The sequence below is a fragment of the Gobio gobio genome (assembly GCF_949357685.1).
Source record: "Gobio gobio genome assembly, chromosome: 2".
NCBI classification, from domain to species: Eukaryota; Metazoa; Chordata; class Actinopteri; order Cypriniformes; family Gobionidae; genus Gobio; species Gobio gobio.
Genome location: NC_137098.1, coordinates 26,708,245 through 26,770,865, shown reverse-complemented (window position 1 = coordinate 26,770,865; position 62,621 = coordinate 26,708,245). Strand labels below are relative to the sequence as shown.

General features: G+C 38.1%; 2 protein-coding genes across 7 annotated transcripts in view; one reads left to right on the top strand and one right to left on the bottom strand.

Moving 5' to 3' along the window:
• LOC307138962 (uncharacterized protein) overlaps positions 1-1,095 on the bottom strand; it is a 2,946-nt gene extending 1,851 nt beyond the window's left edge. For 2 of the 3 annotated variants that reach the window (XM_079837700.1, XM_079837701.1), the window contains exon 1: positions 641-1,093. In XM_079837700.1, coding sequence (XP_079693826.1) covers positions 641-1,058 — 418 coding nt within the window. In that variant the 5' untranslated portion in view covers positions 1,059-1,093. Of the gene's footprint in view, positions 1-640 lie in introns of all 3 variants that reach the window. The other variant, XM_079837699.1, reaches the window with a different exon arrangement.
• A 778-nt stretch (positions 1,096-1,873) lies between these two features.
• zdhhc21 (zDHHC palmitoyltransferase 21) lies at positions 1,874-29,501 on the top strand. 4 transcript variants are annotated; one of them, XM_079840121.1, is made up of 11 exons: positions 1,875-1,991; positions 2,462-2,523; positions 2,731-2,808; positions 6,320-6,514; positions 8,574-8,672; positions 15,688-15,799; positions 18,637-18,775; positions 18,937-18,972; positions 21,647-21,763; positions 25,992-26,035; positions 27,124-29,501. In XM_079840121.1, the coding sequence occupies exons 4-11, from the start codon at positions 6,361-6,363 to the stop codon at positions 27,251-27,253; spliced, it is 831 nt and encodes a 276-aa protein (XP_079696247.1). In that variant the 5' UTR covers positions 1,875-1,991; positions 2,462-2,523; positions 2,731-2,808; positions 6,320-6,360; the 3' UTR covers positions 27,254-29,501. The 4 variants fall into 4 exon arrangements, with proteins under 4 accessions (XP_079696249.1, XP_079696247.1, XP_079696248.1 ...); XM_079840123.1 differs by lacking the exon at positions 18,937-18,972 and having other exon boundaries at positions 1,874-1,991; XM_079840122.1 differs by lacking the exon at positions 2,462-2,523 and having other exon boundaries at positions 1,878-1,991.
• Positions 29,502-62,621: the final 33,120 nt, after the last annotated feature.

Genomic DNA, 62,621 nt, shown 5'->3' with positions numbered 1-62,621 from the left:
AGACATAAGTGACGTAGACACAAAATGGATTATATACAAATATACATACACACACACACACACACACACAGTCAACCCAAAATGTATTCAGACACCTTCAACATTCTCACATTATCACAGTTTATTCGCTATAATTTAGAAAATGGTAATAAAATAGGACAATGTTATATTGTCAGATAACTTTGATAGAAAGGTATGTAATGGATTACAATCATCTTTCAGCTATCAAATTTAAGTAAGTTACACAATTAGATAATACCAATTTAGGGTCAACCAATTACCAAGCAATGCTTAATTTGTTTTCAGTCTGTGGTGTAAAAGGTTGCATTAGCAATTAAAGAAAAACACTTTAGCAAAACATGGTCAGGTCAAATTATTATCAGTTTTACTGTAGTCCACAGTATGAAGAATTTCTGGGTGTCAGAGTTTACTTTATTTTGCTATCCTCACTTACATAAATGAACTATAGTGTCCTGCACCCACTAGTAAAACATTTCTGTTGTCTGAATTGGTGACTTAATTTACTCGACTTTTTTTTCTCCCTGTAATGGACTAAATAAATGACTTTTGTAGTCTACAACTGCCAGAATCTAATCACATGATTTCGGTTTTTCATTTTGAGATATCAGATTAAACGCACCATTAATAGGTGATGTGTTCATTCCATGTGAAAGTACACGACCATCATGAGAGATTTTATGAAAAGATCCATTCAGCAGCCCTTCACTCTCATCCACATATGCATCTACTTCATCGTGTTCCTGCTTTTCATACACTTTCCTCGGTGTATCCTCTCGCAGACTGCACGAGCTGCTCTGATTTGATTCACCATGATCGAGATGCTGTGGTGGTAATTTGAGATGGTTGTTGTCCCGCTGTCTTTCTCGAATCTGCTCGCAGACATCCAGTTGCGCTTGACCTGCTGTCAGCCTGCTGATCTCATTGAGCGCGATCTCAAGCGCCACCTCAAATGCCTTGCGCAGAGCCGTCTCGAGCGCGGCCTCCACACATTTGGACACCAGCGATATCGTCTCCCTTCCGCTGCCATGAGCGTTCATTTTATAAAAACACACTGCCTCACTGTCTACCCCTTCAGAACGCTTAGAATGCGGATGCCGTAGAGTCATTTAAAGTGTTCCAGCTACTGAAGGCGACAGGAAATGCTTCAAAATAAAAGTCAATAAACGCAAAGAGCATTGAACCGTCCTCATTTTACCAAACGTATTCTTATGTTACTTTTATACAATACAATATATTCTGGCCAGTTTCACCTTCATTATGTTTTATTTAATTAACATGTACTGTTACAATGTCATTTAAATGTTTTCTCTTCAACATATGGTCGGTGAGAGGATGCTCATCCCTTATCCTTCAAAACATACAAATCATCAATCTCAGATTTATTTTCTGTCTATTCATTGTCGGTTTGATTTACAATTTTTGCAACTTTGTTACTACAATTTTGTTACTACACAGTTTAAAACTCTGAATAGACTGCTAGTTTTGGACGATATTCTAAATTTATATTATCAGTGAATTAAAAAACACATATTTTTAATGCTTTTAAAACATGCTATTTTAATGTTAGGTCAATTTGTGTTAGATAACAGTTCATAGAATAAGAATTAAATAATTGTTTTTATTTTTTTTCTGGTCAATTTAATTTTAATTAGTGTTTATTTTTATTTAGTGTCTATCCAAATTAATTTGTAGTAGCCTACTATTAGCTATATGTTGGAAACTTGTGTTACCACTGTAATCTTTATAAGTGCTTTCAGTTTCAGAGGTATAAAATATCAGTTTCTCACATAGACCGCACTCGTGCCATTGTGACAGTTCAGTGGCGCTGCCCACACACAAAAAAAAGCGTTCCGGGCAGTGCGGCTTCCGTACAATCACAGTCCAGGAAGAGAGCAGCTATCTTTCAATCTTAGAAAGCCAAACGCCAAACCTTCGACACCCAACTGAGACACCAACGTGTGAGAAAATCAGTAAGTGTTATGTTGATTCGCTAATCCGATGTCATATTCCATTTCGCAAGTTTTGCCTTTGAGAGTTAACGTTAGATATTTTATTCAGCTGTGTATCATCCTCGTGGGCATCACTCATGAGCCACTGCCATGACATGTTTACTAGTTACAGTGAGTATATAATGAGTAGACATGAATAGAACAGAAATTCCCTAAAAATAGAAACACGTTTACATTAGTTATTTTTATTAGTCGGGACTGTTTATGAAATGAACTGATTTGTTCTTAAACTATGGCTGTTCTCGTAACATCAAGAGAACTGTCAAGTCCAGGTCTTCTATAAAATGCATAGAAATGCTGTTTTATGAGGAATCACAACAAAGTAATCATCTTTCTTTCTTTCTTTCTTTCTTTCTTTCTTTCTTTCTTTCTTTCTTTCTTTCTTTCTTTCTTTCTTTCTTTCTTTCTTTCTTTCGCCCTATGTCTGTTAGAATTGGTCAAATATTTCGCAAGATCAGTTGGGCGTATGTATGAACAAAGCCAGTGCAGTCCAGTAGGTGTCTCTCATGTGACCTCATTCATCACCTTTATTGAAAATCTCAAAATACTGTGTTATCCTTGGACTAACATTTTCGGAACACCTTTGTTGTTGTGTGCTCTGGCACATATACTGACTAAAATAGATTTTTTTTTTGTCGGTTTGTGTCTTGGACTGGTTTCCATAAACAAACAGCTATCCAGCGTTTGTTTTGTGTTTCAGGTTGTCATGGCTAGGACCATTGTGATGCTGCTGGTTTCTGTGGACTGAGACTCTTAAAGTGGTACTTCACTGATTCATGTAAGCTTCATCCATCCACTTCCTTCATATGCAAGCTTTATGTCAACAAATCTGTACACCACGAGGCAGCGTCTTTCAAGTCAAGCCAAGTCACCTTTATTATATAGTGCTTTATATTATTTATTTATTATATAGTGACATTGTTTTTTAAAACAGTTTTACTGGGATAAACAGGAAAATAATGATTCAATGATGCAAACAGAGTTCAGTTCTATTGTAAAGGAGCAAATAGTGTCTTTGTCTTTTGCCTCACCGATATTTTATGTTTGTGTTGACACAAATGCATAGAGTCCCTGTCTTAGTCTCTTAGCGGCCTTTAGCAAGGACAGAGTAGCAGCTATACCGTTCAATAACTGTAAAGATCATAAAATATGAAAGTAATTCAATTAATCTATAAAGCATCTCTGTAAATGATGTCATCATCCAGCTCAGTTCAGTTCTCATCAGTATGGTGACTGTACAGTCAAATCAATAAAATTGCTGAATATTACGTGTCCCCAACTAAGCAAGCCAGAGGCGACAGTGGCAAGGAACTCCGTCGGTGAAAGAATGGGGAAGAAAAACCTTGGGATAAACCAGGCTCAGTTGAGGAGCTAGTTCTCCTTTGGCCAATATGGCCAACAAACCAACATGGTGTGGTTATGATTCCAGGCTGCATCACAAATCAGATTGTGGATGTATATCATTCAGAATGTTTAATCCAGTTACTTCTACTTAAAAATTGCCTACTGAGTTTTAACAGACCCGTGCTGTGGGTTTGGTGGGGGGTAATTAAGAATGAATGGGGAACAGTCACGTGAGAGGAGGCAATTCCTCCTTTGTGCTATCATTGACTTTTCATCACACTATAAATTCCACCTCTTGTTTTCGTGTGTGTTTCGTGAATCATACTGAATGAACAAAATCACCTGAAATTACTTGAAAATACGACCTGCAGTGTTTACTTTGATGACTTATTATTTATTAAAGGGGTGGTAAACCACGATTTCACTATTCTAACTTTAGCTAGCGTGTAATGTTGCTGCTTGAGCATAAACAACATCTGCAAAGTTACAACGTTCAAAGTTTAAAGCAAAGGGAGATATTTGCTTTTAAAGAAATCCATTTCTAAGAACTACAGCAAACGGCCAGTAGGCGACTACAGACATTCCTCCAGGGTTGGTGACATCACCAGGCTCAATATTTACATAAACACCTCCTCTGTGAATATTAAATAAGGGGGGGGGTGAGGCCATTTTGTATCGCTGTTGTTGTGGTATAGTGGTAGGCTACAGGCAGGAGTGGTGTTGCTGCAATGCCGTCGAAACACTGTTATTTTCATCCGGATTGCTGGTCTGGGGATGGGAGTTTAACATACAGCATGTTATATGCATGTGTTTGAGACAGAGGGGAACAGGTCTCAGATATATGCTGCCCATCATAAAGCACGAGACAGACAGGGTCGGAGGAGAAGACTGGAAAATGTGACATAATGGACAATATTCGTCCGTTGCAATTCATGAGCGGTTCAGTGTGAAATCACGCGCCTCCTGCTGCACATTTCACGGAGGAAAACATCCACAATCTTCGCGAGTTCAATGCCGGATTTGCACAACGTCAGATGCGCGAGACAAACACTGCCTGTGCGTGGATGCACGACGCGCGCGCTGCTCATTTTACGGAGGAAAACATCCACAATCTTCGCGAGTTCAATGCCGGATTTGCGCCTCGGCTTGTCCTGAAAGCTGGATTTACAAACAGAAGCTGTTAACGGGCCACAACCTGTAAGTCTGATTTATTTTTCATCGATGTGTTTTCCTGTAATAGGTTAATTGTACGTTGTAGCAAGGAAGTAAACAGATGACAACACTGTTCTGCAAACCAGTCTGTTAAATGCTCATTCATACTTAACGTTATCCGACGAACACCTAACGTTACAAACACCTAACGTTAAAATCTCAACAGCGAACTTGGCATTAGTGTAAATGATTCTTTGATTAGAGCTTTTATGTATTGTTTATCTACAGGCATGCTAGACATGGTTCTGTGTTTGATTTGGCTACTGGTAAAGCCAGTGTTAGTGTTCGTTTTGGGTTAATAGTTCTTGCCACAGATATTTGGCTATAATCGTTCTAAAAATACAAAAGTGCCATTCAGCAGCGATCACTATAGACCCGCAGTCTTTACTCTTGAGGACTGAACAGGTTCTGCTCGATCATCTTCACTAAAATGTTCTGGGTCTGATTCGGGCTCAGATTGGTATGGTTTTATTGACGCCATCGTTTCTAATACTGACCAAAGCACAGTCTACCGGTGAAGGGAAGGGGCGTGACGTTTCCGACGAACGTGCACTAGGCGGTTAGCGAATCACAACACACTGGGCCAGCTAACCAATCAGAGCCCATTGCATATTTTTGAGGGACTGGCTTCATACAACCCGGAAAGCATCAGACCGTTTTACAAGGAGGGACAGAGCAGTGTAGAATAAAGAATAAAGGTCAAATATGTGAAAAATAATGCAATTTTTTTTAAAACGAAGCATGAACACATGTTACAGTGCACCCCACAAACACAATCAAGCCTTCAAAAGAATGTGTTTTACCACCCCTTTAATAATGTTATTAATTTAACCTGCAAAATGTGTCAAAATGGAAACCTGTGAAATGTGTTGCCTCTTCATTTCAGCACAGCACTGTAAAGGTATCATACTAAAAAATACAATCCATAAGTAATACTGGGACACTTCAGCATAATCATCTATCGTTATGTATATATCCATCCATTTTTAATACTTTATTTGGTAACACTTTACAATAAGGTCTCATTTGTTAGCATTAGTTAATTTATTTACTAACATGAACTAACATTGAGCAATACATTTTTTACAGTATTTATTCATCTTTGTTAATGTTAGTTAATAAAAATACAGTCATTCATTGTTCATTCATGTTATCTGTGCCAACAGAGTTTGGTGGAATAGGTTGGTTTGATTTTGATATATTCTTATACAATGTGGTCCAAAAGTCTTAAGAACATTTTGTTAACGTGAGTCATTTATTTCATTATTTTAAATAAAAAAAATAATAATGAAAGATATTATTAGGATAATAGTGTGAAGGTTTTATTTGAAAAACTACCATGCTTTTCAGAATTTTGCGTATTTGGTATGTCTCTCGAGCTGCATAAATTCCACAGGTTTGTGAGAAACCTGATGATCATGTTCTCCTGCATGGTTTGAAATGATCCAAAGAGCAATGGAAGCAAGAACATCTGACCTGACATGATTTTGCGTTATAACCTTTCTTTGTAATGATTGTTTCAAAATATTAAAACCACTATAGTAGATTTTAGAATTTTTTGAACCCTGCTTTATGCTTGCTCCATTTGAACTCAATTGATGTGCTTGTGAAGACTTGTACAAGCTGGTTGCATTTTCATATCCTATTTTGGCCGTGGACAAATCAATATGTTCCACATTAAAGGGTACTTTTGGTCACCATTAATCCAAACACTGCTTTCTGTTTACGATCAGGAGCTGCTTCAGTTATCCTGGCACATACCCTATCCGGAAGGATGAAGCTGCGACTGCATTTTGTGGTGGACCCCATGGGCTGGTTTTGCATAAGCATGGTCCTGTTTGTCTGGCTCTATAACAGCTTCCTCATTCCCAAACTGGTGCTGTTGCCACACTATGCGGAGGGACATATACCTGCTACACTTGTGCTCTGTAAGTGCTCTCACCACGTTCTATTGATAACAGCCCCTATTAAGTGTTCTAATCAGTATCGTCAGGTTCAGTGCAGAATAGTTTCACTGAAATCTGGTTTGTGCAGGTCGTAAGGAAAAGCTACAAATGAGTCAGTTAAAACCTGAATACCTCTTAGATTAGAGCAAAGCATTGAGATAATGAGGTCACATTCACCATGAGAGTAAGTATAATAGAAGAACAGGTTTATGTACAACAGTTTTAACCAGAACTGACACTCTGTGAACATATCTAGATTTGCATTTCTTGAAAGAAATATTAAAGAGCAAAAGAATAGTGTTAAACATTTAAGCAAGCATAGGCTTTATCTCCAACCCTGATGAAACTCGCATACCTGTTGCTTTCTAGTAATCCTGAAGATCTTGATTAGCTTGTTCAGGTGTGTTTGTTCAGGGTTGGATCCAAACTATACAGGAAAGTGGATCTTTAGGGCCAGAGTTGCCCACCTCTGCACTAGACTTTAATCATGCAAAATTTCTATAGACACTTCAACGGTCGAATTATGACGTCACACTCTTTTTAAAGAACATTATTCAATATATAAAACATCCAAAATGTAAAACTATGTAATCTACTGTAGTGTAAAAATTGTGTGTTTTTTTTTTGTTTTTTTTAATTCAGCTAAGAGGTCACGTCATGAAACATTGATATTCTGTTGGTCACACCTCTTCAAGTGATACAAATTCACAGGGTCAGAGTTCACCATAATTGAACTTTGGAACGCACTAAGATTTGCATGAGCCTACATTTCCTGTCCTCTGTATTTGCTGTGTGTAAATGGAAGTCAATGAAACGTAAAAAAGTTTGGGGTCGGCGAGTTCCCTAAAGTTGCACCAAGGATGCACTTATTTAATAAAAAATACAGTAAAACAGTAAAATAACTGTTTTAATATATTTTAAAATGCTATTTATTTATTCCTGTTATGGCAAGGCTGAATTTTCAGCAGCCACTCATCCAGTCTTCACTCTTCTAATATGCTGATTGTGTGCTCGAGAAACATTTGTTAAAATGGTTATGCTGCTTAATATATATATATATATATAATTATTATTATTATTATTAATAATAATAATAATAATAATAATAATAATAATAATAATAATTATTATTATTATTATTATTTATTTTTTTTATACTTTTTTTCAGGATTCTTTGAATAGAAAGCATTTATTTGAAACCTTTTGTAACTATCAATAAAACCACATTTGTTTGTACATTAAGTGGTTTAGGTGAATTAATTGGAGAAGCTTTATGTTTAATTTTCATTTAAGGCACAATATGTAAGATTATTGAACTAAAATATCCAAAAACCACTAGAACAATGTTATATATTTTGTTGACTTGGGTATTTACATTGGCCCAAATGTTTCCAAGAATGTTTAAATCCAGAGAAATAAGCAATTTTAACCAGGACACAGACCATGTCTGTGCGCCGCCTATAAATGACATCATACCTGTGTTACCCTCGATTTCCGGTAGCAGAACTATTTTGTAGAAACCATGGAAACACCAAAGACGCTTTTAATATATTATGTTTTTCATTAGACAGGTGAGCAACACAGTTAGCCTTATTGTTCAAAACTAGTTTTCATGATTTAGCAGGTATCATGTTTTACCATGCCTAATCTCGATCTAGCTTGCTGCAATCAATGTGTAACAAGTGTCTCATAGTAGCCGCCGAGTGAACGCACATAGAAGCATTATAACATAACTTTCAACAACACACTCAAATAATGTATCTAATATGATAAAACAGCACTGCGTACGCATGACCGGAAAAAGCGGAAGCGGTCGTCTGTGGCATAATAAAAGCTCTGTGAAATCCAGGCGTCAACAAGTTACGCCTTTGTTTTGAATAAGCAACCTCTAGTGGAGAAAAATTACATATTGTGGCTTTAATGTTTTAAAATAGCAATGTAATAAAAATCTCTCTACATATCTGATTGACCTCAATTCATTTCTAGTTATAGTGACTTTTGTGGTTAAAAGTGAAATTTCTCTCTTTATCTATTCCTCCAGGTTACTATCTAGCTTCACTGCTGTGTGTCTCAGCATTATTCAGGGCTTCCACCGCCGACCCCGGAAAACTTGCTCAGGACCCCAAAATTCCACTCGGAGGTATGAAAGAAATAATGCTCCCCCATACATTCTGTTTCGTTTTCCTATAACACAGCACAAATACTTGTATTCTAGTATATAGTTTTGTTTCACACATGTTGAAGGCTTTATTAATAAGTGGCCTTGCGTCTTGGAGTTCAGAATGCATTCATTGAATATCAATAACAAATAAAATATTGACCCGCTTTTATCATCTGATTAAATGGCTAAAGCTAAATTCACAACAGTGAGAAACAAATATAAAGCATTGCTCTCTCTTAATTAAAGAAGTGAGTCATTGGTAGAGAGCAAATACTTTCTATCCTCTTTTCTAAGTTCCACTAACTAACCAGATGAGGGCAGTCTACCTCTGTTCAGTGGCTGTCTTAATACCTTCACTTATGTTAGACCATTTTCAGAATGTTACAGTAATGTGCAAGTGATCCAATGATGTCTTTTTTGGTACACGTTTTTTTTTCTTTTTTTTGCATTTAGGGATCTGTTGTTTTCTGTAGACACAGATATTGGGTGATATATATTGAGTATGGTAGTGTTTGAAATGCCTCACATAAAGCATTGATGAACACTAATTTAGCTCATTTTGTGTTTCATAAGTGAAATTAAATGTTTGTTACTTTGAGTTATGCTTGAGTGTTGGGGGAAGTTACTCCCTTAAAAAGTATCTAATTGAGTAACTTAGTTACTTAAGAAAAGTAATGTTACGTTATTTTTGCATTACTTTGGCGTTACTTTTTCTCACCTGGGCTGGGCTTGTTTTTTTTTTTTATTATTTTTTTTTTTATAACAAAAAAGTTCTATTTTTGTGCAAATGTAAAGACCTCTTCATACCAAAATTGAATTAATAAGCCTCAGGCTGATAGCCTGACAAGCCAGACCCACATCAAGATGTTGGGTCTGGGAGCACACCATTGACAGGGCTCAATTCGAGGGGCGGGATAAACGGTTGTCTTTCAAATTCCCTCTGCACTACAACCAACCAGAGCAACGAAGAAGGTGACGCGGAGCTAGTTGATAAATTAAACTTTTGCCGTATTCGGTCGGCAAAACTCTGAACACATCTTCCTTTCTAAAGAATGACTTCAGTGCCGTTCTTTGTTCTTTTCTCAAAGAAAAGCTTAACTCCAAGTCTTCCAGAGTCGCTGTCAAAGCATATTCGAAAGACAGCTGTTCGCCAGCTTCTTTGTTTACAAGTAGCACGCGGAACCAACGCAACTCTGCCGTCATTATGTTAAGCCCGCCCACCGACTCTATACACGATGTGATTGGCCTGACTAGAGTTTGGTTTTTACAGCTCGCAAGCCAACGGAGAGTTGCTAGACTACCCTGGCTGCAAATTGGATTTCTAGGCTATCAGGCTGAGGTAAAAATGCAAATTCACACATGAACAGTAGAGGGCACAGCTCTGCTGTGCTGTGCTGCCATTCTGGATAATGGAAGAATGGGACGCAGGAGAAAAAAAGTTTTACCAATAAAAACCAAAAAAAGCTGGTCATGTTTAACTGAATCATCAAAGGTCAGCAGCAAGACATTGGTCAATAAAGGTAGATTAAATGCAAAAAAAATATATATTTTGTATATATAATATATATTTTTAATTACCATTTAATTTTTGGAGGCTTGCATAGTACTCTGTTTTTTCATTTGACTGATTTTATTCATTTTGAGGAGTACTGAATCTTTATTGTGCAAGTGAGATGAGTAAATGCTCACATATAGAACTACAATAACCATCATGTTTACACACAACTGCACTTACTCACGATTTTTCTCAACATGGGGACAAGAGCGCTGCCGGTCAAATAAATGTGAAAAAGTAACTTGCGTTAATTTTTTTAAAAAGTAACTCAGATATTTTGTTGTAAATTTGAAAAGGAATGCATTACTTTGCTAGTTACTTGGAAAAGTAATCTGATTACGTAACTCAAGTTACTTGTAATGCATTACCCCCAACATTGTTGATGATATACGCTAGCTAGTTAATGGGTTAGCATGTCTGTGTCTGTGTTATTTAGCTGTAGTTAACCTGGACTATACAGAACACACTCTTTAATAATATTCATCTGGATTGAAAATGTATTATGATGTAATGATCAATAATTGCTTCTAAATTATATCAATTTATTATATATTTATGTTATGAAATAAATTATAATTGGCTGATTATGCTGTATAATATACATGACACTACAAACCTAAATGTTGTTTCTAAAGTAAACTAACACATGATGGACATTTTTCTCAGTGACACCTAGAGGTAAATACCTAGAGAACTTCCACTCAAAAAGACTGAAACAATCATTTCAGGTAATAAGGTTGCACTACAAATAAACTTTATCAATTAATATTTTTATCCATCAGGAAAATGATGATAACCAAACACTTGGTATTTTAATGTGACATATCACAAAAATGTCTTTGACAAAAGCTCTTTTTTATTTTCATTTTTTCTTTATGTTCTGGTGTATTAAAATAAAAAAGATGACAGACACTGACAGATTTACTCTCCTGTTTTTTTTTTCTCCCCAAATCTCTTTTCTCACATCTCTTTCCCGGTTTTTCAAATCGTGCTTTTTTCTACTTTTCTCCTTAAATGAGTAATCAGTATTTCTAAAGCTGGGAAATGCAACATTTAGCTGTCAAAATGGGGGGGAAACACTTTGAAACAGCCATGAATGGCTGATGGAACATTTTGATTAAGGCAACATACACGTCCATTATATTGCTGCTGAACGACTCATCTGAGCTTTTGAGGTTAGTCATGGTCTGCTGATAGTAATTTGTAAATACTTTTCACTTTTAAGTTTCCTATTGATGTTCGATGTGATGAGAATAATGTCTCCTAATTGTACCCAGTTTTTGCTCATTAATATTAGCTGATTGTTTACAGTTTAATGGAGGGTACTCCCATAATTTGCGCAAAGCATCATGGAGCGTAGGAAAAAGGTGGAGAGAATAATGATGTGGTGTGTGGGATTAGAATTATGAAAATGGCCGCAGTAAACACTCTGCAGCATGAGGATTTGCGCATAAGTCATATGTAGAGACAGCATAAGTAACCCTTTCAAAGGGTTGATTTCTCTGAAAAGTGCAACTACTCTGTATACTTCTGCATCCCGTCAGCCCAATACCCCAATAGCCCAATAGTTTGTTCAGAAAAACCTGTTTGAAAAGTAAAATTTAAAGGTACGCTATGTAACTGTTTTTTGTTTAAAATTAACAAAATTACATTCAATACATCACCAATCCCTCTTCCAATGTGTTTTTGTCTTACCCTGATTGTATGGTTTTGCGGGAAATTCCGTACATACGTCAATAGCCTGTGCATGTTTCATCATATCTGTAAATAGAGAACAGTTGCTCCGGCTAATTTGAAGCGTTTAGGAGTGGCATCGTTGACACAGCGAGCAAGAAAGGTTGACATGGAGCATGCTAAATCTCGAACCGCCGAATAATTATTTCCATTTTTAAAAAAATGGCGAATAGAGGAGAGTCTGCTGGCAAAAAAGAGAAAGCTACAGAGCTCGTAATAAGATGACAATCAGCATTGGTTTTACTTTTTGGAGATGGCGAGACCTGAGGGATTTGAAATGTTGTAAAAAAAAAAAAGCATTTTTATTACTCAACAGGTGAGTAAAGCCGGGTGCACACTGTGTGATTTTGGCGACGATTTGGCCGTCTGAGACAAATTTTGCAAATCCTAAAAGATTCGTCTGATCCTAGGCTAAAATCTGAAGTCTTTGATCGTTAGTTTGACATGTTCACCGGCAGCCGAGCGTTGCGATCAAATTTGACGAAATTCTGGCAGTGTCAGAAGATTTGGCGTACAATCCTGCAGTGTGACTTCTACAACAACTGTCAAATTGTCTTAATTTTTCAAAACAAATCATGACCAATATGAGAGCTCGAGATTTCTTTGTAGCCACTATTTCAATCCCGTGTGTAATGCAGCTCACTGTCACCAAATGCATCATTGATTGATGATATAAAACTCTGTGCATCCGTTTATAACACGCCTTGACTATCGTACAGTCTGACATTAATGACAACTTAGATCTTAGTGTTGTTCGTACAGTCTGACAAGGAACAACTGTAAAGGACTATTATAAATCGCACGGTGTGCATCTTAGGTATGTAATTGAACAAATACTTTGCCATATGTATCTATGCTCTCTAATGGAGTTCATAGTAAAGCATTATCTATTGTGAAGGGTCATATTCATCCGCACAGTCATGCAGAGCCAAAGCACAACCAACACAGTTCTTCAGTTCTTCTGAAAAATGCATGTAGATTTGTTTTTAACTGCTAGAGGGCCAAACGTTACATAGTGTACCTTGTAATTGTTTTTGGAGTTTTGCTTTTACACTTAAATTCACCTTTTAAGTGCATCACTATGGATGAGGGTTTTTTTTTTTTTTTACAGATCTCTGTCATTTATCCTGCTCTAACCTTTACCAGTCACCACAGGCTGTTAGATTTTCTTAAAGGATTTGTAAGTAGTGGCAGTTTGCCGAAAGATTTATCAGACTCAGCTAGGACTCTGATACTATGAACAGCTTGTCGCTAAGCTAGTGATCACCGAATGGCTGGTCTTAGCAAGTCATGCCTTAGATTACCTGATATCTTCTTGGCTTAATGATGTTAAAGGCAACCTTCAGGCGAGTTGTCTGAATTTGAGGTTGTATTTGGCAGAGAAAAAAAATGTAATTCGCAATTTTAGCAACATTCTATTTTGCTTGGTATTGATACAATATGTAGATGCGCTGCAAATGGCCACTCTTTTTTCATATCTGTCCAAGATTCTGTCCCTTTGGTTATTTTATGCTGGGCAACAAATCAGACTGATATACAGTGGTCCATGGAGGAAATAAGTATTCAACACGTCAACATTTTCTTTTATTAAACACCGTTCCAATGCCGCTATTCACATGAAATTTTGACCAAACATTGGTATTACCTAAAGAAATCCACGCAGATCAAGAAATCATTACAATCTACAACAAGTTATATTTCTCTAAGTAGTTCTATCTCCTACCAGTGCAAATTAGAATCAGCTGGGTTAGTGCAAGTTGATAGGTTAGAAAAAGGCTTACTCACCTCTGAATGCAAGTATGCAAACCTCTCATGATGGCTAGAGCTAAACAGCTCTCCCAAGACCTTCGCAACAAGATTGTTGGGCTAAATAACAACGGCACTGGTTACAAACGGATTTCATAACTCTTAAATGTTCCTGTAAGCACCATTGGGTCCATTATCTGCAAGTGGAGGGAACATCACTCATCAACCGGTCATGCACAGGAGCTCCTCGCAAGATTTCTGATCTGGTAGTCAAAAGGTTAGTCAGAAAAGTAGCCCAAGAGCCAAGGACCACTCGAAAAGACTCTGTGGCAGCAGGTACAGTTGTCATAGAGAAAACCATAGGCAATGCACTCCACCGCCACCGCTTCCACGCACGCTCGCCCCGGAGGTCTCCATTAATGAAGAAAAGGCATGCTGGAGCTCTTTTGAAGTCTGCTACACAACATTTGGAAAAGCCTGTGAAATACTGAGAGAATTGTAGTCTGGTCAGACGCGACAGAAATCAAACTTTTTGCCAATAATACCACACGCCATATTTGGAGGAGAAATGGCTCCGCATATGACCCTAAAATACCATACCAACAGTAAAGTTTGGACGTGGAAGCATCATGGTATGGGGCTGTTTCTCTTCTCATGGTACTAGTAGAGTCCATATTATTGAAGGGAAGCTGAATGGAGCCATGTACCAGGAAATTCTTGATTAATCTGTTAACATCCACTAGGATGATGAGGATGAGATGCGGGTGGACCTTCCAGCAGGACAATGATCCAATACATACTGCAGTGCAAAGGAGAATCTAAATTGGTTCCAGGGGAAGAAAATAAAGTTGTTGGAATGGACCAGTCAATCACCAGGCTTAACCCCAATAGAGTATTTGTGGAAGGAAATAAAGATTCACAAGGGGGTCCGCTGGAATAGTCAATATTTAAAGACAGTCTGTTTAGAAGAATGGACCAAAATCCCACCTGGGCACTGTGAGCGATTCATTTGTTCATACAGGAAGTGTCTTGATGCTTTCAATTCAAACAAAGCCCTTTTTTTTTTAAGTATTAAATATAATTTCAGTTAGCGTGTTCAATATTTCTTTTTCCTGTTTCATTTTACTTTATTACTTTAAAATTACTTTAAAACCTTTATTTATCTATTGTAATATTATGATTTGTTTTTATCTAGCTTTAGCTTTAGTTTTGAGTAGCTTTCTTGAGTTAATACCAATATCTGGTGAAAATTGCTGCATTGGAACCGTTTAATAATTTTTATTTTTTATATGTTGAATACTTATTTCCCCCACTGTATCTTGGTTAAGTGGATTGAAATACACTCTTAATATTCTGACATAGACAATCAATGTCATTAGCCAACTAGTGAAATCTAGTGAAACTAGTCAAAACTAAAGTCATTTATGTAAATATTTTTGGCATGCCACATATTATTCCTGTAAGGACATGTTTGTCCCCACATTAAACATTTTGGGGCATTTTGCCCATGTTAATTTCTGACAATTCCTTTCATGACATCATAGAGATTTTGGAACATATAGTCTCTAGTGTGATCTTAATGATTGTATAGTCAAGTATTTTGGACTTTATTATTTATTCATGATATTATTCCTCATGAAAAGTTTTAAAAGTATAAAACAATAATTATAATGTTTTTGCTATAATGTCCAGCGCCCTGCCCTCTCTTGGCTGTTTCTTAATTTTCTTTCTTCTTGTTTCCTCTTTTTTTTTTTTTTATTCAGTGCAGTTGCTATCCATACCAAATAACAGAAAATAAACATTCTATCTGATTACCACTAGATGGCAATGAAGACTTTTGTATTAGATTTTTTTTGCTGAGGTTAGAATTACAGTTTGTTTTGTAAAGGGTTTCAACACTGAAAATGAGTTGATGATTTAGTTGTTTTGTTTTAGGTTTTGTTTGCCTTGTCGTTTCAGAGAGAGACAACTGGGAACTGTGCAATAAATGCAACTTGATGAGGCCAAAGAGGTCACACCACTGCAGCCGCTGCGGCCACTGTGTCCGTCGCATGGACCACCACTGTCCCTGGTAAAACTTTAACAAGAAATAAAAACAATAAAGTCAATACACTACTACCAGCTTTTGTTTGAGACATTGCAGTCTTTTAAAAAAAAGTTTTGTATCTATATCTTATCCATATGTTTTGTGCAAAAATTGTCCAGTAAATTAGTTATTAACTGTTTAACTGTGACCGAAAAAGGGTAATTTTATACAAGTGCTCTACGGCTTGTTATGACTATGTGAGACGTGCTGATATCTTTACGATGGTTTAGGATCCAAACTGAAATCTGGCATGTTGACCTAAGGTCACAGTATAACCTTAAAGGACCCTGTACCCCAGACAGCTTTACATTCCTGGTGGGTTTTGTATGGAGGAAGTTTAATGAAGTCTCTGTAGAGGGGTAAAACAGAAGGAGAGACGATATCGAGTGACCAGAGAAGCCTGTGTTAAGTCCAGCCCTACAGTACAGCTGAAGAAGGCTGCTGTCTGTCTGGATTCAGCAAATCGTGACTCCCTGTCATCACCTGTAATGGCCGAGGGAAGAGGAGAAAAAAAACATGGCCATATCGTTTTCCGTCTTCGTTTGACTAATAGTTCAACCTTGCCTGCTCTCCTCTCCTCTCTCTCTCTCTTTCTCAGCTCTCTTCTCTCATGTTCCTTATTCTAGTGCTTTTTCCTGTGCCGTTACTTGTCTTAAAATGCAAGAGAATAGCATTAATGTCATAGAGACAGCTGTCTAAAACACACATTAATGGCTGTATGATTTCTTTTGTAATCCTGCATTTACACATTCATGCCAAATCAATGTTTTTCAGACTTAAATCACTTTTCTTTAATTAGTCTTTATTAATTGATCATTATTAGGTTATTAGGGTGGAACAGTGCTAAAGGCACACCTTAAGGAAAATCCGCTTTTTACTCATAGTATATGATTTGAAATGTTATTGAAAATTGACCATGCAACACTTTTTGTGCAAATACTTTAGCTAAATTAATGTTAAAGTTAATGTTTGTTCAAAACAATCACTTTAGCAAAGTTTGCACCATATTCTGTTCTGATAAAGTATAATAAATATACTGTCATTAAAATATGGTAATTTTAAAAATACAGAAAAATGTACAAAAATAAAATAATAATTTACACTGCTTTTAAGGAGATCCCAAAATGATTTAATATGGCTTTACAGTTGTAACAATAAATAGTTTATCATATGATATGATTAATAATGGTTATATCACTATGAATATAGTGATTATCTTTAAGGTGGACATCCAACTTAATAAATTATATTGGCCATTTTCATCTCAGGCTTTCATGTCAGCCAGTTATCCCGTCAATTATTTGGTTCAATTTCATATTTATTTATATAGCGCTTTTCACAATACATATTGTTTCAAAGCAGCTTTACAGAAAATGCATTTTACGTTTATAATTAAGAGGAATCTGTTATCAATTGACTTTGTCAAAGTAATATCCTTATTACAGAAATGTACAGAAATACAATACAGATCATGCAATAGCTAATTATTGTGCCTTTAGCCTCAACAGCAGGGGCGCACAATCAGCCGAATTTCCAAGTGTGTAGTGAAGTGCATAGACTGCGGTTGTGTATTTTTATACCTATAACCGTATCATGCCACTTAGTTTAACAACATGTTAGTATCAGTGGCGGCTGGTCAATAGAGGGCGCTGGGGCGCCGCCCCCATCAAAATTCCAGAAATATACATGTATACAAAAATGATATAAAAGTGAAATAAAAATAAAATAGTTTACTCATACGATGTGCTGGCTGTTAGTAAGAGCCTCAGCATTTAATAAAAACTGGCTTTGATGGGTTAACTATTTTATATGTTCTTCAATATGTTTCATGCGCGAGGGATGCCGGACAAATGGATGTCTATCTGAGTCCAAAAATATACGGGCAGCATGTGACCTGAAGCTGGTCTCTAATTGGTTTCTTAAAGATCCTCCTCCGGACGCAGGTCGCTGCGTCCCTGGCAAATCAGAATTGGATGCATGTTATTTTATCCAATCTGATTGGTTCTCGTCACCTGTCATTCTATTTTACGCTCTTGGCCACTAAAGCGAAAGTGCGCGGGCGACATCGTCACTCCGACTCCGTTAAAACCTTGTTAGGAGGATGATCACTTTCGTAGAGATGGCAGCAGTTAAACCAAATTCTTTCACAAGGCGTTCGTTGGTAGAAAAAAAATTATAAAGGATCCCGAGCCGGACCAACGCGATTTACAAATCCAGCCGCAGGCCAGTGACAGGATGAAGCTACATTCAGAGCTTCACGCGCTTGTTATGAGAAACGTAGGTGGCTGGCTGGATGTGTTGTTAACAATTCCCTTTATTGCTTTCCCTGTCTTTTATTTCTAAGTGTCGGTACTGAAGTTTTGTGGACAACAACGGGGGTAAGAGACCTCAAATATCTAACTGAAAAATGCACACGTCATCACACTACTGAGATGACTGACTTTAATCAGAGAGTCATTGAGAAATTTGCTGCCCAGAAAGAAAGGAGCAAAATGTGTGTTCAAGTAGTCAACATGCTAGTCTGTTGTTGCTGTTTTCTTGTTTTTCCTTTCCTCATTCTATTATATGTGGGAAATAAATGTGTAAAAAGATAAAAGTGAAGACGGTGTTTTCTCTTTAATGCTTGAAAATGCCCCCCCTGCCACTGGTTAGTATCAAAGTGTATTCAAAGTGTCTGTAGCAAGCCGACTCACTTGTATTTGGAATAGAGATTGTTTATTTTATTTTAGTTATTAAAATGAAATTAATTTGCACTTATAATAATTTATGTAAAAAACTCTTTCTCTCTGTCTCTCTGTCACTACTGCTGTCTCTCTGTGCAGGATTAATAACTGTGTCGGGGAGGATAACCACTGGCTCTTTTTGCAGCTGTGTTTTTACACTCAGGTTTTGAGTCTTTACACTCTGGTGCTGGACTTCTGCCAGTACTACTACTTCCAGCCCCTGTCCTCGGTGGACCGGGTAAGACCATCTTACATTTACACACCTATATTTATACTGTCCCAAGTTCTTTGAGTCACTGTAAGGGTTTTAATCTTTGAATAACTATTTTAAAGCACAATTGTAAGTCATGTGGCTGGACCTTATAATTTCCCTCCAATTCAGTGTGCACATTGTTTTAGGCAAACAGAGCACATATGGGCAGTAATCAGTGTTGGGTAAGTTACTCTAAAAAAATAATTACTAGTAGCTACTAATTACATTATCGACAGTGTAATTAAACTACTATACTAATTACTGTCTCTAGAAAGTATTGCATTACTTATTACTAATAATTACTTTCTAAATCCCATAGCAACCTAGACCAGTTGAACAATACAAGGATAGACATTAAACTGCTCTTTTAATTCTTTCAAATAAATAATATAACATAGAATAAATTATTCTTAAACTGGTCAAAGTATTTAAAGGGAAGGGAGACGGTTACATTTAAAAAACATACGTTTTAACATTAGATGTTACTTTTTTGTTGTTGTTAAATCCACTATTGTTTTGTATAGAATTGTTCTACAGTATTTAATGCAATTACATAAGAAGTAACTGTAATTAAATGACATAAAAATTAAGAGTAATCCCTTATTTTACTTTTTTCAATGGAAATATAAGTAAATTACATGAATTTATTTCTTAATGCATTACACTCAACACTGGCCGTAAAACCAAAGAAATTCCATGAACAATACAAGAAAAAAATGAGTACAATGGTAGTACTATGACAGTTATGGTAATAGCATGATACTTTTTGTAAACTTTGATACTTACATTATATACAGTTGCAAGAAAAAGTATGTGAACCGCTTGCAGAATCTGTGAAAATGTGAATAATTTTAACAAAATAAGAGAGATCATACAAAATGCATGTTAATTTCTGTTAATTTCTGTTAATCCTGAACAAAACAAAACAAAACAAAACAAAAAACGTTGTACTTAATTTGTCTTCCGGGAAACATGTAAGTATCTTCTGTTCCTTCTGAAGGACAGTGCTAAATAAAAAAACTGGATATTTAAACAAAATGAGAAAAATGTGGATATATTATAATATTGTAATATAATATAATAATTTAATTATATTTATTACCATTTAATTTTCCTAGTTGCCAAAATGTTTTGGAATCTTTTGACTGTTTAAATAATGAATCAAATGAAAAATTGTGGTTTATTTATTGTTTACAGTTCATTTGTCGCATTGGATATATTGTCGCATTGGAGCATATTTCGTATATTTTGCATAACAATATACATTTGTCAAAATGCAATGCAATGTACTTGACTTAACTATCCATATAGTTAAGTCAAGTACATTGCATTGCATTTTGACAAATGTATATTGTTATATACGAATATATACGAAATATGCTAAATATTAACTGTAGTATGCTATTTTTCATTTAGCTAACTTTATTACTCTGTGGTTTAGTAGAATCTTCTCAATGGAGGCAGATGATTAGCACTGGATTTGCACCTCTTAACTGAGATTAGGGGTCTGCAGGTGGCATCAGCATTACTGTTAAGTACTGAATAAGCTTTGAATGAGAGAAACTGAATTTAACACCAGTTGTATTTGCATGCAATGATCGTTTGTACTGGTCTTATGCCGTATCAGTTAACCCAAAACACACCTGCAAACAGCATTTTTCCAAAGTTTGAGCCTTTATAGTTCTATTGCATATTTTATTGCTGCTTTCAAATAATGGTATTTGCTCTGTAATATTTTTACCCTAACTGATTAAAAAATCCTGATAGAAATTCTTGATTATGACACAGTTGTTGCTACACAGTTATAAATATAAAACAATTTCTTTAAAAAAAAATAAGTATAAAGCTAAGAGACTGTGTGATCTTTATGAACTCACAGCAGATAGTACCAGACCTTCAGGATAAAATCTGGATTTAATTTTGATTTCATAAATCTCGATGGTGTAGACCAAAAGACAGCTGTGAAAACGTATGAAAAATGAATATTTTTAAGATTAACATCTTCTTGCTGTCAAGATATAGTAGTGTTTTTTTTTTTTATATATTTGTGTTTTAAGAATACATATTTATATTTCTGTTTCTCCTAGTAGATAATTAGTCTTATGGTCTGGTCATGTATTTTAAATGTCTGATGAATGGTGGCTTTAGGGGTAGTGAGGGATTTAATACAATTTCACAATTTTGAGAATCAAAATGAAATCAGTTGAAATTAATTAAATTATACATTTGTGTTTAAAAAAAAAAACAGTGATCATTTCTGATACATTTTAGAGTGAAAATTGTGCTAGTTTAAAAAACTAATGGCAGGTAAAGTTGTGGCACTTGTTTTTTCCCATGTCTCAAGGAATCAGAAATATAGTGGTGTATTTTCTGTCAGAGCATTTAAATTCACAAGAGCATCATTCCAACTTGAATGCAGCTGAACAGCTGAGCCATCATGGCAACGGTAGACCGCCTGTAAATAAAAGGCCATAACGCTCAATTTCCTGTTTTTGTTTATTCTGTGGAGCATTGTGTGCAAGTAAACAGACGCAGATGAGAAGCGAGAGATGCTGTATGGGCACAGAAACGGCTGTATGGAAGAGATAGTGGCGTTATCTCCTGAAAAAGCTTAACTTTCCTATAAGAAGCAAAGTATTGTGGATTTTGTGTACTTTGTGTTTTCATGTGTTTGCTGTAATAGTCACAGAAAAGCCTTCAGCGAAAGAAAACAAGCAGTGTGTCACATCACTTCCTATAGCTTGTAGTGCAAAAATCCTCCTCGTGTATATGTGTAGCATAAAAATGTCACATGGGAATAGTCTGATTTGTCCAGGAGAATTTATAGCATGTGTGTTAAATGTTTGTCTTTCTCAGGCGGAGTTTGCAGTACGTCATGAGTTGGCTCTTCTACGTGGGTCCTGTTTCATGGGGCTGATTATGTTTGGTGGAATGGGCAGCCTTTTCTACACACAAGTCAAAGGAATCCTCACAGTGAGTAAATACATTAGTTTAACTGTGCAGGTTTAACTTGGTCTGACTTGGTCATAGAGATTACTTGTGCTTGTAAGGCAGGACTGTGCACCATGGTGAGTTAAATACCACTTAACTAACAGACTCTCTTCATGCTTTGTTTTGTAGATACTTTAGTATTAGGTTTTGTCTTAAAAAAAAAGATTTGATGCATTCTTAGAATGTTCTAGTGGTGAACATTTTTATTCATCTTAGTGACTTGAGTCATTTGATTCCATTCACCAAAAAGAGTCGTTCAGATTCGTTCACTGATTTGTTTAGTGATGTTACATATTTACGCCAGTAGGTGGCGACAAATGAGCGTCTTTTATATGTCTTGAGAATCATTGCAAGCGTTATTAAAATTAGCATGTCTACAAATCATCCATCACACTAAGCATTTTTATCACAAACGGCAACCACGTAGATCTGTTTCTCCTCCATTGTGTGAACTGCTTTCAGGACTTTTTCCTCCACATTTTTTATCAAAGGTGCATTTTCCATCATATAATGCTTGATTCAAAGATTAAATAAACTATTATACTGTTTAGTTATTCTGTGCTAATTAATATGTAGTAAAAACCTTTTCATTGAATTATCTGTAATGCCCTTAAAGGGTTTGTTTACTCAAAAATAAAAACCATTAAGAATTTTCGATTTCAAAAAGATTTCTGTCCCTCCATTTGAAATTTAGGCTAGAAAAAACGAAGACAGAACACAGTGGTGTAGTAGTAACGTGCTGTGACTCAATGCCCCACCCATGTACATGTACTGTCATATCACTGAGCTACACCAACAACCTGGACAAATCTGTGAACAAAAATTAAATAATGTCAGTCTAACAAAAGTTGAGGATTTTAAATCCAAATATCCTTGGTTTAATTGAAAAGACAAGAGGCTACTTGTTCATATCAATAAGGGCCTGTTTACACCAGGGACTGGATTCACAAAACATTCTTAAGAATAAAATTCTTCTGAACTGCCAATTTCTTCTTATTTTCTAATTTAAGAAAAAAAGAATATTTTGTATTCCCAAAAACTTTTCTTAAGAATGTTCTTGTCTTTTTTTTTTCTTAAGATTGAAATTTTTTTACTTCTTAAAGTTAGGATAACCTCCAACCTGTCTTAAATAACCATATGTAAGATGCATTAAACAGAACATTAGCTAGCTAGATATAATACATATTACAATGAAAATAGCCTGTGCGCTTATTATGAAATTTATGGTAATCTGCTGGCAGCTCAATAGACAAGCTTTGAGGTATTTTTCATTGGGCTAGTCACCTTTCATTTTCTTCTTAAGTAAAAAATTAAGATGTTCTTAAAGGTGCTCTAAGCGATGTCACACGTTTTTTAGGCCAAAAACATTTTTTGTCACATACAGCAAACATCTCCTCGCTATCCGCTAGCTGCATGTCCCCTGGTGCAGGCTGGACCACGCAGCACAACAAACAGTGCTCCAGCCAATAGCCGACAAGAATGATTTGGGGGTGGAAATCATTCTTGCCGGCCATTGGCTGGAGCACTGTTTGTTGTGCTGCGTGGTCCAGCCTGCAGCAGTTTGTTTTTGTTGCAGTTTGTGGAGCTTAGGCGGATTACAGAGACCGTGTTTTTTGTACAGTGTGTTCAGGGGACAGGCAGCTAGCGGATAGCGAGGAAATGTTTGCTGTATGTGACAAAAAAAATTTGGCCTAAAAAACGCGTGACATTGCTTATAGCACCTTTAAGAAATTATACATTTTTCAAGAATTGCACGTAGGAACATTCATGTGAACTTCATATCCCAATTGTATTCCATTCATGAAATATGATCAAAATATAATAACAGCAATCTAAAATTGTCTTACAGCTTTCTATTAAACACTACCTCGCACAAAGACTCAGATAAAACCAGGGGTGTGAGAACTATATGAAAAGTGTGGGAGGCACATTTTGAAAATCATCAACCTCTCTTAAAAATACAATATGCTTTTAGATGATTTTTCAAGATAAATACATATGGCATATGATTTGTTGTTAAAGCATAACAACTGAACATTATGAAACAAAACAGCAAAACAGCATTTTTTTTACAATGGCACTTAGAAATTATAACTAAAATTTAGTTTGAACCAAGTATGGATATAAAATGCATATTTTCATATTAAAGTGAATTAGTATGAGCTGCTGGTGGTGCTTGAAGTATTATTGGTCATTTGTGTTCTGTAAAAAAAGACTAACAATAATGATGTCTGAGGTTAGGAATACGCTAAAAGCAACTTAAATGTAAAATGTTTTTCTCCATTTAACAACATTAACTTAGCGATAGTGAAAAACGACTTCCCTTTTTGATTACGCCTCCCCTCAGGTAGATTGCATGTTTTCTTGCGTGGATGGATGTGGCTCATGAACACTAATCATGCTGTCTGCTTTCGCCCAAACTGATTTGCTGAGATCAAAACAATGAGAGTGAAAGGGAATTGCCGCTAATGCGTCCCGCTCGCTGGGAAGCAGGAGCAACCAGTCGGCAGAGGATTCTGCTTGGTCTTAAAGCATTCCACAATCGGATATGTTCACAAACAATGATTTGTCTGAAATTATTCTTTATCACTTTGGAGACATACGGTTCCCCATTTTCTGGTGAGTGTACGGTGGTCAAACCTCTTCTACTTCCGTTATGTCTGCCATCCTTTCTCTGTTGATTAGGCCTGAAACATGGCTGTGATTGGGGCAAGTGGGATAATCACGTTCGACTCTGATCCTTTAATTGATGACTTCATGTGATGCAAAAGAGGATTAGTAGTGACCTAGTTAAATTCTGCAAAAAAAGTGCAGCCCTTTAAAAAGAATACACTTATACCATTAATCTTATTCTCTAGTGTCTAGTCATGATCACTTGACCCCTACGTGTCCAACATATGCTGTGGAAGTGTGTCAAAGAATACATCCAACTTCACATCCTATCCTCTGTCGTTTGAGTACAAGTGTCTTCTGTCTTCTCATTACAAATTTCCAACCATTAACTCAGATCAAGATAGCAATTTACACTTGTTGTGGGTCAATTTACCCAATCTCTCTCCAAACCCTCTGGACTGTGTCTTCCGCCACAGGCTCAATTGCACAAGGCTGAAAATGTGACCATGTTATTCTTAATTATTACACAAGCTGTGTCCAGCCATTCTTTTCTTTTAAGTGACCTTTGACTCTAACCCATTCCAGCAGGAGACTACATTTGACAGTGCTAATCTAACCTGTGTTGCTAAAAGCCCATGTTAAGCTGTCTTATCTTGTGTCCTGTACTACCCTTAAGCCGTCTCGTTATCCAAAGGCCAGGAAAGTCCTGATGCTTTAAGGCACAAGCTACTCTTTCACCCCGCTATCCCATGTTGTGATGTCTTGGAAGATTTAACCGCTGACAGAGTGGTTAGTGCATAGCCCCGTGCCAGTCATAGCAACTGTGGAAGCTGACTTAACTATTGATCCCTGCAAAGATCTTTTCCTCACGCATGCTCTCTGAGGGCAGCTCAGTTCAGCCTGAAGTGTAGCCAGGTCTGATTGGCATGACACTGGGTGCTCTGGGCCAAGAGTGTGTCTTCTAGCAATTCACAATGTGAATCTGACTTCATGTCTAATGTAGAGTCATCGACTTCAACAAATCAAGTCAGGCAACTTACATAACATCTAATGGTTTCAGGAATGGAGCCCTTTTTATTTATTTGACTTGTGGATAGCACACAAAGCACAGATTGTTCTAGAAAGCCACTGTCAATCACTCGTCCACAATTTTTCACACAAACAGGCTCTTCAGTCTCGCCTCTGTTAATCCTACCTTATTTACATATTCAGTCTGGTTTTTTTGCTGTGTCTCTTCACCTGGCAAGCAGGGGGGATTTTAGCATCCCTATGCATGCGGTCCCATTGTCCGCAGGCAGATGCCCTTTTGCCCCTGTGCCAACTTGGCAAGGTGAGGAGGGCACCAAGGGAGTGTTGCTGCTGTCAGCTTCACTGTCTCTCTTTTGTCTCAGTGTATGCTGTAGCGGTTTTCACTCCCAGCGTGGGAAAGATCAAAAAACCAATCCAATTCACCCCCTCGCATCCACTGACTCACTGTCATAAACGATTTCATGAATTGTCTCTGTATTGTCTCTTACATTCATAAGAAATAGAATGTTCATAGTTCTTTGCTGATACCAAGCAATATACTTTAATATCCTGTTGTTTTCCACAACAGGACACAACGACCATAGAGAAGATGTCGCACTTATTGGAAGACATGTAAGTATCGAAACTTGCAGCATCAGTTCAGTCATTTAACAATAATGCAATGCCGTCTACATCTTTGTGGAGATTGGGGCTACTTGTTACAGCTCAACTGTAAGATTTTTGGTTTGAGGTAATTTAAAAATGTGGTAATTTCTTTATTCAAGGAAGCATTACATTTATCAAAATGGTCAAATATAAAGAAATATTTTATAATGTTACAAAAGATTTCAGTAACACATATTAATGCCTTATTCTACATGACCATATTCTACATCCCTTAATCCTACCCAATACCTTAACAACTACCTTACTAATTATTAATAAGCAGTAATTAGGAGTTTATTGAGGGAAAAGTCGTAGTTAATTGTTAGTTTATAGTGAGAATTGGACCCTAATCTAAAGTGTGACCAAGATTTGTATTTCAAAAAACTTTTCTTTAAAACTTTCTATTAATCAAAGATTCCTGGGAAAATGTAATCATGGTTGCCACAAAACTAGAAAAAAAAGTAGTACAAATATTCTTAGAGCATCAGCTTCTTCAAATTATTTTTGAAGGATTATGTGACACTGTAAGTAATGAGTAATGATGCTGAAATTAATTAAATGTTATCTTGGTGACCTTAATGTTAAAAAACATTTGTAAAAAAATCTTATTAACCCTGAACTTTAGAACAGTACACTTGGTCAAAAGAGAAAATTCTGAATTTGGCTAAAACAGTGGTTTGATATTTGTACATTTCTGTTTTTCTTCTTTTGTTCTTAATTGTTTTGTATTTCATAATTGGTTTACTGTAACCCTAATAACCATTTAATAGCAGGTTCCATAACGTTGGGCGCAATGGTTAAATTTGTGTTCAATAAACCATATCTTTCTTCCAGTACCATAACTTTGTTCAATAGCTTTTTTTAGCCAAGATGTTTAGAGTTATGTGTCTATATAGAAGTTAATTTTCAAAATGTAAACCTAAAATGAGAAATATTCACTTGAGCAAAAAATGTCTGACACCTAGCCCCAGTCTTTCCGAAAGCTCTTAGCTTCTCTCTATAGTTCATATTTCAAATGTGATTATTGCATATTTTAATTTATTCCTCTATCCCAGTGGACCACGGCGGTCATGGCAGCAAGCAATGGCTGAGGTGTTTGGCACTCGCTGGAAGATCCTGTGGTTCCTGCCGTTCAGGAGCAGACAGCCTCTAAGGCTCAACCTGACCTCCCGCTCTCATGTGTAGACAGACAGACACAGACACACACTCATCTCTCCACTGGGGAAGGTTACCCTCCGACACCCCCCCCCCCCCCTTCAGCAAAACCCTCTCCACAATAGACTGGTATCTCTAGGATCAAACTTCTTCAGGTTCTACTTTACAACTGAAAATAATCGGACGCATATCTATTCATAAAGAATGAAGTCAAATGTGTTTTGACTGCACATGCTGGGTACAAGGGAATAGTTGATTGTGAGGCTTTCTTGTCTCCAGGGTAACCCTTATTTGTTGAGATCTCGGCCCAGTCCTCTCCCCCAGGTCTGGATCACGTGAGCGGTTGTCATGCGAGTAGGGACGCGAGTGGGCGGAGATTGTCTGGTTTTATGGCACTGAGAGTTGATGGCTCTCGAGGTGAGTCATGACCTCTGGCAAGGGTGAAAGACACTGCTGAAGTCTAAAAACTGCTCGCTTAACACACGTACACAAACACGGTTACGATACATTTCGCTATCATGCACATAATTACGCATACCTCACCAAGCACTGCTAATGCCTCTACTGAGTGTTTGACTACTGTAACTGTATTTGATCAGTTTTATTTTTTATATCATTGTTAAGGTTTTTGTGCCTTTTAAAATCCATACGTTTTTAACTCATTTGTGTCTTATGTTTTACATCGTTCACTTATGTAAAGATGTAATTCACTAAAAGGATTAAACATGATTTATGCTGTTAATTATTTTTGCCCAGATTTTACTGAAGGTAAATGCTTAGCTCATCATTAAATTACCTTGTAACATTTGTACATGTTCCAAACCAACCCTAAAATCTAGTAGCTAATCACCAATTGTCTGAAGTGCCTCTAAACATGCAGTTCTAATACAATTACTTAATATTCGTTAGGTGCACAAATACACAACTGTGACTTGTGTGGTTTTACATCAGATTTACTCCACAGTTTCCTGTAATTACACAGTAATGATTTACAAGTACATTTAGGTTTATATTTAACACATTTATACAGACGAGCCATTCTAGATTAAAAATTAAACAATATTTTTCACCAAATTGTTTATTGTGCAATTCTGGGTTTTGTCCACCGGGCCTGAGTGAATGTAATCTGTTAAAGCTTGATAATTATGGTTTTTATGATTTTGCAATAGACACATTTTTTTTTTTTTGTCATAGTAGCTCTGATGGTGATCTGGTAGCCGTTTCTAGCCTAAATCTAGCTCTAGATGAGATCCCATTCGTAAAGTTAGAGATAGAGAATATGAATTTAATTCAAAACAAGCCAAAAATGTACCACTTTCGTAACCTGAAATAGTTACAATTTATCAACTGAAGAGAATGTCTTTGAAATTATTTTGTCTTGCATTACACTCCACCCAAACAATGTTATAAAATAGCTCTTTGTTTTTTGTTACAGCATTTAGAAGCTTACAACATTCACTTAAAGCAAGAGGTACCTACTTGAATATGTTATGTAAATATCATTCCTTTAACTTTTTATTTATCTTTTCCTGGTGTTTGTTCTTTTTTCTGTACATTTTGTATCTTGTGATTTTATGGTAGGGGGGTTTCTTCTGTGATGTTTTAGAATTTCTGAGCAGTGTAGCCGTTACATAAATTGTATTTAGATTTTATTTTTTATTTTATTTTAATTTTTTTGCTGTTAAACCAATGATGTGAACTGAAGTGTGTAAATCTTTTCATCACCACCCAACTGTCACAATGGGCGAAGATATAGTGCGGGGGCTATTGGATTGATTCCATTTCTTGATTCATATGACATTTGTTTAATGTTTTACATTACAGAACAACTTTAATATATTAACATCATATCAATTATTAAGAGAGCTTATAAAAGAGCAGTACTCACTGTAGCTTTATGTTGATAGGCTGTGTTCCTGTGTATGAATGTGTGTGCGTGCGTGCGTGTGTCTCCCAGTTGTGAAGCAATAAGACCTGCTAGAATATATTCACTATTATAGCAGATATTACTATTATGCGTGCAGATATTCCCTTGAACATTATTTTATTTGAGTATATTCTTTATGAGTATAATAATACAAGAAGCATTAATCGCTGTCCTGTTAAGGATGACGACCATTTTCAGGTTTATGATTGAATTATATCAGTTATGGTGTTTCTATTTATCTGCTTCATTTGTGGTGTCAGTCAAATTTTTTTAGTTTGTATTGGTCATGGGAGTTTAAAGCATATCAAATTATTTATGAAGGCATTTTTTTAAATAAATGGTGTTCTTTTGCTTGATGTGCAGTTTTTTTGGTTTGTGCTTTTTATCATATAAAAGTAAAATCCTTATATGTAAAACCACATATATAATATATATATTATATATACATTTTATGTATATTTTATATATATATATTTATTATATATATTATATATATACACTCACCTAAAGGATTATTAGGAACACCTGTTCAGTTTCTCATTGATGCAATTATCTAATCAACCAATCACATGGCAGTTGCTTCAATGCATTTAGGGCTGTGGTCCTGGTCAAGACAATCTCCTGAAATCCAAACTGAATGTCAGAATGGGAAAGAAAGGTGATTTAAGCAATTTTGAGCGTGGCATGGTTGTTGGTGCCAGACGGGCCGGTCTGAGTATTTCACAATTTGCTCATTTACTGGGATTTTCAAGCACAACCATTTCTAGGGTTTACAAAGAATGGTGTGAAAAGGGAAAAACATCCAGTATGCGGCAGTCCTGTGGGCGAAAATGCCTTGTTGATGCTAGAGGTCAGAGGAGAATGGGCCGACTGATTCAAGCTGATTGAAGAGCAACTTTGACTGAAATAACCACTCGTTACAACAGAGGTATGCAGCAAAGCATTTGTGAAGCCACAACACGCACAACCTTGAGGCGGATGGGCTACAACAGCAGAAGACCCCACCGGGTACCAATCATCTCCACTACAAATAGGAAAAAGAGGCTACAATTTGCACAAGCTCACCAAAATTGGACAGTTGAAGATTGGAAAAATGTTGCCTGGTCTGATGGGTCTCGATTTCTGTTGAGACATTCAGATGGTAGAGTCAGAATTTGGCATAAACAGAATGAGAACATGGATCCATCATGCCTTGTTACCACTGTGCAGGCTGGTGGTGGTGGTGTAATGGTGTGGGAGATGTTTTCTTGGCACACTTTAGGCCCATTAGTGCCAATTGGGCATCGTTTAAATGCCACGGCCTACCTGAGCATTGTTTCTGACCATGTCCATCCCTTTATGACCACCATGTACCCATCCTCTGATGGCTACTTCCAGCAGGATAATGCACCATGTCTCAAAGCTCGAATCATTTCAAATTGGTTTCTTGAACATGACAATGAGTTCACTGTACTAAAATGGCCCCCACAGTCACCAGATCTCAACCCAATAGAGCATCTTTGGGATGTGGTGGAACGGGAGCTTCATGCCCTGGATGTGCATCCCACAAATCTCCATCAACTGCAAGATGCTATCCTATCAATATGGGCCAACATTTCTAAAGAATGCTTTCAGCACCTTGTTGAATCAATGCCACGTAGAATTAAGGCAGTTCTGAAGGCGAAAGAGGGTCAAACACAGTATTAGTATGGTGTTCCTAATAATCCTTTAGGTGGATGTATATTGGACAATTTCATGCTCCCAACTTTGTGGGAACAGTTTGGGGATGGTCCCATCCTGTTCTAACATGATTGCGCACTAGTGCACAAAGCAAGGCCCATAAAGACATGGATGAGCGAGTTTTGTGTGGAGTCCTGACCTCAACCCGATAGAACACCTTTGGGATGAATTAGAGCGGAGACTGCAAGCCAGGCCTTCTCGTCCAACATCAGTGCCTGACCTCACAAATGCGCTTCTAGAAGAATGGTAAATTCCCATAAACACAAAACCTTGTGGAAAGCTTTCCCAGAAGAGTTGAAGGTGTTAGGGTGGGCCAACTCCATATTAAACCCTACGGATTAAGAATGGGATATCATTAAAGGTCATGTGCCTGTAAAGGCAGATGTCCCAAAACTTTTGGCAACATAGTATATAAAAAGCTTTTATTATGGTAGAAAAATGGCACAACTTTTTTTAAGGTAAACATAATTTTCACACAATAAATATTGAAATTGTTTATGTTTATGATATTCTCATAGTTTTAAACATGTAATAATTCATATACTAAAAAAAGATTTACATAGTTTAAGTTTTGGTCTGGGACCAGGCTTAAAAAAATCTTATACAAGTTTTGATATTAATAATAATAATAATAATATTATATATATAATACAGTGCAAAATGGTTTGCGTAATTATTTTAATCAAACTGTTTTCAGTGTTGAGTTCATTCAGGATGAACAGAACACTGACGTTCCAAGCTCTGGGATACTGATCAGTATATCACCTCATTGTCCCAACACAGAGGGCAAAGGTCCGCCCTTTATTTGTTTCCCTTTAATAAAGAGTTTCTCCTCAATGTGAAATCCTCCCATCTGCTGAGGAATTTTGGCTGTCAATCTCCTGTGTGAATTATTTTCATATGCTTAGACAAATAAAGCTTGACTCATCCTTGCCCACACAACCTCTTCAACTTACGGCTCAGAGACCTGTGCACTCATCTTTTACTACTCATTTTCAGACTTCATACATTGTTGTCACATTTGGTAATATTATATCCACTTTTAACAAATTCAGTCAATCAATTAAAGTCAGTTAAATGCCTTTCCATTTCAACTTTGCAGTGAAACACCACTGACCTTTAATTAAAGAATTGCATTTATGTGTACATGTTTGAGTGTTTCCGTTACCCAGATCCACACCCACATGCTGAACATCTGGACAGACGATTTGTAATGCCGGATTTATAATGTTGACACACCACAGTTTCTTGTTTGGCTTTTGCGTCAAAAGCTTTTCTTCAGACAGTTAAACAATTAGCTCTGAGGCCTCTGAATGAGATTACAGCAATTGCCATTTGAACACCTTGGACTACTATCTAATGATTGACATGATCTGAGTTGTCAGCTAGTTCCTCACCTGTCCTAAAGCTGTTTATAGCAAAGACAATCCTTAAGCCTCCAAGAAAACAAGCACTTCCTGTAGTCTCTGAGTAGGAAATTATTAATCAATATAGTAGGACTGGACCAGAATATTTATATTTATAAAATACAAAACTTTTTTCAATTATCTTATAACCGTTAACCACATGTTTGATCAATTTAGCCTCTCAAATCAACACTGGACTTGTCTTACTTATAATACAATCCATAGACATAAAACACTTCAAGCATCACAATTTTAGTTTAAACATTTAGCCTATCACCACCGCCACAGTAAAAAGGCATTTTTGACAAGATGAGGCAGGCTGATAAGCTGCTTGCGCAAACGAAACAAATAAAGTAAAGTGACGTGTTTTTATTTATTTATTTATTTATTTATTTATTTTTAATTGTATTTATTTTATTTTAGTGCCGAATAGAACCTTTTTTTTTAGTAAACATTCCTCCCTATTACACACTGTTGCAGCCATTAAAATTGTTCAGTTTTGTTTTTAATGTCAAAGTAGTTATATTTTGTTTTGTTTCTTTATTAAGTTAATTTAGAAAAATGTTTAAAGCATTTTTTTGTTTGTTAAATTCAAGTTTTTAATTTAATTTGTCGACCAAGCGGCCGACAGTGAGTTAACAACACATGTTTGATCCATTTATCCTCTTAAATCAACAGTTGACTTGTCTTGCTTATAATAAAATCCATAGCCTATAAAACACTTCAAGCATCACAATGTTGGTTTAAACGTTTAGCCTACTATCACTTTTTTGAACCACTTTTAGTGCCATATAGAACCTTTTTTTTTTTTTGGAATGTTCAAAAATAAATAAATAAAAAACAGGCAGGTTGTCTTAACTTACACCTCTCCGCAAAATTAATATAAATCCGATCTTCAATTCTTGCGCTAGCCTGTGCACATTTAATGGAGTTCACGTCAAAGCAATATCAGAACGAGTGACCTAAGCACTGTAAGAGCATTTAATCTCATTGGTTTTAATGAAGATGATTGTGTTTTTGAGCATCTAAGACAGCAGGGGTCTCAAACTCATTTTACCTGGGGGCCGCTGGAGGTAGACTCTGGGTCAGGCTGGGCCGCATCAAGTATTACACATAAAAAGTGTTTCAAGTAGGCCTATTCCAAAAAAAAAGTAGCACAACTGATCCAATCTTCTCAATCTTTATTATTTACAGTTCTTCAACATGAATGTTTCTTCTGAACATGAACTGTTCCACTGAATTTGAACTAAATATAGCCTATAGAAATTTAAATCATGTAATATGAAATAATGAATGATTTTTATTTGAAATAATAGACTAATTCACAGCAAGGCCGTAACCAGGTCAAACAGAACAGTGAGCGAAATTCTAGGTCTAATTCTAGTTGGGAAATAATCTTTTTGGGACTATTTGTAAACAATATTTGCATTAATTTGCGTCAAATATATTGTTAGTCTTGACATTCTTTGCATGAGTGAGTGAATAAATGCATAGATTTGTGATTTATTTGTGGATTTGCTAGTGGTCTGGTGGTAGAAATTTTGTCAACTGTGTCAAAGGTTCCGGGTTCTAATCCACTCTCATATAGTTTTCATTAAAATCAAAGATGTTCATCAATGATTGTATAATAAGACCATGGACATGTTTGCATTTTTTGTGATTTCACTGGAAAAAGAGTCTCTCTCAGCAATGGCATTAAGCGATAGATTGACACGCTGGTCTGTGTGTGAAGACTGTGCAGTGTGCACGAGCCAAAAGAGAAAGTAAACTCTGCATACTTTGATTTGATTGGCCATCTCAATCATTTTGACATTGACGAGTGCTGTTAGACCACATACGTTTCAACTGTCTGATCAGCTTCGTTCGTCTGTTCCTGTCAATCACGCGGTGTTAACCAATTATACTGCACGAGGGAGGGGCGAGCCAACTCTCTCTCTCTCTCTCTCTCTCTCTCTCTCTCTCTCACACACACACACACACACACACACATAAAGGAGGCAGCAAGCGCTGCACACGCAATGACTCAGCAAAAATGTACTTTTCAGAGCAATGCGCGGGCCGCACTAACACTAAATTTTAATGTCAAGTAGGGGGCCACAAAATATCATCCTGCGGGCCGCAAGTGGCAGTTTGCGCTCTAAACACTGTGCGAGCCGTCTTGACAGTCGTGGTGTCATGGTCTCATGTTGTTTCCACCAGCGCATCACACCTCATTGTTTCTTTTAATTAATTAATATCTAAAATATAAAATGAAGGAAAAAGCCCGCGTTTAAGGTACACTCTAAAAAATGCTGGGTTAAAAATAACCCAAGTTGGGCAATTGGGTTGTTTTAACCCAGCGGTTGGGTTGTTTTAACCTAGCAATTGGGTTGTTTTAACCCAGCGGTTGGGTTGTTTTAACCTAGCAATTGGGTTGTTTTAACCCAGCGGTTGGGTTAAATGTTTGCTTAAAACAACCCAATTGCTGGGTTAAAATAACCCAATCGCTGGGTTAAAACAACCCAATCGCTGGGTTAGTCCATTTTCAACCCAACTTGGGTTATTTTAAACCCAGCATTTTTTAGAGTGTATGACGTGAAAATTGTCCCAAAGCCTGGCCCCAGGGGCAGAAATGCAGGGCTCTAGTTAGTCTGTTCTATAACTGAACAGAATTATTTTTAATAGCTACTATAATATGTCAAAACTGGGACGTAACAGATCTGTGCGTTCTGTATCACTAGTTCATTGCCCGTTCGCGGAGCGTATAAGCCTGCCCGCGTGAGGCGTGCCGCTTCTCCAGATTCCAGCCTTTATTAGAGTGAAGTATACGTTCAGCTCCTTCCTTCCGAAGCTTCGAATATTCGATGTTGATTACTAAAGCTTCGAAGGTCAAAAAATGGTATTCGGACCAGCCCTACAATATAGTGGTCCACTTTCCACCATGAAAAAGACTTTACGAGGACCTGTTTATTCTCTTTGCCTTGATTGGAGATAATTGAAATAGTTAGAGGTACTGTAATATATCTGCAAAATAACCTGTTATGTGGGCATTTGAAGGTTTTGTTAGGGGTGTGTTGTTTTGGCAAGATTGTGTTGATGGTGCTTTGCCTCTCAGCAGCCCTCTATGTGCTTGGCCAGTTGCCCAATGCCCTCTCTCCCTGCCTCTGTGTCTCATGCCCTGGTGTGTGCCAGGGTCTCTCTGGTGATAGGCACTGTTCCATACACAGTCACGGTGCCAGTTAAGTGCCAGTTTGGGGTTCCAGTTGGAGGCCCTGGCAACACAGATGTACTGATAGCCAATATCTCTCTAACCAGTTGTTGAAAAGCACAGAAGGTCTGGTGGATTAGATCTGTGTTCTCAAGAGCTTTGGCATCACAACATTACCATAAAGTTTGCTTTGCTTCCAATGAAAATTTTAATTAGGATGTTTTATTGTTTTGGTGGTACTAACTTTCTTTAATAAGTAATTTATAGGCTAATATATGATGCTTAAAAGGTAAGTATTCTTAACTATACCTATCTATATATCTATAGTATACCTAATATCTAACTATATTGAATGTACATTGAAGTATGGAGGCATGAAAATGTGAATCATGAGAAAAAAAAATTATAATGGTTTGCATGACGTTTGTATGATGTTAATTGATTTTAGATGCAACTGGATAAATAGTCAGAATGTATCCGATCCAATCTGACCTGTAATGCTGCCTGAATAATAATCATGCTTCGTTTGTTGGCCAGAGGAGTACTGGCCCCCCGACTGAGCCTGGTTTCTCCCAAGGTTATTTTCTCCATTCTGTCACCTGATGGAGTTTTGTTCCTTGCCATTGTCGTCTTTGTCGCCTTTGACCTGCTTAGTGGGGACAATAAATATTTTCCAAAATTATTGATCTGCCTGAACAAATTTTGTTGCATTATTGTCCTGTTATCATTGTAAAGCTGCTTTGAAACAATCTGTATTGTAAAAAGCGCTATATAAATAAAGGTGACTTGACTTGACTTTATTATTAATGAGAATTATTAGTGTAAAAAAAATATAGTCTAGATACTGAGACTATAACTGAGCTATACTACTGGTACTAAAATGAATGGGATAAAAGGGAACCCGCCTCCCAAATAAAAGAAACAATCAGCCTAGGCACGGCCTTTGCGGGAAACTTGAACTCTGCCTTTGCTGTACACTGCACATTCACATTGAAATATATGGATTTTAACCATTATTGAAAGATACAAAACAGCTTTTATGATACAATTAATTTTTTTTGTTCCCAAAAAGTCTGTGTGATCTGGGAGGTGGTGAACCTGAAATTTCCTCAGATGACCGGACACATGAAATGGTGTAGTATTTGGCTTTAAGAAATCAATTTTATAGTTGTGTCTGCATTCATTTTAAGATCCAAGTTCACCTCACGCTTCCTTTTTGTATTTTAATCAATTGAAGTGTGGTCCGGCCATTTATCTGCCAACGTTATTTCCAAACAAAGGAGAACATAGTAGCAGTGTTTTGTTCTTGAAGAATCAGACGCTGTGTCCAAATATTCCTACTTCCCTAATATAGTATGCAAAAAAACGTATGTCCAAAAGAGTACATACTGTCTGAATTCATAGCATTCGAAAAACTACTCGGATGACCTACTGCTTCCTCAAAGTTTCTGGAGATTACATTCAATGGACACTTTACTATCCCAAGAACCCACGGGAGAGGAGATGTGAATTGCAGTGAAGTGACGCAACTCAGACGCTGTAGGTCACATGACAAAGCCAACATGACAGATGCAGTATGTCTGGATTTTATTCATAATAAACACATATAGCTTACTTTTTTTGATGGTCGCAAAGTTCTTCAGCAAATGTAGTACCTACAGCCGTGGCCAAAAGTATTGGCAGAGACTTTAATTTGGAGTTGATCCAAAGGTATTGAAACATGCAAAGGGAAATTTGACAATGCAAGCACGATGCATCTGCGGAAAAGTTTGCAAGAACCTGCCTGGCCCGGATGGCAAGGATACATCAGGCAAGGATGAAAAGCCTGGAGCAGGAGAACATACTGCAGCACACAGGATCTGATTCTGCTGAGAAACAGGAGGAGCCCGGGCTGGAGTCACCCCACAGAGCCCAGTCCTTCCAGCGCAGTAGATCCCTCCAATTCCTGCAGAATAGTCCCATAGAAGCAGATTAAGTGGCCTTCAGTTAACAGCCAAACCATGTGGTCGCAGTTCGACACAGACGTTAGCAAAATCCTTAAAGCTACAGCTAAGGGGGAAGTGGACAGCCGGCTCGAGGTCATGACAGAGATTATTTTCAGCTACGCAGCCAAGATATTTGGCCATGTTGAGAGTGCAAACACCTAGCCCTCCTAAGCTAGAAACCATAGAGCCACAAAGATACATCAAATGCGTCAGGAGCTTCGAAGCCTTAAACAGCAGTACAAGGTGGCTAGAGAAGAATAAATGCAACCACTTTGAGCATCCAGCTTTGCAACATCTTAAATGTACACTGCCTTCAACTCCTTCGGCACTTGTGGAAGAATCTGAGGGTGATCTGGTGCAGGGGAAGAGTTGCCAAGCAGTGGAGATATGCAGGAGGTGTATGGATCCCTAAGGAAGAGAATTCAAAGAACATCAGTCAGTTCAGAGTTAGTCTCACATAGCCAGACCTTCAGACTGACGGCAGAAGGTCTGGACTCTTTCGCAGCTTTCATTGGTCAAGAACTGCCCAAGAGGACATTTGACTGATATGTAATGCAACCAATCACAGTTTGTTTTGTTCCGCATCATGTCTAGGGGTCTGAAAATGTAAAGTCGATGTCCCTGCAATAACAGTACGGCGTGCATCCATAAATTATTAATTCAAGAACGTTGTGTTGACTCTCTAGGTCAATAGTTATCAATATATACTATATATATATATATATATATATATATATATATATATATATATATATATATATATATATATATATATATATATATATATATATATATATATATATATATATATATATATATATATATATATATATATATATATATATATTTGCCCTTTGGATAGCTGTAGCAGGGGCATTAGATGAGCACATGCACCACATGATTCTAAAGAAGCATGCAAACTTTTATGGAAATCTGAACTATTAAAAAGGTGTAAAAATGCTGTATTTCTGTGGCAAATGAAAATGGCCCTCTTCCTACATGATTTGTGTAGAAATTGGGTGTGCACATATGTTACATAATTCTAAAGAAGCATGGAAACTTTTATGGACATCAGGCCATAGGTGGCGCTTTAACTGAAAAAAAGCTTTAAAAACATTATTTCCTTAGCAACCTTCCTGAGTTGGCTGTAAATTGTCTTTTCCATCTATGATCTAAGTGATTACATGCTTTCTAAATAAAACACAATATCTTTTTATGCATGTGCTTGAAGGCTTTAAAACGCTTGAACCCTGATAATTGCTGCTCGTAGCTATATTTTAAAATGCATCTGATCAATTTGCACAATCTTACTTTGAGAGTTTTCTGGACTCCATGAGATTTTGGATTCTTGAACTAATTATTTGAGTGAGTGGTTCAAATGAATTCATTTATCATCACCTACAGGTGTAATGATGTAACCCGAAGAGTCACTGAAAATAACTACCCCTAATGCACAACAGGTATTAAAAAGGTTTAAAGACATGTAGCGAATTAGCTCAGAGGGGAAATATTAATAATTATTCATAACTCATTATGATTATTCATTATGATTAATTATGAATATTTTGATCAGTTAAATAGATTCACTTGATGTCGCTACATTAACATTACAATCAATCAGTTAATCGAACGTTCAGTATTGATTATTAATTAATTCTAAGAAAATTATATTTTTTTCATGGCCACAGAAAAATTATTATTCCTTTGTATTTACATAAGTGCTTAGAGCGCATAACAAGATTGATAATTTAAGGGACAATTTGTTTTCAGGCAGGAAGTCAGAACCAACATATATTGTGCAGAAACTTTAATAACTAAATCACATACAAGACTAAACTGACATAAAACATACATACACAAAACATATACATGGAAAGGGGCAAGGTTAAAGTGGTTGGAAGAAGTGGGTCAGAACAGATGGATGAAGTTATGCAAAGTCTAGAACAGGGGTGGGCAAACTTTTTGGCTCAAGGGCCACACTGAGTTTTAAAATTTGATAGAGGGCCGGTATCCAGTATCAGATTATATTAGTTTTTATATAATAATTATAATAATAATAATATAAATTACATATTAAACTCAATAGATCGTGATAACTTGGACTTCAAGACTCTTACTTGCATCATACACACCTCACCTCCATCCCTGCCCCCATCCAACCGTCTGCCTCCCCTTTCCTCCTTACTATCTCCCTTACTATTCCCAACAAAAAATCCCATCACGTGACCACGTGTACTGTGTGTACTATGTATGTAATGTTTGTATGTATGCTTAGCAATCTGCATTTTTTCTTTTCTGGAGAGCGTGTGGCGGCGCTTTAAATAGCTGCGGCTTGGAGGCTTGCTCCAAACTCATTTCGTTGCATTGTACTTGTACATGTGTAATGACAATAAACTTGAATCTCATCTCATCTCATCTCAATACATAAAAAGTAAAGATTACCTACCTACCTTATTCAGTTTCAGTGAGAACAGTGTTGTTGATCACCCTTTTTTGCCAGTGCATCGAAGTTCGGTGTCAGTTTAGTTGTGGCAATTCTCAGGACCGATCTCAGGTTATCAGTTAACTGGGATCTGTGGCGTGCTTTATTGATGTTCATCACGCTGAACGTCTGCTCACACACGTAGGTAGAGCCAAACAACACCAGCATCTTCTGCGCCAAATGTCGGATGTTTGGAAACTTTGTTTCGTTTAGTGAAGCATAAAACTTATCCACCTTCATGGACTCAAACTTCTCCTTTAAGATGGAGTCACACTGTAGATCTATCAGTTCCAATTGCAACTCCTGCGGCGCTGAGTCCAGTGACAGGGGACATGACACCAGCTGAAGTGACTTCTCAATTTTTTCAAAATTAGAGAATCGTCTGCAAAATTCTCTGTGCAGGTCGTCCAGTGATTTGCTGTATTTTTTCACATGTTGAGGGGCCTTTTTCAATGTTGCTAGTGTGGGGAAATGAGCGAATGTGTTGTTTGAAATTTGCCTTGAGAATAAAGTCAATTTGGCTTTGAAGGCTTTCACATTTTAATGCATGTCATGCACAAATTGATCTTTCCCTTTTAGCTTCTCTTTAAGCACATTCATGTGTGCCAGTACGTCCACATTGAACGCAAAATCACAAAGCCAGTCTGTGTCGCTCAGCTCAGGAAAATAGTCAGCCTTCCCCATTAACTCCAAAAATGAGTTTATCTCCCCTTTGAGCCCCCACACTCGCTGACATGCTTTCCCCAAACTTAACCAACGGACATTAGAGTGGTACAGTAAGTCCTGGTGAACAGCATCAGATTCTTCAATGAATTGACGATGGTTAAGTCCTCTTGCTCGTATGAAGTTAATGAGCTTTACGCCTACCTTCACTACATGATCGAGCTGCAATACAGACTTGCACAGGACTTCCTGGTTGATTATGCAGTGTAGGAAAATTAAATCTAACTCAGGGTTTTCTTCTTTTACCTTATCTTGTATTCTTTTCAGCAGCCCGATGTTTTTTCCTGTTAAATTTGGCGATCCATCTGTGGTGACATTCACAAGTTTACACCATGGTAACTTAAGCTTCTCGATGACACCAGTCAAGCTGTCATACAAGTCCACTCCTCACGTTGTCCCCTTAATGGACTCCATGGCCTAAAACTCCTCCGTGATCTCAAAATTACCATCAATCCCTCTGATAAAAATTAAGAGCTGCGCTGTGTCTTTTATGTCATTACTTTCGTCCAGTGCTAATGAATAGAATTTAAACGACTCTGCTTTTTTGATCAAGTCGCTGGTCAAATCTTCGTCAATTAGTTGTATACGGCAAGTCACTGTTCTGCGTGATAAACTAATTTGTTCAAATTTGTTTTTGCTCTCTGGACACTAGAGACTCGCAGTCTCGACCATGCATTCTTTCAAAAACTCTCCATCGGAGAAAGGCTTGTTGGCCTTTGCTAATTTGAATGCCAGCAAATAACTTGCCTTGGTGCTTGACTCCTGAATAGTAGCTTGTCGAAGAAAAATATTTAGTTGAGCTTGTAAATTGGCTGCTAACCTCTGAGCAGTAGCCGTCCTTTCTTGCTCTGACTGGTTGCTAACATAGTTAGCGTGCTTGGTGGAAAAGTGGCGGCTGATATTGTATTCTTTGAAAACCGAAACGGTTTCCAGGCAAATAAGACATACGGCCTTTGATCAGACTTCTGTGAAATTTTTTTTTAGCTGTCCACTCATTAAAAACTCGGCACTCACTGTCCACTTTTCTTTTCTTTGGTCCACTCAGTGTTAAAAAGGGCTCGATGCAATGGCAAACGTGAAGAATAAATATCTGTGTGTACAGACGTCACAGTATAGCACAGGTCGTTAGCAAAGTTTGGAGTGCGCCATCTAGTGGAATCAACTGAAATGCAAGGTATTGCAGGAAAAAGGAAATTAACCCTCTGAACCGGAGAAATGCGCGGGCGCGTTTAGCTTGATTTTTCATAAGCTAATGACAGTATAATACAACTTAAAATACTTTTTAAAGTGTCTACTTTTATTTGTATACACTCAAAAGAAAAACCAAATGTTGTGCTTTTCGCAAAAAAAAAAAAATATATATATATATTAGGGGTGTAACGGTACACGTATTCGTATTGAACCGTTTCGGTACAGGGCTTCCGGTACGGTGCACGCGTGTACCGAACGGTTATGAATGTAATGTTTAACAGTTAACAGTCGGCTTGTTGTAAGCGCGGAACACACTTCAATCCGAGTTCCCACACGAACATATTAAGTATTCAGTCCATATTATCATGAAATTCAAACTATAAATGACGTTTTGATGCTCTTTAATGTGCGTGACTGATCAGTGATCAAGTGTCCGCTCGGCGCGCGCGCGTGACCGCGATCATTTGTGAACGGTGCACGCGTCGAACGGTTATGAATGTAATCTTTAACAGTTCACTGTCGGCTTGTTGTAAGCACGGAACACACTTCAATCCGAGTTCCCACACGAACATATTAAGTATTCAGTCCATTTTATCACGAAATTCAAACGATAAATGACGTTTTGACGCTCTATGTGGCGTGACTGGTCACTGATCACAGTTCAAGCGGCCGCGCGACGCGCACGCGCGTGAACGCGATCATCTGTGAAGGCGATCGATCATCTGTTACTAAAGATTCAAGAATAAACATGAATGACGATCTGAAGGTATGCTGAGGATACATTACAATTTACTGTCATGTATATATGTGGTGTAATCGCTAAATCAGTGTTTCAACTGCGGAAAGATGTCAATATAACTGCTTGTGAACTAAACAATGTCATGTAACGTTAGCATCACATTTACCTCAGGCAGTCATTCAGTGTCCACAGAATTTTATTCACTAGAGAAATCAACTCTTTCGCTAAATATATGCTCTATATTAGCCGTTATATTCATTATATTCTACTTAACCTGTTAGTGATGTCTTGATTATTTCATGCATGTTAAATAAACCTGTCATGAAAATGACAGACACTGTATATAAATTATTATATTTCAACAACGATTTGGAGAAAAAAACTATTTTATAATTAGATTTAGAAGTTAATGCAAAAACTGCCTTATGTGAAGTTTACATATTTGCACACAATGTGTTATTTGAGTGTTGATTATTATACCTAAAAATAAATAGCAACTGAATTTAGGCTAATAGTTTGGGCTCTGTTTAATATTTAAAGCTACACTATGTAACTTTTCCGTCCACTAGAGGTCGCCTGTTCAAAACAAAGGCGTAGTTTGATGACGGCACGTTTGAGCGCAGAATCTCGGGACATGTGGTCTTCACCTCACAGCCGGTGGAAAACAGTCAGGATAGGACTCGGGCAGAAATCATGTTCATGGATGCGATTATTAACATTACTGTAGTGAAGCAGAGCAGGACGAGTGTTGTGGAGCTGAGCAAGGCATCAGGAGCGATTGAAGAGCGGGACTGTTATTATGGCATAGTCGCCGGTGGGACTTTTATTATGACACGGTTGCCGGCGCTACTTCCTCTTTTCCAGTCATGAGTTTGAGGTAACGCAACTCTGTTTATCGTATTAGATATATCTGAGTGTGTTGAAAAGGAAGTTGTGACGTTCGCTCGGCGGCTGCTATGACACTTGTTCACAATGCAGTGAGAGTAAAGTGTTTCACTGAATAAAACCGGAGACCGAGGGTGACGCAGATATGACGCAATCGACAGGCGACTCCCTCACACGCATAGCTCACACGTCCCGGCTCCTTGGTTAAAATAGCAATTTTCTCACGATTTACAAATAGTTGAAAACATTTGGGATATTCTAAGTACTCAACTGAACAAAATATATAACACTGGCCTAGTGGTTTCTGGATATTTTACTGCAAAAATCCTACATAGTTCACCTTTAATAGAACCTTTAATATTAATGTACAAGTAAGGGCTCCCTATATAATTTACAGAAATATCTTAAATAAACTTTTAGATATAATTTAATTCATTCAAGGACACTTTTTTCTCCAGTAAACCACTGTTAAATATAAAAAATAAATAAAAAGCAATTTTGTAAATCTGCTGTACCGAACTCGTACCGAACCGTGACTTCAAAACCGAGGTACGTACCGAACCGTCAGTTTTGAGTACCGTTACACCCCTAATATATATACATGATGTCTGTCTCCCTGTGATGTCCATTCTGAAATGCGTCTGAAAATGAGCTGTAAAAATTGCCACACAGACACGACAGATATCTCTTTATAAAGCTTGGAATGTCTACTATATATGTCTACTTTTATATTTAAAAAATATATTCACTTTTTATGTAATCTGTATGAAAACAGCGAGAGGCACAGTTTCTCCAGCGGAGCTTCATTATGTGACCACACCCACGCGCCCGCAAAGAGATTCACATGCAAATCATCCACGTGAAGGAACGCGCCCCCATTACCTCAAAACAAAGACTCTTAAACATTCTTATGCTTTTCATCGAGTTCAGAAGACACGCAATGAGTTTACCTTGGATTTACCTGAGAAGAAAAAGAACGCGATTTTAAGATGAGATTTTAAAATTGGGGCCCACAAATGACCCCCCAGCCGCCACCCCCTGACTCTGCACTCCACCGTGAGGAGCTGCACCGTGGGACACAAATAGTCGAGACAACGAGGGCAAGTAATAAAAATTCTTTATTTAAATTAAAAATGTCTCTTTAAGAAAACTTCTGGGGTGTCGTAACCGGCTCTTCACTGGACTCAGACAGGGAGCAGAGTACGTATACTTCATGGCTTGGGCCGGCTTTCGGTTCACAGCTTTAACAGGCTCGTCGCTGGGCTCGGGCAGGGAGAGACGTTTCCTTCACAGCGTTGCCAGGTTCTTTAAGCTTTAGCAGGCTCTTCACTGGACTCGGGCAGAGAGGAGGAATATGGATACTTCGCGGCTTTAGCGGTTCTTTACTCACAGCTTTAGCAGGCTCTTCAAGCTTTAGCAGGCTCTTCACTCACAGCTTGTAGCAGGCCCTTCCCTGAGCTCAGACAGAAAGAACATACTTATACTTCATAGCTTTTAGCAGGCTCTTTACTCACAGCTTGTAGCAGGCCCCTCACTGAACTCCGACAGAAAGGAAGGCACGCACCCTTCGCGGCCTTTAGCAGGCTCTTCACTCACAGCTTGTAGCAGGCCCTTCGCTGGACTCAGAGGTGAGCATTTTCAACCACTTCAACGGCTTTCACAGCTTTTAGCATGTCCTACAACTGGGTTCAAACAATGAGAAGATGAGTGTTTTCAACCACATCTACGGGCTTTCACAGCGCTTAACGCTTCCTGCAACTTGATGCAAACAGGGAGAGAGGGGGGTATTTTCGACCACATCAACGGGCGTTCACAGCTTTTAGCGTTTTTCCCACAGCTGGATTCAACGAAGAGAGAGATAAGTATTTGCAATCACATTCACGGGATTTCACAGGAACCACCGATGCCTTCCGTAATTCAATCCCACACTCGTGTTTCACCGCAACCCACACAAGTAATCACACGTGCACATGTAGACATAAAGTACTGCAAATCTCACAACTCACAGAAAAGGCACAGGCATTGGGTCTCGTCTGCCACTCGCTGATACAGAGGTGATATAGACAACGGCTGTGAAGCGCAAACCACACAATACAATTACAGTCCTCCACAACAGATTCCGATCATCCTCAGTCCAGTTCTTCACTTCCTCCTTCAGTCCGTCCTTTTTACTTGCCCGGGTCCAAACATCTCTTCTCCTCCCCTCCTTTTTGTTCTCCCTCTCCCCCCCTCCGTCTTCTCTCGCGTCTTCTCCTCCCATCTGCCTGCCTCCGTCTCCTCCCTAAACTCAATCACAATGAACTTTTGTACTCTCCTACTGCAACACACACCCCAATCACCGCTCTGTTCTTCCTGCTCACACACCTGATCGCAATTCCTGTCATCAATCCCGTCATTCATCCATACACCCGGAACCGGCAGCCTCTTCAGTCCCCCACCGGAAGCGCTCCCCGTGGAAACACAGGCACCGTTTCTAGTTCCACCCTGCCACAATTTGTCGCCCTATGACAAAAGTTTTGATGGTTCCGTGGCGATCAAGTTCTTCCGCATTGATTGAAGAAGAAATTATGAGCTTGCGTGGTTGTTTTGACTCCATTGAGGTTGGCACATGGCGTGCGGTGCTGCTGGCCCACCCTGCTTGGAGGGCCTGCATTACGTGGCCTGGCTCAGGGCCAGCGACGATGACGTGTTGGCTTGGCCAGAGAGAGAGGGAAGAAAGAGAGAGGACCCGTCCATCTTTCTTGTAGGTCAGTGATTCAGGCTCTTGGAGGGAAAGTTTTACGACCCTTTGTCTCAAGCAGATCATTTGCAGATTGGTTGCCGATGAAGGAGCTATTAAAGATTCTTGTAATACTAATATATTGCATGAGGATCGACATATCATATACACAATCATTCAGATCTTTAAATTTCAACTTCGTAGACACCAAACATGCCATACACATGATTTTTGTTACCCATTGTATGCAATTCTGAAACATAAATCCAACAGAAATTGAATTGACACATAGACCAAACCCTATAAAAACAAATCAAGAGATGGAAATATGTTTATATATTTCTCAAGTGGTTATATATAGGCTATAAGAGTTTAAGATGGTTTATTTGTCCTTTTCAGAAAAACTGTGAGAGTCTCAGCTCTCTGCAAATTCCTTTTTGGTTATAAACAGTAACATATTTGTTAAATGTATCAGGCGATTATGTGTCTGATTTGCCTCAGTCACTACAGACGTGACAGATCTTTTCTTCTATATTGTGACGAGCATCCAAGTGTAACACAAAATGTTGTGTGGGGATTTGGTTCTATCCATCGGACCCACTGTAACATACATTGATGCAAATTACTCAACTTTTTTAATGTCATTTTGCCATTATGAATTTAAAATATGCAATCATTTAAATTATGTCATTCATAACTTAATGTGACGAGACAAGAAATGTTTTTTTAAATTTTTGACCTATTAGACATACAAACAAGAGTGAATGTGTGCCTATTTTTAAATAAAATAATATTTGCAAAGAGATTAAATGTATTGCTTCACATATATACTATATAGACTATAATTAGACCTAGAACGTTTTTTACCATTCTTATTTCTTCTTTATTCCATTAAATCCCTTTTAATCCTTTAATTATTTAATTAATTTAAATAAAAAGAGCTCAGTTTCTCTGGCAACATTTTCTTAACTGCTGCATCAGTGATGTTCCCTCTGCTCCCGCAGGAGCTCCGTTACTCCATCCAAACTTGCTCCACTGCCACAGCAGTGTTATCTCTTCCGCTCCCGCAGGAGGTCAGCTTTCCATCCAACTTATCCATTAACTGAAATCTGTAGGCTACTATAAAGCTGCTTTTGTACTTTTGACTCAACTGTTTGCTTCTGTTTATTGTCCTATTGTACACATTTCTTATAGGCTACTTTTATAATGGCTAATGTTGTTTAAATATTATTTATCAATAAGTATATATATATATATATATATATATATATATATATATATATATATATATATATATATATATATATATATATATATATATATATATACATGGAAAGTTCCAGTGAAAGGACCAAAGCCACACAGTCACATGGTTCATGTAGCTCTCAACAGGTCAAAACAAATCAGTTTAAAACAGGATAAACAGCGGCTTCACTATATTTGCAGCAGTGTTTGTGTTTAACCATCATGTATTCCTTATGCAAGTCACACTTATACTCCTTAGTGGTCAAAGGTGATGAAAAAAAGGGGACCTATTTTACCCTTTTATACCCTTTTATGGGGTCTACTCGAATGGGTTTTCATGCTCGAGTGTTCAAAAAACATATTTTACATTGTTGCAGCACCTCTCTTCCCTGTCTTTCAGTAATGCTTTGTTTAGTTCCGGTCTCTATAAGCCCTTCTTTACAGAAATTGCAATGTACTCTGATTGTTCGACTGTACCAGTGTGTGTGGATTGGTCTTCGAGTGTGTTTCGGAAATGTCACGACCATAAACGTGAGTTTCAACACACTACAACTCAACCAGGCCTCGGCACCTTTATTTTGTGTATGCCTTTGGTGGGAACTATTTAAATTAGGGATATTGTGACCTGTACATTCGTGTTCGCATATGATTTCACAGCATTTCGTGTTTTGGGTATTATTCATTCATATGTAATGCCACTATGTCTGTATGACTCTTGTATAAATATACATGTATATACACGGCTGTAGTCTAGTTGCACAAAAAAGCATTGTAATTGCTTACTTTGTTTAGCTTTTGCATTTGAATATATACTAAGATATTATCAACCACTACATTTTTTTAGAAGTTTAGATATTTTAAAATGGTTAATTTAAAAAAAGATTACTCACATCCACACTCACATGATACTCGCATAAGCCTAAACAACAAATATATATTAATGAAAGAAAAAAGAAGTTTAAGAATTAAGATTGCATTTAAGAATGCAAAAAATAAAAAGGCAACCAATTGCCTTCAACAAAATAGAAATTATATAATATATTTGCTAAAATATATTTAAAATATATCTAAACATAAAGGCAGCGCCATCCTCCCAGTATGTCGTATAAACAAAGCAGTTACCCAGAACTCTACATGTGTGACGTCAGCTGCATTCTCTATAGTAGCCAGTGGAGTAATGTGGGGAATAGTGAATGATGGTATAGGGGGCGATTTAACAGCTAGGGACTAAACAAGATGATTAACTAGACACAGGTGTAACACGTGAGGGCAAAAACCATGGCAACTGATGGACAAAGACAAAGGAAACTGGGAACAGTGCAAAACCATCAGGATAACAACTCAAACAAAGATCAAACGTGACATTCATCAACTTAGCAGCAAATGTGCTTAAGGAACAGAGAAATGAATGGGGATTATAATGCTGGAATTATGCAGTGTTTGGAACAAATTTTTGCCACGACACTATGGGAGTGTTGCAACTCTGTTTTTCAGTGGCTCTGTGTTGAACTAAAAATCAAGCCATTTGGAACACCCCTCAGCCAATCAAATTTGAGGACCAAAACTAGCTGTTGGAGATATATTTTAAATTCTCAAATTTTAAGCTAAAACTGTAGCGGTAAAACAAGCTTCAAATTTCTATTTTGTCCCTTGTTTCTTGGCCACTGTGAGAGATGATGGTGCAATATTTCTGACGCGTGCAAAATGGCATGAATAGATCCAAAGAGGCTTGTTGATGTTTCAAAATGATAACTGAAGTTTATTCAATCAAAAATAAAGATGCATTGTAGCATAAATCAAACAAACAACTCCAAGGCTGCTTTCAGGCTTTCTCCATGTGTAGGGTCAAAAACTGTGTGATCTTGCACCATCCTGTCAGGGGTGGCATATCCTTTAAACATTTCTCTCACCTATAGAGGGCACACACTCAAAGAAATAAACTATTAATAATACAACAACAAAAATTATATTTAAATGAACAAATTGATAAAAATTAAATAAACTAGTAACTATGGCTCCTACACCCGGCCCCTAATTGAGGGTTAAAGCATCAATTACAATAAATTAAATGTAAATGGAGCCAAATGTGTCTATACAAAAAAATGAATACCGTAAAACTTCAAATAATAGCCCGGGCTTCTATTTACCCAAATCGCCGAACTGCACCGGCTTGTATTTGAAACAGGCGTCTATAAGAGACAGGCCTTTAATTTAGTGTTGAGATGTTCAAGCATGACAGTAGGAGGTTACCACATTATATTACGTTTTATTTATACCGGTAATTAATTCAAATGTGTTTAACAAATCATTTAATGTAAGAAATGTCATAGATTATTGGCATCACAAAAAACAAAACGATGTGACAGCAATGGGCAGAGCGTATGAACTTGTTGCCCGAAACACATCAACAAGAAAGAAGGAAGGCTACCCTGTAAAACAACTGCAATCATGTGATAGAAAATTACTCTATTCATCACTATCGTCATCCCCGCAATCTTCAATTACAAGTTCATTGGCGAATTCCTCCTCCTCGTCGCTCTCCGCTTCTCCCTCTCCAGCCTCCGCTAACTCTGCCTGCCTTGCTTGCACTAACAGCTCCCGCCCAGATGCGCACGGCTCTCCCTCTTTGAAACAATGGATAAGGTGATCCTCGCTTCCATCAGAAGCTACTGTCAAGCCACATACCTAAGGATAAAATCCCGAAGTTAATGAAATATATTACCGGTATCTCCTCTTTCTCCCTTGCACACACACAAACACACACACACACACACACACACGCGCGCGTGTGCGCGCGCAAACATACCTTAAAGGAATTTTTCAGCCGCTCCGTATCCAGCTTTTCCCACGCTTGAAGTACCCAGGAAACCAACAAGCGGCGAGCTGGGGCCCTCATATTTCCTCCAGCTGTGTACTCTTTGTCCACATCCCCTGCCATCCAGTTGTCATAGGACTCGTGCAGGCTGGCTTTGAATGGTTGGTTCCATACGACGTCAGGGGCCTGTATGTACTTTGTACAGCCACCGGGTATCACAGCCGTGGTTATGTTGTAGCCCCTTTTGAGCTCAGCTTTGGTCGCTGCGCTGATATGACAGCGATATGAATCCCAGGCTAGGAGACGAGGGGCGAAGTTGAGCTTTCTCACCACTCTCTGAAGCCAGTCTGCAGTCAACTCCTCGTTCATCCATCCATTTTTGGACGTGGCCACCACCACCCCACTGATATTTTGCATTGATTTCACCTCCTTGATCCCCTCTTTGAAGACAATGTAAGGTTTCAATTTGATCCTGTCTGCTTTCGCAGCCAACACCACAGTTAAGTGGCTCTTCTCATGGCCTGCGGTTTTCAGTGGAACACTGCGCGCACCTCTTGCATCCACCGTTGTAGAGCCCACCATATCAAACCACACCGCTGTTTCGTCCATAGCTATAATGTTTTTCGGCTGTATTTTCTTTGCCTTAATAATCCGCGTTGTATATGTGACAAAATTCACCAGTTTCTCAGTGAAATGCTTTGCGTCTTTCTGGGCCACAGTTGTGCGTCTTCTGACTGAAAAGTCGTTGCGCTTCAGGAATTTGTCCAGCCAGCCAGCGCTCGCAGTAAAACTCTCCTCATCCCTGCCGTCACTCACTGTTGCATACACTTCTTTTGCCTTGGCCCTGATCATTTTACGTGAGACTCTGAGATGCTTTGCCCGCATGCTGTGGATCCACTCACACATGCTCACCTCCAGCTCTTCACTGGCCTTCTTCCTCCCTCCACCTCGCAGTCTGGCCCTTTTGTTGTCTTCCTCGGACAGACGTTGCAGTTCAGCTTTATTTTTAAATTTGACAACTGTCAGCTTAAATGTCAAATCATACTTTTTTCTTTTTGTCTCCATGGTGGTATTGAGAGAATTAAGAAACACTGAAGACTGACAGCTCATTCACATGGGGTGTCAGCGTTAACGCGTGGCTGAAGCTTGCCTTTGATGCGACAACAGCCAATCACATTACCTTAACCTCTTTGTTATGTTGCCATAGTGATGAGTCGTTCATGAACGGTTGCGTCTGTCACGTGAAATCTAATCAAAACATAGAACAGAAGATCTGACGGGTTTTAGAAGATCAAACAACCCGATACTAAAAAACTGATCCGGCGTCTATTTGAGACCGGCCTTTATTTACCCAAACCTGTCGTCACACCAGGCATTTAAAAGAGAGAGGCGTCTATTTGGGACTCGGCTATTATTTGAAGTTTTACGGTAGTCATCTTTATTCAGTTGTCACTTCTATTTTTCAGACCTAATCTTCTGCTTCTTCTACTAGCAGGCAAAGTTTGGTAATAGGTCTTTCGAAGAAACCAGTCTTTGTCTTAAGTTTAACAGTTATTATGAGTCCTTTGGAATCAGGTAGAACTTCTGTTACTCTTCCAATAGGCCACGATCCACGAGGTGCTGAACTGTCTACAAATAGCACAACTATAAATGCTTTTAGTCTTGATCCTTTCTGTAGTCCTCTTTTAGCAGTAAACCATCTTTGACGTTCCTGCAGTAATGGTAAGTATTCTTGTGACCACCTCTTCCAAAACAGGTCTGCTAAATATTGTACTTGCCTCCAACGACGTCTGATGTATACATCTGACTTTTGAAACAATCCAGGTGGCAATGTAGGGCTAGACTTTAACAGGAGAATGTGATTTGGTGTCAGAGGTTCCAGATCATGATGGTCATCAGACAATGTGGTAATTGGACGACTATTCAAGATTGCTTCTATCTCACAAAAGAGTGTTTGAAGTTCTTCATCATCCAGGGTGTGTTGTTGTAGAATAGAGCATAAGATCTGCCTCACCATTCGAATGAGTCTCTCCCAAACTCCGCCATGATGTGAAGCTGAAATAAACACACATTATATACACATTTATTTATCATACAGCATCTATTGCACTTTGGATTTCAATTTTTCAATCTGTGAATAATATTTTATACTGTACATTGTATATTATTATTACTATTATAGCGTAATGTATATTGTTTAGTGTATGTTTAGTGTATATTGTTTAAAGTATATGTATATTGTAAGTATGTGTATATTGTTTAAAGCTGTGAGAACTACACTCACATTGTGTAAATTATTTATTGTTTATTGTAGAGTTTACTGTGCTGTGAGTAATTGTGGGCGCATCAGTGTAATCTGATGCTGCTTTAAATGTTGTACATGTCATGTCATGACTACCATGTTGCTCGGAACTGCACCTAAGAATTTCACCTACTGTTGCACTTGTGCATATGTAGAGTGACAAATAAAGTGATTTGATTTGATTTGATTTGATTTGATTTGAAGCTGATGGAGGATTGAATGTCCACTGAATTCCTTTTTGGAGCATTGCCTTCTAGATTCTGCTTTGGTTCCATTCTGAAAGTGAATTCTGTAACTCTCTTTTTGCACCCACCAGGTTGGTTCCGTTGTCAGATCGAATATGTAGTACTTGACCTCTTCTGGCTATGAATCGTCTTAAAGCGTCAATGCAGGAATCGGTGTTCAGTGAGTGAGCCATCTCTAGGTGAACCCCTCTGCTTGTCATGCAAGTGAAAATGACTCCATACCTTTCTACTGAACTTCTACCTCTTTTTGCCTCGAAAGGTCCAAAGTAGTCAACACCAACATTGCTGAAAGTTGGAAGATCAGCTCGTAGTCTTTCCTTTGGTAAATCTGCCATCTTTTGCTCTCCAATCTTTCCTCTTACACGCTTGCACACCACACATTTAGAAAGAACTTTGCGGGCTGCAGAATTGGCATTTATAATCCAATATTTCTTTCTTAGGTGTAAGAGAATATGGTTTCTGCCAGCATGTCCAAGCTGTTCGTGTATGTGTTGAAGAATAAGTGTGTAGATGTGAAGATCTTTTGGAAGTATCATTGGTCGCTTTGACTCATCAGGCATTGCAGACTTGTCCAATCTTCCTCCAACCCTCAAAATTCCATCATCCATCACAGGATCTAGCTTGTACAGGCTGCTGAATCTATTCAAGTGCATTCCAACAAATAATGCCTTTTTAATTCTTGACATTTCCTCTGAATACCTTTGTCTCTGGTAAAACTCCCCAATGGCCATTTCTGCTTTCAAGAGATCATCCAGGGTTATGGACTGTCCTCCAAGTGAAGTCTTGAATGCTTTAATTTCACCACATACCTTGTTTTGGCTCTGAGTGTCCTTATTCATGCAGGTTGTATTTCTTTTCTTTTTGCACTGAGCAAGCGAAGGATCTTCTTGAACTTCAAGAACCATGCTACCGCCATCTTCAACTTTGTCCAACTTGAAAAGTAGTTAAGCAGTTGGCAGGTAAGATTTCCCTTGTCTTTAATGACAGTACTATACACAGTGGTGTTCCTTTTAACTTCAAGACCATCTAAAGAGAGAGACATGGGTCCCATGGACTCTTTAGGCCATTTCTCTTCTTTCTTCCATAGAAAGTCTGGTCCATGGATCCACTCTTTGCACTTCACCAATGTGCTGGCACTCACCCCTCTTGATGCTAGGTCAGCAGGGTTCTGCTTTGTTCTAATTAATTTCCACTGTGCTACATCTGTGTTTTCCCTAATGACAGAGATCCTATTAGCTACAAATGTGTGGAATCTTGCATTCTCATTTGCAACATATTTCAGCACTGATTGAATATCAGTCCAAAACGTTGAGTTTTTCAGATCTAGCTCCAATGCCTTCCTTAACATGATGTCCACTCTGACTGCGTCTTACACTGCGCTGCGGCTGTAAGTTCTAGATGTGGAATTGTGACTTGCTTAAGTGGGGCCACTCTGGCTTTCCCCACTACGAAAGACACATGTACCGTGCACATATCATCGGTCAGTCTCAAATAACTCACTATGCCGTAGCCTTGTTCACTGGCATCGGAGAAATTATGCAGCTCTGCTTGCTTCAAAATTCCAAACCCAGTTGGTTTTACACAACGTGCCACTCTGAAACCTTGTATCTCATCAAGATCCTTTATCCACGTTGTCCTACTGCAGTTATCTACTGCAGCCTGTGGTATTTCCTCATCCCAACCACACTTACTCCTACAGAGGTCTTGGAGAAGTAATTTGGCAGGTAGAGTAAAGGGACTCAAAAAACCAAGGGGATCATATATTGAACTCACAACTGATAGTAAGTTTCTTTGGGTGTGGGATCTGCACTTGACAGTGATGTTGAACTTAAACACATCATCCTCCACGCACCACAACAATCCAAGAGCACTTTCAGTGGGAAGCTTTTCCCTGTCAAGATCCAATGCCTTTACATTCAAAGCTCTGTCTTCCTTTGGAATGTGTGCAAGAACAGTGTGAATGTTACTCACCCACTTTGTGAGGTGGAATCCTCCTATTTGACAGAGAGATGTAAGGTCTTTTACCAGCTCTACTGCTTTATGCTCTGTTGGAAGTGACTTCAAGCAATCATCTACATAGAAGTTGTTCTCAACAATGCTAATTACCTCAGTTCGAAAACAGTCTTTTTTGCTCTAAGGCTGTTTGCCTTAGAGCAAAGTTAGCACAACTGGGGGGTGAGACCAACCCAATGTTCCACAGCAGACATACTGACATCACCACCTGGCCACCAGAGGAATCTCAAGAAGTCAACATTTGATCTCGACACTTTGACGTGGTGGAACAATGCTTTGATATCTGTCATAACTGCTACAGGCTCTTGGCGAAATCTGGTGAGGACATTGAAAAGTGTGCTGGTCAAATCAGGACCCTGAAGAAGTTCTGAGTTGAGGGATTTACCTTGAAAGGTAGCACCACAGTCAAAGACTACTCTTGTGGTCTGCTTTTGCGGATGGTATACACCATGATGTGGGATGTACCACAATTTACCATCTGATCTTTTCAGCTCTTGTTGCGGCACAACTTCAGCATAGCCCTTATTTATGACTTCTGTTAGAAATTCAGTATAGTCTGCTCTAAATTGTTCATTCCTTTTGAACTTTCTTTTCAAACTTTGAAGTCTCTGTTCTGCCACTTGATAATTGTTAGGCAGCACTGTGTCATATTTCCTGAAAGGTAGATCAAGAGTGTAATGTCCATCTTTCAACTTGATTGACTCTTCTGCAATCTTGATTAATCTTTTGTCTTCAACAGACATTTCAGCCTTGTCTTCTCTTGACCTCTCGTTAAAATCATGGTTGTATTGTTGCATCAAAAATTTTTCCAAGCTTGACACAGAAATTCTGTTAACAACAGCACTATCACAGCCACTCCTGTTTGCTGGGAATTTGCCTTGTAGAGGACCATTAATAGCCCATCCTAGCAGGGTCGTAAAGGTGAACTCCGGTGAAAAATTAACCTAGGGCTAATTAACACATGGTTACCGAGTAGATCGTTCTCTGGGATGCGTTTTCATGAAAATCGAATGTAAAGAGTTTTTATCTCTAAAAGCAGATTAGTTTAAACTAGCGTTATATGGGGCTCAGAATACGTAAAATTAAATCGCTAGTTAATACCACTAACAAGGGTCAAAATAGCCTCACACTAACACGGTAGCATAATGAGGGTCCCTACAAGGAAACTGAAGCATTGAGAACTTTGTAAGTGTACAAACAGTTTAATAAGAAGATACTTTATAAAGACAGTCCATTACACGTATACAGACAGGAGCCATCTTGGAAAACAGTCTCGACAGGTCGAGCCACAAACGCTTTTTTGCGTTTTTGCTGTGCTAAGCTGCGATAATTCCTATCGACCAGCTCACTTAGCACAGCAAAAACGCATCCCAGAGAACAATCTACTCTGTAACCATGTGTTAATTACCCCTAGGTTCATTTTTCACCGGAGTTGTCCTTTAACTGCGAATGGCCCATCCCCTTGGTTATTAAGGACTTTCCAAGGTTCAATGGCTTTGGGAGAATTGCTTCCAATCAACAACTCCACCTTGGATGGAATCATAGGAAACTGTACTGACTCAGGTAAGGCCATTTAGACAGTTCTTTCTTTGTGGGAATGTTACAGGTGCATGCTCTGTTGTGTGTAGACTTCTGGTAATGGAATAAAGTTATTTTCTTCCAATGAAGAGACTTCCAACCCACAACATAGGAGGGCACAGACTTCTCCTGGCTCATTGTTCGAAGAAGAATATTGGTCTTTCTTCTTGGAGTTTCCTCATAAGATCCTCTATGCAGAAGCTTGCTGAGCTACCAGGATCAAGAAAGGCATATGTGTGCAGAATCGTACTTCCTAACTTTTAACCTGTACAGGTACAATCAACAACAAACACTCTGTGTAACTCTGAGTGTTTCTGACTCCAGTATGCTTACCATCTTGAAGGGACACCTGTGTGCTACTCACAGATTTGTGCAGATGATTTGGAATCAGCAATCCTAAAGGTGGGTTGATGAATTTGTGCAGATGATTTGGAATCAGCAATCATAGAGGTGGGTTGATGAATTGCATTGCCGTTCTGAGGATAAGAATGTCTTGCTGCTGTGGAGAGTTGTACATGAACAGCAGTCTCTTTTGGACGCACCTCTTGTATGTTTGTTGCACTGCATGAGTTTTATTCATCATCTCTTCACAATACACATTCATGGCATCTTTTGTGACTGCATTTCCATTTGTTACAGGGTTTTCAACATTCTTGAAATACTCAATTTTTGCTGTGTTGGCTGCAATTTCAGTTTGAACTTCCCACATCTTCATCTTTCTAAGTTCCTCTTCTTTTTTCTCTATAGCATGTTTTCATTGCAATGCAGCGGCTTTGGCAAGTAAAGCTGCCCTCTCTGCCTCTGCACAGATGCGCGCTGAAGCTGATGTTGACACACTTGATCTGCTTGATCTACTGTTATGTACAGATGAAACGTTACGTACAGATTAAACCACTGACATGTTATCTTCATTTAGCTGATCAGTCACTTTTAGAGCAGAAGAAACTTGAGTACTGTGGGAGGGGACTGTCCAGCAATGAGTTTCAGGTGCGGGTGTCTAATCATATGACTAAGGAAGCATAAATAGTAGTTGCAGCAGCAGATGGTTAGATTGGTATGGTGTTGAAGTTGTGCTCGACGTGCAGCCTATTTACCCTTTCATAGAGGTATGTTGAATTAAACATGTGGTTTGCTTGCGTTGAATGCTCGCGCTTTGATTGCACCATTTCATTCTTAAATGATCCCTTTCTTCTTTTAGGCTGACTTGAAGTTTTGCACTCTGTTTGGGAAGCGGGTCAAACATTTATTGCTGTAGTACCTTCAATGGGCTGACGGCTGTGCTGGAACCTTGAATAACTGGTAAATGCAGTATGTTTTATTAAAGCCGATCAGTTATGAGTTGATGCAATTAATACATACAAGTTTCTTTGTCAACATCTGTGCTCTCTGTTTATAGCATCTTTTGTATCATGTTTGGGGATTGAGCGCTGAGATTGGATAACTGTGCTGCAGTTGTACTTTCGCTAAAGTATGTTTTGTTTGTTTTTCTTTTATTGCGGTTTTGTATTGACTTGTATTTAACATGTATCTTTTTCTGTTAAAGGGGCAGACCAGCCACTGTTTCTTGTGTATTTAAGTTTTCATTTTCGTGGGTTGTATTTTATCTTGATTCAATATTGAGTTATATAAATTATTGTTCTTTTTGTTATTTGTTTTTTTTTTTGTGTGAAATTGCTCTGCTTTTCTTCTGTTACAGTGCTAGTGGCTTTGTACAGGGCCGGGCCTGCATTTACACCTAACCTCCCTTGGTGTGGCTGATCTGGGTGGTGTGTGGCACTGCTGTGTGGTGTGTATTAGATGGTTGGCACTGAAACGGTGATTTAAAGATTACTTATTTGCGGTGTATGCTGTGGGTTTCTTCTGTTTTCTTCTTCTGTTTCTTACAGGTGGCAGGTGGTGCATGAGAGCAGGCCCGACCCTTCTTGCATTCTAGAGGAGAGCTAATATCCAGATTTTATGGATATTTTACTACAGACATATTTTAACTGGTTTTAACCCTTTTTGATATCGCGATGTTATAATGAGAATAAAACTGTGATTATTGCCAAACTAGCGTTGTTGTTTATAATCCCACTATCTGTGAAAAGGCTCCTCCTGCCTTAAATAAGGAGGTGGCGTAGTCAGTTCTATGTTTACTACACTACAGTACTAATTTGAGAGTCAAGTTCTTGAAAAGTAGACATCAGTGGCGGCCGGTCAATAGAGGGCGCTGGGGCGCAGCCCCCATCAAATTTCCAGAAATATACATGTATACAAAAATGATATAAAAGTGAGAAAAAAATTCGTTTACTCATACGATGTGCTGGCTGTTAGTAAGAGCCTCAGCATTTAATAAAAACTGGCTTTGATGGGTTAACTATTTTATATGTTCTTCAATATGTTTCATGCGCGAGGGACGCCGGACAAATGGATGTCTATCTGAGTCCAAAAATATACGGGCATCATGTGACCTGAAGCTGGTCTCTAATTGGTTTCTTAGAGATCCTCCTCCGCCACTGGTAGACGTCCACTTCTCAACATTAGAAACAAACATATCAACTTGGTTCATTCTTGGTTCATACCAGGTTTTCAAGTCTTCAACTTTATCTTCTTCACTTAACACCTGTACATATGATTCTTGAAGTGACTTGAATTCATCATGCATTTCATTGACCTTCAACATGTTCCCCTTTACTTCTTCAAGATATTCAGCATCAGTCATCAAAGAGTTAACAATATTCATTCGCCTTGTAAGATGTTCCATATTGCCTGCTCTGGAGGCTTTCAAACGAACAGCAGTTTGGGGATTGTTTTAGATCAGACTCCTCCATTTTGTCTCAAACAAGAAAATCTCCTCTTTCCAAAGACAAACCTTTCAAATTTAAAATCACATTAATTAAAACCTTTGAACTCTTCCATCAAATGAATCCTTTTATCCACAGTTTTCAGAAAACTTGAAAGTCTTTCCAATAACATTCAAATTTAACTCAGCACGTTGTTTCCACAAGCACATACCTCTTTGGGAAGTTTCCTTTGATTGATACTTCCAATGCCATGTGGTCTCAACAGTCCATCCATTCCTGTTTAAAGCAAGTTTTTTGACATTTTGTTGCGGCAAAACAAGCTTCAAATTTCCAATTTTTTCCCTTGTTTCTTGGCCACTGTGAGAGGTGATGATGCAATATTTCTGACATGTGCAAAATGGCATTAATAGATCCAAAAAGGCTTGTTGATGTTTCTAAATGATAACAAGTTTATTCAATCAAAAATAAAGATGCATTGTAGCATAAATCAAACAAACAACTTTAAGGCTGCTTTCAGGCTTTCTCCATGTGTAGGGTCAAAAACTGTGTGCTCTTGCACCAGCGCATCCTGCAGGGGTGGCATATCCTTTAAACATTTCTCTCACCTATAGAGGGCACACACTCAAATAAATAAACAATTAATAATACAACAACAAAAAATATATTTAAATGAACAAATTTGATAAAAATTTTATAAACTAGTAACTGGCTCCTAGAAAAAACATTATAATTATCGATATTATAATTTATCCTTAATGAACTAAAAGCCTGGTACTTTTGTTGCCAACTGTTTGTCAGGAACTTCAACAATGCAGGGTCTCTGGCTACCATGGAAGTTTGTTGCTATGGAAATGCTCAGTGTGTTTCCTGTTTGTTGTTGTCCTTTCCATTCAGGGGGTATTCCAGAAAGCAGGTTATGTGACATACCCGGGTAACTCAGAGCAAACCGATAACCTCAGCTTTCAGTTTCAAAAACAGAGGTAACTTTCAGGGTATGTACAGTAAGTAGCCATAGCTATGCTCCAGAGCAGGTTATGTTCCAGGGTTATTTTACTTCAGAGGTATTCAGAGGGGCTCCACTGAGCAAAACAGATTTCCTATAATAATATGATATTAGCTATATTATAATATAAAGTAATGTTATTTTACTCTAATTTATTTATCTTTTTTTATTCTCTTCTTTTATTCTCTTGTATAATGTATTTCTATAATAAAATGCATCTGTGATACATCTCACAGCAAATGTGGACGTAAAATGGCTAAACATAAAAATAAACTTATACAGCCATATTGTCTTTATAAAAAAGCACAGACTGTTTATTATATATTTAGTATCAAACAAACAATATAATTCTTGTTCAAATGATTAAACAACGGATTAAAGAAAGATGAAAAGATACGATTACAAAAAGATTACAAAACCGCCCACTAGGTGGCGATATGCTATAAGAATGTTAATTGCCATTAAACAAAAGAAGAAGAAAGAAGTATGGCGTGCTTCTTTTTTAGCATCCATTTCCATGGTGACTCCTGGATTCGGCGCTCGGTTGAGAATGTCTTTGTGTGCTCACCGTTAACTGTGAGTTTCATACTCCGGGTTGAATGATCTTACTCCAGTCCATGGTTTTAGAAGCTGCATACCTTGAGTAAGCAAGTTTTGGGTTAATCAACCGAGAGTTCAGGGAATATGAGACGGTAAGTTAACCTTGACTCCTGGAATACCCCCCAGGGCTCAGTGTTACACCAAAAACTCAGTTACCTGAGTTATGAACAGGCTGACTTCTGCTTCCAACTGCTCTCCACAGACCACCTGATAGCCAAGACTCAATTTTCAGAGTTTAATCCTGTGAAGAATTTACCTGTAACGTCTAATGGGATGTTTTGAAAAGACTTTTGTGGCCTAAACAATGAACAAAACAATTTTCAGTTAGATAAGTTAGGTCTTACTTAGGTACTTTGCTTAGCTTACTATTTTTTTATATACATGCGTACGACACTCCCACATTCAACAAATTCTGCCAAGTTCCCCATGATTTTCTTCTCTTAAAATGATGAACGTATTGATAGGTAACTGGTCCTGAGACTAAAGTCATCCCTTTGTCTGCTAGGCAGAAAGGAGAGACTTCAGGGAGGATAAACTTAGTTCAGATGAGAGGAAAGGCAAGCCTTTTATCTTGGGCAGGCACTGTATTTTACACAATGTCCCTCCAGTGTAACCTAACAAAGGGCTCCTTATGTACTTCCTCTAGGCTGGCAGGTCTAATACTGCAGCACAGGGGACGGTTGCGAGGAGACGTCTTTTAGAGAGGCTTTGGATGGTGTGTCGGATAAAGAACAATTCATTGAATCAGCGAAATGTGTGTGTGTGTGTGTGTGTGTCTTGTGCCCTGCTGAAAGGTGGCGTCTGGGCCAGAAAGAACTAGCTCTACCCCGTCCTCTGCCCACCTTGTTTGAACTTGCCTGAAGCAGTCGTTTTCACTTCCTGGGCACTTTGATCCGCTTCTCGTTTATTAGGTCAAAATAAGCATAATTGGTTGAATGCAATGCTTTTGTTTTACATTTCACAAGAATTTGATGATTTTTTTCAGGACTCTTCATATAATAGGAGAATTATTTAGTCATTGTGCTCAAGGATTCAATGTCAAGGCCTTTAATTTAACTAATCTGTATCTTAACCCCTAATCCTAGTGCTTGTTTAGTTGCTTCCATTAACTCTTGTCGAACTTTGGCATTGCCCCAGAAGGTCCCACGCCCACTCGCTCCCACCCTCTCTCTCTCCCTGCCACGGTTGGATGCCTCCCTCCCTGATGCTGTCCATTCCCAGTAGGGGCCTCTGTTGATTGGCCCGGCGTGTGTCCTGCACTGTGTGGTGGTGTGAATGACGGCCCCTGTCAGCATTGACTGGCTCCCCGGCGCTTGGCATTCTTCACTTGAGTGACAGCAGATAGTACCTCCCTTGAATTACCCTAAAAGATTGCCTGTGTGATGGCAGGACCACCTCATCCCAGAGGGAAAAAAAACGTCTTGGCTGGGGCTCTTTAATGTCGCTCTCTCACTGAGAGACTGAGTCATGACCTCTGAGCAAGTGTTCGCCTGCGTCGCTCCTCTCAGCCAAAATTAATCATTGGACATATTGCATTTATAAATCTACTGGAACTGAATCGTTTTTCATTATGTTCTTTTAGTAGGAAGCTGTTTGTTTTCTCCTTTTATTACATTTATTCATTTAGTAGATGATTTTATCCAGAGCCACTTTGATATGTATTATCAGTTCATGCATTCCCTGTGAACTAAACCCATCCCCTGGCTGTTGCTAGTGCTATGCTTGACTTTTTTTTTTCTTGATCTACTGAAATTTCCCCAAAATTATATTGGCAAATAATTTTTTATATATAAATTTTTTTCTGTCTATTTTGGTCACACTTTATATTGGGTGTCCTTAACTACTATGTAC

Excerpts from the sequence above, each read along its gene's own strand:
- zdhhc21 (XM_079840121.1), top strand. The coding sequence starts at position 6,361 with ATGAAGCTGCGACTGCATTTTGTGGTGGACCCCATGGGCTGGTTTTGC. Across the intron at positions 6,515-8,573 it reads ACCTGCTACACTTGTGCTCT|GTTACTATCTAGCTTCACTG; the intron begins GTAAGTGCTCTC and ends CTATTCCTCCAG. Across the intron at positions 15,800-18,636 it reads ATGGACCACCACTGTCCCTG|GATTAATAACTGTGTCGGGG; the intron begins GTAAAACTTTAA and ends CTCTCTGTGCAG.